Genomic DNA, 63086 nt, shown 5'->3' on the forward strand with positions numbered 1-63086 from the left:
TCTACATTATACTTTTTTATCCAACTTTTAACCAAAGGCCACTTCTTTTGTTTTCACTTTGTAATCATGTGTCTACTTTTACTACCTTGGTTCACCCATCATTTGGCAAATATCTTGTTTTCCCCTTTTTGCCTTGTGCATTTCATGTTTTTCATTCCTTTATTGGGTCCTTTCTTTTTCTTATTTATTTGTCTCAATGCTTAAGCACATAGGCATTCAGTAACACTTCATGGCCCAAAGTTACTTCATTTAATCTTCACCAGCCTCAACTTAGGATTTTAGCCTCAAGTTGTATTTCTAAGTTCAAGGAGTGTATGGTTCAAAAGAGGGATAAAAGTTGAAAGGCTCACGACTTGTAATATGTTTGCCAAAGAAAGGTTCAAAGGCTCAAAGTAGGTGATTAGGGGTAACATCCATGTATGGGTAGGCTTTTTAGGTTAAAGAGAACTTTCAATGTCGCAAAGATGGCGTAAGATCATCTCCCCAACCAAGTACAATCAAAATTAGCCTTGAGAGACTAATGGGACAAGTTCTAGATGGTACATGTACGGATGAGATTTAGACAAATAAGCTCACCACACATGGTATGCAAATTCGCCAAGGAGGCTCAATTGCCCCGCCCGCTAACGACAAAAATGGAGTATCTTCCAATTTTCACAAGTCAAAAATTTGGAGTTACACAAAGAGAAAAAGAATTATTACAATGTTGCTCACATCCATGCCCTTGATTTTTTTGAAAAATCTAGGGCGGGGGGGGGGGGGGGGGGGGGGGGGGGGGGGGGGGGGTGTTTGTTTTGTATTTGCACCAAGAACAATTTGCTAACCATAGCAACAACCCAAGCCTTGGTCTTATATTTTGGCTTCAGATGGGAAAACCAACCATATGGCTACTCAAACTTTGCCAATGGTATGAGTGCGATCCCAAAATCGAAATGTCATAAGTACTCAGACTTTTTGTGTATTTATAGCCTTGATACTATGGGTACTTAGACTTCCCCTGCATTTGTGGCTAAATACCCAATCATGATGCTTTTCCCATAAGAATATTGTCAATTAGTCTATCATAAGGAAAGGCTCGTCTAATATCATTAGTAAAAGAATTAGAAAACTAAATAATAAAAATAATCAATTCACAAAATTCCCATGCTTTGAGTGAACTAAGTTCTAGTATTTCAAACCAATGAATACACGCAAGGGTAGGGTCTCACCCCCAACTATAAGACTTGTAGTGACCTTACTACATAACATAAAAGCATAAGAAGGGTAAAAGGGCTCCTGAAACCGCAATAATAACCAAGGTGCAGGCTGGAGAAGCTGTTTCAATCGTGACATAGTTGACGCAATCACAGTATCACAATCGCGATCCTTAGGCTGTGGTCGCGGAATCTTAGGTATTTCGCTCCCCTATTTTCTGCAGGGCTGCCACACTTCTCAAACTTGGTTTTCCTTATTTTTGGCTTCCAATCCTATCCAAAGCACCCACAAAATATCAAAATTATGTGACTTATTCAAAATCATATGGAGCAAACATAAAATGATGGTTTTCCTCCCATCAATGCTTGATTTAATGTCACGACACGATGCCTCTTTAATCCTTTTTATGTATCCACTTGGAAGACTTAAAACGGGGCTGCAACTTTTGATCAATACATCTTTGTGGTACTTAGGGGAAAGGCGAAGGAGCAACAATACTACTTTTATCTTGTCACTTTGAAGACTTAAATCTTTTACCCAATTTTACATCAAATTTCTGAGTTGGTCCATTGGGTATTGATGAGAACTTCAAAAATCTACTTGATACACATTATGTCTTGCATTTGTTGACCTTCAAGTGGTGGGCTTCATCTTGCCTGTTGGGAATGACAAACTCAAAAATGTAAGGATTTTGTTCCTCATCTCCAATATTCATCATTTTCTTAGGTGGTTTGACTTTCATCATATGCTCCAAGCATAATGTTGAAAAGTGGTCCGAGGGAGGTTTTCTCAATAATTTTAAAGTTGCATTCCTCTTGACATTCTCATCCCGAAATTGACTAGAGCCTTCACAAAGGATTTACTTGGCTTCATCTTTCGACTCTAGTACTATTTCCTCATTTTTGGAATCATCTCCTACGTTTGGTTGGAAAATTATCGAGGGTCCTTCAATATCAAGATCACCATAATCCATATGGCTTGACATATTTTATTCTTTAACCTCATTTTGAAGAGTGGGTATGTTCATGGTTTTTTAGATGTCAGACTCATTACCCATTTCTTCTATCCTTTCTATTTCCTTGTTACATGCCCCCGTGGATTGATGCATGAGATGTATGTTATCACCCATTGATTCCACCCGATCTAAGATAAGTTGAAGCATGATTTAACACCACTATTTTTAGTGCTTAGTTCTTTCTTTCTTAATCATAAGACCTATCAAAATCATAAGATGAACTAGCAATCGAGTTAGCATAACAGGGGTAGGGCTATTTGGACAATCACTCCAATGTCCATCTCGACCACCACATAGAGAACAACCATACTCTCTATAATATCGAGATGGTGCACACATCTCTCTTCGGTGAGCATATCTACAATCTTTCCAAAAGTGGGGTCCATTACAATATGGACATAGATTGTCATGATAGGATCTCCAACTAATGAACTCATTTTCATTCCAAGATGTCATGGTGACAAATAAATAAAAATAAAAAAATTCTACCTACCACAAGAAACAAAAGAAAATTCACAAACAGATATTTACAAGTTTGAACCAAAGCAAGTAAGCTAAAATTCCAAACTAACTCAATACACTAAATTGTTCCCCGACAACGGCACCATTTTTGATAACGCTTAACTTATACATTAATTTAAGTGCAAAGTGGTCATTGTCAATATAATAACCCAACAAGAGTCGGGATCAAATCCACGAGGAACAATGTGAGTAACAATTGAGTAAATTCAAAATAAAAGTTGCTTGCTAGGATCAAACCTATGGTGCAAATGGTTTGGGTGGTTTTCAGGGTCAAACCTACAGTACAAAATGGTTTGGGAGGTTTTCAATCTTTTTGAATGTTAAAGCAATTTTGGTCTTCTAAGGGACTAATTCGAGATTAAGAATAATTAGAGTATAATCAATTAAAATGTATCTTGGGACTATGCTTACCTAGGAGCAAGTTATGCATGGAAACATGATAATTCCATAGGGACATCCTATAAAGAGCACTAGAAATAGGCTTGGTGCCTAGCTCAACATCAATAGCAAATATCACGATTTAGAGACATAAAAGGCAAATACATAGGGAACATATCCACAAACTCATGGACAACAAATACGAAATTCAAGGAAGGAGCTAAAACAACACTGGTGTAATGAATATGAGCTAAGATAAATATCTCATCTCAACCAAACGACGAGCCTGAGCATAAGATATGACCCTCTTGGGTCATGAATGAAATGCGCCCTTCCAAGCTATCCTTGGCACACCCAACAAAGCTAAAGTCATAGTCTTGTAAAATAATCTAAGACAGCATGATAAGGAGCCAACCAATCCATACCCAAAATAACACCGAAAACAACCATATCTAATACAATCAAATATACCCAAGTCTCACGACCATAAAAAGTTGAAACACAGGATCGGTACACCCGATCCACTACTAAAAAATCTCCTATAGGGGTAGATACACAAATAAGTATGGCAAGAGGCTCACTAGCAGAATCAAAGACCGAAGTAAAATATGTAGACACATAAGAGAAAGTTGATATGGGGTTAAATAACACCGATGCATATCTAAAACAAACAGGGATGATACTTGTGATCACAGCATCAGAAGCCTCCGCTTTTGGCCTGGCAGGTATAGCATAACACTGACCACGACCCCCAACTGGCTGAGTAGTCCCATGACTACCACCACGGGCTCCATCACTCACACCTCTGGCAGTACCTCTTACCTCTCACAATCAATATAGAAGTAGCTCTAACCACACGGTGGGGACTGTCCTTAGCCAAATGGCTAACCTCATCACATACAAAGCAACCTATACAGCCCGCCTCAATAGGAGAAGGTACCACTATGCCCGAACGGCCATCTTGAACTATTGAACCAAAAAATCCACCACTAAACTCTGTAAGGTCATCTGCATTGGCCTACCTTGATATCCATGAAAATATCTAAAATCTCTGCCTCGAGAGGTATGACTCCTGAATTCACCAAAATGTTGCACCTTATTGGCGCCTCCTTGAGATGCACTAAAAATATCCTCTGTCATCTTATCATGATCCAATATACTTTGGAAAGAAGACCCAAACACAACCATCTAAAAAGTAGCCAACTGAAGAGAAACTTTCAAACTCTTTACAAATTTTTGAATCTTTTTAGAATCAGTGGAAATGCTATCAGAGAAATATTTGGATAAAGCATGGACACGTGCCTCATACTTTGCAATGTCATAGAACCCTGCTCAAAACGATCAAAATCATCACGCATCCAATCCTTCAAATTGTAAGGCACGAATCTCTCCAAAAAGGCATCAGCAAACTGATCCCATTACAACTCAGGAGTATCAACAGTCCTACAACCGACAAATGATCTCCACCAATCTCTTACAAAATCTCTCAACTAATATGTATAAGCCACACCATCTACGCAAAATGAGTGAAACACAACTCAAAACACAAGGTATGAAAGAATTTCGCACGATAAGGAATAAAATGAGGGAGGTTTCCTATGGCCATCCCATAGCCTCTTGAAGATAAATACGAACGTTTATGTACCGATCTGCGAGACTCTATTTGACATCCTACTCTTACGCTGTTAAGACCAATAAAACTTGGTTTCTCTGATACTAATTTGTCACAACCTAAAAATACAAGGGTCGTGATGGCACTTGTCGCGGTAAACCTTGACAAGTAAGCCTATCACCTAAACTGATATACAATGGGAAAAGACAGAAATACCCCTAAGGAAAAGCTTTTAGAATAAAGCTAAACCACATAGATATAATAAAACAGAAAGGATAAAATCAATGCAAGCAACCATAGCATCCTAAAATCTAGTGTCAATAGTATAAAAACTACTAATACAATTTCGGAGTCAAATACATCAGAAAAATAACAACAAAAGAAAATATTTGTCTCTGAACACTAATAAAGACATAACTAATATAGAAAGATAGAGGTGAAATCCATACGTATGAATGTCTAACCGCTACCTTGAGAAATCTTAAAGCACCCAAAATCAACCAGTCTGAGGCTCACCCAAACCTAAAATTGCACCGAAAAGGTGAAGTACAAGTGAGTACGGTCAACTTATACTCAGTAGATATCATAGTCCAACCAAAAAAAGTAGAAAATAAAGCATACAAAATATACACTAAAGGCACTTCACATGCAATCGAAAAATGGCCCACAACAGTAGCCCACACCGCTTGCACTAATAGATCTAATATATCACATATATTATAGCAACGCTCCAAGATAGAACACAAGTATGCATTATGTCACATATAAGTAGAACAAGGGAGAACATGTAGATATAGATCATCAAATACAAGTAAAGGAAGGTAAGGAAAATACATATATGACAAGTCAATATGGCAATACAATACAACATAAACACAAGAAAGTAAGTGCAATGTATATGATGATGATAATGCACGAGGTCGTCGCACAACCTCCAGGATCATCGCATAATCCTCGTATACACCTATGGAGGCAATAATCCTAACACAGGATTCAAGAGGGGTTCGTCAAGTCGTATACAATCCACATATCGCATATTTCCTACCCGGTACATCCCTTGGGAGGGTGTTACAAAAGGTATTGTTAGTGTTTCTTCATTGTTTCCACGATGGTATCAATATTTCATGAATGAGTATGATATGAGGATGTAATGCTCACAACCAATCACAATGAGTGTTTTCACAACCAACCATAATGATATATTTTCACAACCAACCACAATGATACATTTTTATAACCACGTGAGCCAATATGCACTCATTGTTTTTGTTTCATCCATGAATTTCCAAATGCCCCATGTACCAACAAGTATGAATATATCACAATACACCAATGATTCCACATTAGGCATTTCAATAACACAATACAATTATTGACATGTATTCAAAGCTATCAATATCACATAGGACCCCACACGTTACACAAATCACATAATATCTCAATTTTATTAATAATATCACGTATAGTACCCCACATGGGAACAACAAATAGATAACTATTTTTCAAGATTACTTCTCACCCTTAGCATGCATTTTGTACCATTATTTACTATCCAACCCAGTCTGAAAGAGTTGAGCCATAACCTTCCTCAAAAGTCGAAATTAATCTGCTACACTTTGAACCCATGAGCTTACTTTCACTAACTCTACTAAAAACATCAAATATGAAATCTACATGTCAAAACAAAACTAGCGACATCCATATTGATTACTTTTGGTTGGAGGTCAAAATAGACCCCCGAAACGAATTTTCAAAAAGGAAAAAATCATAACTTTACTTCAAAAATATGTTCCACATACCTTTAGGAACATACAGCTAAAAATTCAAGTCAAATTGAGTCAAAAACGAGGTTCAAATCTAAGAAAAATTATTTTTTAAGCTTTACCGAGTAAAATCTTTGAAATCCAAATTAAAATCAAGAATCAAAGTTGTTTTGAAGGTTAAATTGATGAAAAACTAGTAATAGTAAGATAAAAACATAATTCAAGTGAAATTGGGGTTTAAAATCAAGCCCTAAGATTTTTGAAATTTTGAAAAATTAATCAAAAAATTAGTAAGAAAAGGGTGAATTCTTACCTTAGATTAGTAAGAGAATCAAGAAATAGATATTAATTTAGCTTCCCAAGATCCCACAAGCTTCACTTTTAAGCTCTCACACTATTTTAGGGTTTAACTCTCAAGAGGCAAGGTGAAAGAATGGACAAAATGGGTCAAAAAGGTGATAAAATAGTTGCTATATATTGCAGAGTGCAGATTTTTCTATGTCCAAATGGACTTCGACGGGGTGCTTGGGATTCATTTAGAGTCTAATATACGCAAATGAACTATGTAACCATACTAAATTCGACACTCTGGACTTAATGGTGATAACAAATTTTTTAAAAAATATCATTTTCATAAAGTTAACCCCTGAAATCCGAAATTATAATTTTCTAAATTGAGGGTCGAAATGAGATTTAAAAGCCGTAAAATGACACAAACATGTTACCGATGCTTCAGATTTTCTGGCAAAGTCAAATTTTTTATTTGAGATCGTTTTGACCATATGTGAGTCCCACATCCATATTTCTAATTTTTCAAATTTTCGACCGATAGGTCGAAATGAGATCGGGTGCATCGGAATCCGGACTAAAGATCTACCTAGCCTAAAATCAATATTTTAAAGTTGTTCATGCATTTCGTTCAGCCATCCTTTATACGGATCAAAATATTTCTAGATAAGTCTAAAATAACACCCTCGAAGCCATCAAAAACTACAATATCGCAAAATGATACCAAAATGCATCGGGTACCGTGCCAATCACCCTCACACCTCAAAAATATCATAATGCAACTACAGAGAGAAAGAAAATATTCAAATCATACAAAATCACAAATTTTGCATATTTTATCAAATTTTCAGGTCGTTAGAATTTTTAATTAAATTTAAAGAAGAAAGGAAAGTGATTTGGTGTATTGTATGCATGTGGGCAGTAGACATGAAAAATATGACTGTTAATTTATTTTAAGCAAATAATGAGATATGATAATAGAAAATTCATAAAATAAAAACTCCACATATCTACGAATCTAACATATAACAAGCAAATTTATACGAAAACTCAATAACTTCTAACTAGATCTTGTATACATATTTTGATGTGGACATAATTATGTTCTTTTTCTTGCCTTTTAAGCGATTAAAACTTTTCAAATCATCACTCTAATTAGTGTAAATCACAAATTGTAACTTTATGATTCTGAAAAGGGTAGTCAAGAATTCATTCTCTTTAGTGCTATCTGCTAAGCACTAGCAAAAGTTTTAAGTATATACGTAATAATTTGGAAAATTAACGACTTTTGATCTATGAATAATTATTTTATTCTACCCGAATTATATTCATATATTGTTCAACAAAGTGATATGTAATTTACCTAGTAAAAATATGTATGATTATATGTACAATTTTTATTATAATATTAACTTGACATTGATATACGAATTTATTATCCATCTTTATATTAGATACATAAAATATATCAAAATTTAAACACTGAGAAGGGAGATCAAATAAATATATATAACAAAAAATAAATAAAAAATAGAAAAAATAAAAAAAAATAAAAATAAAGAAGATTAAGAGAAAGTAACTACCTGAACTATGAAAACTTAGTGAATTGGAGAACGAGACTTTGCGCGTCTATAGAGGAGAAGAAGACGTCTCTTTCATGTTTAATTGCTTAAACCTAGTTAGTACTATTTAAATTGATTTTGAGTGGACTTGAACTCTTTTATTATTTTTAGTATTTTATTTTGTTTTTATATTATTTATTATTTGACTCACAGACCGGCTCATGGACTAGCCCAACCCACATTGATCAAACCCCACGGGCCACGGGTCACGAGCTTATTTGAATCAGGCTAAAAAGCTTTGTTTTTAAATGGGCTGTAAAAATTAAAGCCCAATTCTATCAAATTACAGGTCTAGTTGGGTCATCCTAACGGGCTTGACCCATATTTACAACTCTATCTCTGGTTGTACAGAGTAATTGAAGTAGATCAATCTTCCTTTGATTTAATTTCTCAGTGACTTCAACTTGTAACTGTTTATTTTTTCATGTCTAGGGTTAAGAAGTTTGAATCAAGCATTGGAAGTATAAATGTCCTAAACTTTAAGACGTTAAAAAAACATATCTATATATTCATAAGTTCTTTTTGTTTTCTTTCTCCATTTGGTTTGGTTTATGCTAGTTTTAAAACACACATAGATCATTTTTTTTCGTCCTCCTCACGCTTCTAAGGAGACTAGTTTAATCGCACGTGCCTTGCACATGTAGTTTTAGATTATTTAAAATTAAAGAAAAAAGACATCGTTTTCACCCCATACTATATAAGAAAAGTCGAAGTCACACCTAAACTATCTAAGTGACCTATTACACACCTTAACTATATAAAAGTGATATTATTGCCTCCCCGTGACCCCATGCCCAAGTTTAAGGAGTGGAGTGTACTCCACCCGCCCTGTTGTGGTGGCACGTGTCTAATCTTATTTTTCTATTTTATTAAAAACCTAACCCAACCCATTACTCTTTTAACCCATCCGACCCGACCCAACTCTCATATTTTACCCTAATCCTAACTCGATTAAAACATTCATTCATCCATCCAAACGAAAAGTCATCTGATGAGACAAAAAATTCAATAGAAGATTCACCACTATTTTTTCAATTCTTTATCAAATTTAAACCCGATAGAAGAGATAAACAATAATTTTACTCTGTTTTTCATTGTTGACAAGCAAAAATTATTTTTTATCTCTTTTGAGTTGAAGTTGATTGGGTTGATTTCAATGGAGGTGGAACGATTTAGGATAAAAACTAAAGGTTACGATTGTTTATGTAGGAACTACTGATTTTCAGTTCAAAGGTTAGCTTTTTACTTTCGCAAATATAGTAGATCTAGGATTTATTTTTGTTCCTAAATTAAATCTAGAATTTTTTGAGTTAGGGTTTTACCATCTTTAATTTTTTCAAATTATTTTATTTTATTTCCATTTAGATGGTCAATATGTGATAATATAACCCTTGACATTTATAATTGTTTGATTTTACTAGGGTTTTGACTAGGGTTCTGAATTAGGGGTTTTTCCTATCTTTAATTTATCTTCAAAATTGATCTGTTATAGTTTATTTATGTGCTTCAATCTGTAACAATATGAGCTGTGAGGTTCAATATGTGATAAGTAACCTGTGATACTTGTAATTGTTGCATAAATACTATAATTTTTTTTATTTTTGTGTACTGTGAGACTTGTATCTTTTTGATTTTTATGTACTGTGAGACTTGTATATTTATTCTGTTTTTGTGGTCAATGATTTCAGGTTTATAAAATGATTTTTAAATTGATCACTTTGAGATTTTACCATGGTGGAGAAGTTAATAAGGGTAAGGTGAAGGAAAAAAAAGGAAAAAAATATGAGGGTGGACAAGTTACTGAATTTTTAGATGTTAATGTAGATAGACTGTCTTTATTTGAATTTAGGGATTATGTAAGGTATTTAGGGTATATTCCCAAACAGTGTGTACTATATGTTAGACTACCTAAGTGTTCTAATTTAAAAAAAATTAGGTCAGGCAAGGACACAATTGACATTTTAAAGAAATTGGGTAATAGGCAAGTTTTGAAAGATTTTGTGTGTGTTGCCCCACTTTTAGAATTTGTAAGTGATGGGGAAGGGAATGTAGAGGCGGAAAGTGGTTTGTCTTTTAATAAAGACACTGAAAATGAAATTGATAGTGTTGACAGGGCATCTAAAAATAGTGAAGATTCCCCTCCTTTTGACCAACCTACTGCTCATACTTCTTCTTCTCTTATTGTCCAACCTACTACTCATACTTCTCCTTGTTTTGTTCAACCAACTTCTCATCTATATTCTCTTCCTACTGACCAACCTAATGCTCATGCCTCTTCTCCTATAGCTGTTGCTCCTAGTAGTTCTACTGCTTCTCCTAGTAGTTCTACTGTTGCTCCTACTAATTCATATACTGCACCTTTAAGATCTATTGTAGATTCATATTTAGAATCTATTGATGGAGGTGTAGAGATTAGGAATGATGTGGATGAATATGTGGATGAAGATTTAAGAGATCTTAGGGAAGAAAAGAGAAAAAGAAAAAGAAAAAAGAGGGGAGAGAGACCAGTAATTTTTGGACATATTTAGGAACTGGAAGAAAGGGACCAGATATTGGCTATGATGAATCTGTAGGGGGTGATAGAAATAGTTTGGAGGGTAAGTTAGCTGGTGATGAACCTTTTTACCCATTTGATGAAGCTGCCAGCTTTGAAACTGATTCAGATGATGTAACTAATGAAGAAGATGAAGTTGAACAGGTTGAACATAAAGATAAGGCTAGAAGGAGAAAAAAAGGTAAGAGATTTGCATATAGTTCAGACTGTCAGAAAGTTATGTGGGAGTTAGGAATTGTTTTTTAAAGTGTTGATGAATTCAGAGCTACTATTACTAAATATATTGTTGTTGAACATGTTGCAATTAAGAAATGTGTTAATGAACCTACAAAGGTAAGGGTTAGGTGTACAACTGGTTATCCATGGCTTCTTTATACTAGCATTGATTCTAGATCTATGAACATTATTGTGAAGACCTACAATCTAGTTCATAAGTATGATCCTATCAATAGGAACAAACTTTGTAATATCAAGTTCTTAGCCAGCCATTTCAATGAGAGGATAAAGGAACAATCGGATATTAGAATTTTTGAGTTTCAGCGGCTTATTAAGAAGAAAATGGATTTACATATTGGAAGAACAGTGTGTAGGAGAGAAAAAAAATAAGGTGATTGCAGAACTGATGGGTGACTATAATCTGGAATTTGAGAGAATTTTAGATTATAAAAATGAGTTGTTAAGATTAAATCCAGGTAGTAAATGTGTAGTGAAGCTTCATGATGAAACATTTGAAGATGGTAGAAAATTATTTCAAGGCTTCTACATATGTTTTGATGCAATGAAGAAGTCCTTCCTAGCTGGTTGTAGGAAGTGCATTGGTTTGAATGGATGTTTTTTTAAAGGAGTGACAAAAAGGTAGTTACTAGTTGTTGTGTGTAAAGATGGTAACAATCAAATGTTGCCGCTGGCATGGGCAGTAGTTGAGATTGAAAACAAGACCACTTGGAGTTGGTTTATCAGGATTGTAAAAGAAGATCTTCAGCTAGGAGATGGGACAAATTTGACAGTGATAACAGACATGCAAAAGGTAAAGATTGTTGTTTTTGCTACTATTTTTGTTTCTGCTTCTGTTTATATTGTAACTGTTTCTATTTATGTTTATGTTGTAACTATTTCTTCTTTTGTTTTTGTTATAGGGATTAGAAATTGCTATAACTGAATATTTACCAAATGCTAAACATAGAATGTGTGCAAATTGGTCAAAAGATGCTATATGTAGAGGTATTGAGAAGAAAAAATGTTTTTGGAGATGTGCAACATCTACCTTTGAGGATGAACTTAGGGACAACATTAGTTATATGAAGATGTTGGGGGGGGGGGGGGAATAAATACTAGATAAGTTGATGTATTTTAATCCAGAGAGATCGAGCATGGTTTACTTTAGCTTTGGAACAAAGTGTGATATTGTAGACAACAACATGGCAGAATATTTTAATGCATGGATTTTAGGAGCTAGGCACAAGACTATAATTACAATGTTAGAGGAAATAAGGGTAAAAATGATGAAAAGAGTGGGATAGATGAGGGATTTTTGTGAAACTTGGATCAGTGACATTTCTCCAATGACTATGAAAGTACTAAATGATAATACAGCAAGGTCTATGAAGTACAGCATAAAATGGAATTCTGATACAGGGTATGAGGTTCTTGATAGAGGATATAGTCCTATAGTAGATCTTTCTAGATAATATTGTGGTTGTAGAGCATGGATGTTGAAGGGTATACCTTGTCCTCATGTAGTGGCTGCTCTTCACCATAAAAAATTGAAACCAATAAACTACATCTCTCACTGGTACAATAGAGAAACTTACATGAACACCTATAGTTTCTTTATTCAACCAGTTTTGAATATGAAGATATGGCCACAATCACAGAATATCTCTGTTATGCCATCTCCTGTTAGGAAGATGCCAGGTAGGCCAGGAAAGAATAGAAAGAAAGAAGAAGGTGAAATAAAAAAAACTAGAAAGTTATCCAAGAGGGAGATTGAGATTTCATGTGGCACTTGCCATAGCAAGGGTCACAACAAAAAAAGATGTCCAACAGGTGCACCTATTGCTGGCACTAATACAAATCCTGACCAAAGTTTATTTGCTGGTGCAGAACCAAGTGCAGCACCTACTGTTGAAAAATGGAGAGGTTTAACTGGAAGAGGAAGGGGTAGACCACCAAAGAATTTTACAGGAAAGATATTTCATTTAATTTGACAATGTTGTGAACTAATCATGATGTGACTGCATTTTCTTGTATTATGTAGTTGTGACTGCATTTAAGACTATGTTTTTGATAATTCACTGATGTTGGCAGCTGGTACTATATTTAAGACTGTTTTTTGGTAGTTCACTAATGTTGGTAGTTGTGACTGCTTTTTGTAAATGTAATTAGTTCACTGATATTGGTGGCAGCTTTGACTTCATTTTGTAACTGTAATTAGTTAAACAGTACTAACACTTTTATAAATATATTTGGCACTCATTTTTTGTTAATGATTATTCAGTTGTAAGTTCATTGTTTCTGAAATTTGTGTTTGTACTTGTGCAGCAGCTGTGGCTGCATTTATTAATGTTAAATTTATGTTGTGATGTTGAAATTTGTGTTTGTGCTTATGCAGCAGCTGTGACTGCATTTAGTGTTGTGATGTTGTATACAAATTGCATCACAAAGAACCACTGAAAACAAAGCCAAACCTATCATGTTCAACCTTACAATTTCATTACACAACAATTAAATTATACAACCTGAGAGTTTTGTCAAAGGTAACAACTAATAATTGATACAAATTTTAGTCCCTTAAAACATAATAAAAACAAAGCAACTTAGTTTAGGGCAGCCTTCTTGGAGCTCCTTTCAAGAACATAATAAAAAAACTACCACCCAAAATACATATACAAATGAGAGTAGTCCATAGTTGTTTTTCCCTTTTCTTGGACTTAGCAAACTTGATCTTCCATTTCTTCTCATTTTCCTTCATCATCTTCAAATCGTCCTGAAAATTGTCCATTTGCAACTTTATTTTGTTCATGTCTATTTTGCTCTCCACAGATTTGATTGTCCTAGTTGTCTTGTCATCAACTATTTTGTGTTCATAAAATGCACAATTTGTCGAAGATTCAACTCTTTCCTCAAGATCCCTAATTCTTCTCAATAATTTAGGAATACAAATTTCAATCGTTCATCAATAGAATCATCCTTCCAAAGCCAAAAATCGCATGATCTAGCATTCTAAAATGAAAGCAATTAGATTCGTATACACTATTCAAGATCAATGTTTGGAGAAAAAACTCACTTACCCCATAGTAAGGACAAGTCCAATATCGTATACCCAGATTTCTTGAGGTCCATGAAGTCATCAAAAGCAAAATATGTCCATGTTTCAATCGAACCTCGACCAACTCATGATCTTCTTCTTTCTTACAAAGTCTACTCAAACTTATCTTAGCCATTAAAGTACCTTGATTAAGAAAATAAGGTTTTATAGAGGTTCAAAAACACTTGAGGGAAGAAAAATTATGAACATGGCAACAAAATTAAGACAAGATAATCATCGATATAGCAATTAATCGAAGGATTAAATAGATTTAGTTACCAATTCTTCAAACAAATGCTCTTCAATTTTGATTTTGAGAGACAAATTTGGGAATTAGGGTTTCCTAGTTTTGAGCTCCAAATTGGCTTAAATAAGAATAGATCCGTTAGAAATTAAAGATGATGTACTTTTAATATTTTTAGCCGTTTACTTTTGTTATTTAATAGGTTGGACGCGCCTAAAACAGGTGTAACATACGCACCTTAGAATGGAGATCGCGGGGAGGTATTTATATCATTTTTATATAGTTAAGGCGTGTAATAATTCACTTAGATAGTTTAGGTGTGACTTTGACTTTTCTTGTATAGTATGGGGTGAAAATGATGCCTTTTTCCAAAATTAAACTATTTTATTTACTGCGAAGATTTTTAATGTATTGTAAAAAGTTCATGGCACTTCTCAAAGATCCTTCATACTTTAATATAATAATAATGTAAACATAACATATATTTTATTGTAAGCACATATATATTTTACCACCAAAATTTTCAAGTGATTAATGGATCGTCACTTTTCGTATGTCATGCATTACCTCTTTTTCTTCCTGTTAGAGGTTAAGAGAGACACATTAATTTGAACCATATTTATAGTATGACTAAATTTTTTTATTTTTTCTATATTTAATTTTTTTTCTTAGTTTTAAAGTTAAATCTTTAGAAAAATCTTTAATTACTTACTTTAAACTTTTAAAAAATGGTACTTCTTATATTTTTTTTTCTTATTCTAACGCTTTCATATTTATTTCTAATTTTTTCAAATCTTGTTAAAATCAACTAAATTAGAATTCTTAAACTAATGAAAAAGGTATTAGTTGTCATTAATTCTAATAAGAAAAGGTTCTACTATACATATTTAATTAATTTTTAACTTTTAAATATTAAAATAAATAGTGAAAAGATGGTCTTGTCTAAAACAGAGACTTTTAGTGAAAGACAAAAAATTTAAATTACATTTTTAAGACCCTTCATATTTTTATTTACTATATTTCAAATTTACAATATTATATTAAGTGTATATCATTCTAAACATTTTCTTTCTTTATGTTTACCGTGATATCTTTTAAAGATGAGGTGCAACATCAAATATTTATAACACTCTTCATTGGGTTGGCTGTGATATTGAGATGTTTGTATGTTTTCACAAGATTATTTGGTACTTGGAGCATTAATTACTCATAAGCAACTATTTTTTTATGGTAGATTTATCAATCATTCTATATCTATACTATTCAGAATATCATCTTCTTCCTTTAGTAGTGGTGTACCTTTCAGGAGATCTGATAATATATTTATCTCACTTTTAGTCGTGTCTCGCATCAATGAATAAATTATTTACTCAAGAAAAACTATATTATTAAAAAGTAACAGTTGACATTAAAATAATGGCTCTGTCTATTTTAAAGCAAATACCTATTATAATAGTTCAATATAATCAAATAACATGTATCAAAATAAAGTCACAATTAAATAAAGAAAGAGATAACCTTTGATTCTTTTGACCACTTAATTCGGCGACAACACGCTTATTTCTTACAATTTTTGATTAGAAATATCCAACTGAAAAAGAAACACGAGAAATTATCAAAAGGCGAGAATTCATTGTTAAGGAATAAAAAATAATAATAGTGAAAGTAAAAAAAAGAAAAGTAAAAAGACAACTGAATCAATATGAAAATAAGAAGAAAAGATAAAGTAGAGGGTATGTCACCTGCAAATTTTGGTCCAAAATATAACTTAAATAGAATCGGAGAATTTTTTTATAAATAAGATAAAATTCTAATGAATTTAAAAATGTTAAATATTATGATTTCTTACCTAAATTAAATAGCTAAACCTAAAGATATTCTAACTAAAATTATCAGTGAACGAACTTTAGCCAAATAATAATAATACGTACACCAAGGAAAAAATAACTATAAAACTTGAATAAGGGGAAAAGGAACCTTAAGGACTTAAGGTTATATAAAAAAAAAAACTGTTCTTCAAAAAGTTCACAACTATTTTAAATGCGTGTAGGAATATTAAAACTTGTTGTGTAGGAATATATTACACATCACGCATCACTTACCTTTCTTCATCGTGGGTTCACAACCATTTTACAATCATCTGTTTTATTGAATTATTCATATTAGTATTTTCTTGCTGCTCATTATGAGTCTATGTTAGCACTGAATCTACACATTGATCCTTGGCAGGAAAGGATGGAACGAAGACGTCAAATACCATAAATATAGATATTCTCGAGGTTGTTCATCTGATGTATCATGCTACTAGAGGTGCTAAACATGAAAGCCAATAGACATGACACAAAGCACAAGATCATAAGCAAGAACTTTCAGAGATTGCTTGAAATTAGTGAGAGGCAAACTTTCACAGGTCCATCTAAAAATGTTAGTGATCTCGTAATGGCTGCCACACGAGCCCTCAGACGGAGAAATTTTCTGAAGGTCTTTGATGTTATTAATTCCCTTGATTTGTGGAGGTTTCTAAAGGACAAAGATAGTGTTCTTGAGATAATTACAACCAAAATCAAGGAAGGGACATTGAGGACCTACCTTTTTCCTTATTCTTCTTCTTGCAATTCCTTGAAGTTTGGATTAGCTTGCAATGAACAATAAATTTTTGCATTGTCAGATTTCTTTACTTGAATAAAAATAAAAATATACTTCCTCATGAAAAATACAATATTCAAGACGAGTCGACGGAAGATTTGGCGTTTGACGCTCTTTTAAATGATATAAAAATTATATGCTCTTGTTAAATTCTTTTCTTTAATTTTCTTTTTGATGTTTTGTGTTCGGATAAAAGTTATTTTTTCTTATTTTGTGATTTATATGTGCATAAATTTCTTGGAATCTTTATTTAGAGTACTCAGTTTTTGTAGAATTTTGCAATCCTTTTTACTGATTGCTAAAGAAAAAAGGTTCACATTCCTGATTGATTCTTTTATTTTATGTTGCAACAAATATTTGCTTCTATTCGACAGTAGATTTTGAAATTGAAACTTGAAAATTTGAGTTTTTGAAGTTGTTATTTTTAGAACTTGAAATTGCATTTGGATGAGCATTTTGCTTAAGTATTTTTTGAAATAGTATTTGTTAATGGATATATTTGTAATAGAATATTTGGACTTGTCAATATCTTCTCAGAGCTTGAAGATATCAAGAGCTCTTACTTCAGCATGAGGGTAAAGTTGTTAGAAATTGTTACAACACAAATTTTGTTTGTTGATGAGATATTGACTGCGAAGAATTGATGAAAAAATGTTCAATTTTTTTCACTGGATTGAGGTTAAATTCTTCATTCTATTTATATTAGAAGTTTTTTGTCCTAATTGTTCAAAAACTTCTTCATTCCTCTGAAAGATCACAAACAAATTCATTCAAGGAAGGACAAAGAAGGATTATCTATATTATAAAGAAAAGAGGGATGAAAAGTATTTACCATGAAATATTTCATACTTGCGTTCAATTTTCCTGTAGTTTACCTATGATACCTCTCTTAAAGATTAGTTTTACTATCTGATGGTGCTAACTTTCCTAGTCGGAAACATCACCCTCCAAGCAAAGTTTCTGCAGTAATTCAAATACAAATTATGGAGGAGAAAATGCATGAGAAAGAGAAGATTAGTTTCAAGCTTCTCACTTTTGAAAAGAAGTTTTTGAGCCCTTTTAGACGGCATTTGCAGAACCTTTTGAAAGAAACAAAGATAGATATAGTGATCTACAACATAATATGATTTAAAGCTAAAAATAGTTGCTACATTTCATTGATAAGCTCTTCATGCACTAAGAAACTAGTTAACTCTTTATCGTGTGATACATGGTGGCAATGAGTTCTAATTATGAATGGTAGTATGTAATAACTTATTAAATTGTACATCCCCATATAAACTCATGTGTGTTCTAGGCAGTGTTTGCTTTTTAAAGAAACAACACTCCACAACATGCGGGACATGTTACGAGGCAAAGAGCATTTTGTTTATACCTTTGTGTGGTGATAATTGATATTCTAGAAGAGGAAAGTTTGATAAAGTTAAGCATTCAAGAAACATATGAAGTCTCTCTGCTACTATAAGTATATTGATCCTCTGTTTTACTTCTTTGGTTGTCATGTTCACTTCTTGTGGTGGGTTTGTCTGACCATATAACATACACGCTTTAGAGTGTAATGAGGTTGTTTTTAAGTGTGTAATATGAAATACAAATCCTGTGTTGACACCCAATTTTGATCTCCCGATATTACTTTTAGGCTGCTATTTTATCAAAATTATTTAATTTTAATTATTAATATTTTTACGTATTATTCTTACATTAAATACATACCAACGTGTCACATTCATAATTTAGAAAAATGCATAAATTATTTTATTATCCTTTAGTATCATTTTTCTGATTTTCAAACTCAAATACGACTTTTTATGTAATTTTATTAATATTTATTAAGTTATTTTTCACATAATTGTGCACACTCACATTTTTGCAAATATGCTAAAATGTGATTCTTTATGGCGTCTCCAAGATTGGAGGAATATATTACACATCACGCATTATAATACAAATACTACTTCAAAAGAATGTATTCTAGTATGCTCGATTAATTGAATTAATTAAAGATTTAATAAGTAAAATTAAATTTTAGTTGAATTTTAATGCCTTATACCCCTTTTCCCATGTTTTTTGGGTAAGAAAAAGTGAACAAAACCTTTTTGATTTGTAAAAGGTTGTCCATTTTATTTTATTTTGACATATTAAAGACATAATTTTTGTACTATAAACTTAGAAATTTAACCATAATAAGAAAATTTTCTTTATTTAATTTTTAATATATTTATTATAGTTAATATTTAATATCATAAAAATAATTTAAAAAATGTAAAAAAAAAATGATTTTGTCTAAAGCAAAAAGTTCGATTCACTTTTATAATGGCGTTCACACTTTTAATATATTATAGATATAGATTATAGATATAGATTATAGATTATAGATTATAGATTATAGATATAGATATAGATATAGATTATAATTATAGATATACATATAGATATAGATATAGATAAATCATAGATATAGATTATAGTTATAGATATAGATATAGATATAGATATAGATATAGATATAGATATAGATTATAGATAATTACATACAGTTTGCTATTTGTCCAGTCAAGAGGGTTTTAACGCCTGAGGAGTAACATAAACTAGACATAATTTAACTATGAGATCAATAAAATCATAATATTTTTGAAAAACGTAGTAAATGAATAATGTAAACTAGACGTAATTTAAGTATGAAATTAATAATAATGTAGTTTAGTTGGGTTTGATCCAATACCTCATTTTAGAATAAACAATGAAAATTTGTAACGTTAATTTGTGAGATAATTCTTTTAAGACTTGATAGTTAAATTAAATAAAAATATATAAAATAGAAAGAGTTACAAATCGGTTAATTATACTGGATCGTAATTTGAAAAATATTCTTCAATTATGAGAAATAGAGTAACATTGTCCTTATTTTGAATTTGGTCTCAAACGTATTTTTATCAGGGCTGACAACGGACCAGTACCGACACTCTTGAAATGGTGTAACTAAAATCGAAATCGATAATGGGTCCACTATATCGGTGTGTTGTACCGGAATTGGTACTACCGATATTGGGTCTATCGAAATTTTATAATGTTCTGACCTGGTCCGTTGGTTACCGATCAGGACCTGGGTCGGACCTAACAAGAATTCGTGTCTAACATTTTTTAAAATTTAAATTATATTTATTATATTTAAATTATATAATTATAATAACAGTTTTTTTTCAAACTTAAAAAAATATTTTATCTTCTTAAACTTTTTTGTTATATAAAAACATTTTTTATTTCAAACATTATCAAAGTTTATGAGTTTTTGACTTATAATTTTTTTTCAAAATCTTGTAAAAGAAAATATTAAACTTGACTTGTAGAAATTTTTAACATTTAACTTATAAGAATTTATACTATTTTTCCTAACTTATAAAAATTAATAAGTTTTTTGACTTGTGACTTTTTATTTTTAAAAACCTGTCAAAAAGGGTTAAACTTGTCTTATGAAAATTTTATAACATTAACTTATAAGAATTTATAAAAAAAAAAAAAAAAAAAGTTCTAACTTAAAAAGCTAAACAATTAAAGTTTATTTTTTTCATAACTTTAAAGTTACAAATATAAACTTTATAATTTTAGCTAAGTTATTTATAACATTATTTGCATTATATAAAAGATAAATTTTCAAATAAAATTAAGGCGAATAGCCTATATATTTATTCAAATTTCATACTTTGTACATTTATTATAAATATTAAAAGAGAATCTAATTTACACAGCCACCTTCTAGTATGGATTCTGATTGAAATAGATCTCTACTCTAGAATCTTATTAATATCTATAACGCTCAAAATATTCTAGTTGTAACTTAGCTATTTCTTCGACAGACATATCTTTTGGAATTGGTCTTTTTTTCGTTTCTTCTTCCATTCCATCATCACTGTTTTCCACAAATATTTCATCTATTTTTTCTTCAATTTGGAACGGTAATTTTGGGAGCCCAAAATTTCTTCGTTCGATAATGATCCAATCTTTAAATAATACTGAAATCTCCAAACTATCCTTTGCTAATGAATATCCTTTAAGACGCTTGACTTGTTAGCACATCTCGAACCACCATTGAAAACTTTGGAAATTGTTTGATACGGGACTTTTGCTAAAAGTTGAAGTTGTCCATTTGCATTTCTAATACTTTTCGATCCTGAGAAAGATATGAATTAAAATCACTACTGCTAGAACATTGAAGACCAAGTTCTTCACACATCTTGTCATCTAAATCATTATATCTACGCCTAGAAGTAGAAGATTTGATCGGCGGAACATTTTATTTCATAACTTGATACAAGGATTCGTAAAACAGTTACTTAAACTCCTAGCTTTAGGTACTATATTAGCACAACAAGTATCAACTGATGGCTTTTCATGAAGTTCAATTTCTAAATTTTTATAAATTTTTTGAACCATCACCATTACACCAATTTCTTTATAAATGAGTTGAATAAAATAGCTGTCAAATAAATTTGTGGAATAGGACAAAGATATTTTTTAAATTTATCAATCATAGCTTCAATTGACTTTTTGAAACAAGAAATTTTTTTATATTCAACAAGTACTTTAGAAACAACAGTAGTATTTATTAAAATAGAAAAAATAGTCAAAAAATATTGAGCAGATATTGTGTTCGTAGCTTGATAAAAAAAATTTAAAAATTTATAGAGTTCTTCTATTTCAGTTCAATCATCATCACCTAGTAAGGAATCAGGATACGAATTATGAGCATTATAAACTAATTTTATAAGTTCATGATATACATAAGCAACTTCAAGCATTTGATATAAAGAATTTCATTCAGTAGGAATTTCTCTTAGAACCTTTTTATATGAAATTTTAGATTCGCGACAACAACGTTGAAAATCATTCATTATAGCCTTTTTTTATTTTTGAAAATAAAACTACAAGCAACTCGAACTTTAAAACAACCATTTTCAAACAATTCAACATCAACTTTTACTATCAAATTTAAAATATGTGCAGTACATTTAACATGAAAAAAAATTATCATTTATAGGACATAGTCTAACTTTTAAAAGATCAATAGTTTTCAATTATTAGAAGCATTATCTAATGTGCATGCCATACTTTTATCAATAAAGTTTAAAATATTTTAAGTTTTTTTCTATTGTACCAGCAATATAGCAACCAGTTTTAGTCTCGTCAATATATTTATAGCAATAACTCTTTTTCGCATGTTTCATGTGATCAATCCAACGAGCCGTGAGAGTAAAACAATCATTACCGTAAACACTATGATCCATATCAAAAGTAATAGATATTTTATCATTAAATTTACTAAATAAGCGACGAAGAAAATAACAATGTTCAACTTGATATTTAAAAGTATATTTTTGATTGTATTTCATGAAAAATTTTTAAAAGAAGAATTATATAACCATTGAATATAATGAGTAAAATTGGGGTATGAAGGAAAAGTAAAAGACAAATCCATAATAGCAACCATTTTCACTAATTCTTCTCTATCTACATCTTCACTATATGTCGCTGATGAATTTGGGTCGGTCGGGTTAAACATGTTTAAATGAGTCTGAATCATATTACCTCCTACAGATCCTTCCGACAATGGTGTACCATTTTTTTGCCTTATCCTTCTTTTCTAGATGAATAAATTCTTTATTACATTTCCTCAGATGTTTACTTAACAACCCTGTCCCCCCATTGTTTTCTCCGATCAAATGTTTCATTACTCTCTGACATTTATTGCAAATAGCGGTATATTTTACTTTATCATGCTCCATAAATTTTCAAACTAAAGACCTTTTAGGACGTTTGGTACCTTTGGCCCTAAACTTCTTCACCTTCTTTCGATAATTTCATAATCGAACTAGTAAGGGATAGAGGGTTGACCTGACTCTTGTTCTTCTATATCATCTTCTTCCAGTAAGTCTTCCTCAAAATTATCATAACACCAACTTAGGGTCTCATGATTTAATTCCATACTGGCATCAACATTGAAATTATTAGGTTGCGATAAAAAAGTTTCTTGAACATTACTAAATTTAGGCGGTCATGAACTAGTAGTAGAATTTATTTATTTTTTACTTCAACGAATAAACTTATCAAAGATTATTTTTTACCACTACTATTTTTACTGACATCCATAATTAAATTTAAATATAGCTAAAATATTAAAACAAGCAATATAAATATTAGAACAAAGAAGTAATGAAAGTAAACAAATATAGATACTAAAAATAATATGGAGATTAAAGTAAACAAATCGAGAGAATAATGTTGGAACGAATATATCAAACGTAAGCAGACATTTACCAAATGTCGAATTTAAAAGATAATAATTGAAGCTTGTAATATCTTCAAAAAATCTTCAACCCCAATTAGTTTTAACGCCCCGAGTCTACACCCCAGACGCTACACGGTGCTTATAATTCCGAAGGACCACAAGCTAACCCATGACTGGTACCTACTGCAATAAGTGAATAACAATACTGTAAAATGTAGAATTTATAAGGTTCAAAAATGAAAATCAATTACTGAATACTGAAAACAATACTATAAACTGAATATCTGTCTGAAAAATTACTCTATTCTGACAAGCCTCTACTATCTGAACAAGGAGTTGATGGGACATGTCCCCAACAAACTCTGACTAGTGAAATAAACTGAGTACTGAAATATTGGAATAAATCTTTCCTCGAACAATGAGGACTCACCACTAGTCTGCGACTGATGGATCGGGCTGCTAAGTATGATTGGGAGCCCATGCGTCTGAACCTATGATATAATACATCATAGCGCAAAATAAAGGTATGCATCAGTACTTTGAATATACAGGTATGCTAAGTTAGGTAGGCTTAGATGCATGGGTTCATATACATGAACAATACTGATTGAGTAACATGAGTATAACTGAATGAGATTACAAGCATGAATAAGTAAACTGTAACTGAGGTCATGGTAACATTGAATACTGAGTTCTGAATTAATGGTTTACTGATATCTGAGTTTACTGATACTTTATTACTATTGATAGAGTGACTGTATCTAACAGTCCTGATTCTGTGGAACTATTCTGAGTTTCGTACTGAATTGAGTGACTGTGTCTGACAGTCCTGATTTCTGTAGAACTGAACTAAGTTCTATTCTGAAGACTAAAACTGATATTATGGGAGGTAATCATCTAACCAACATTCCCCTCTCTGATCTATTGGGGTCTAACTTGTAACCCCAGCTGTAAGGGTGTTAGTACCGTGCCACGAGTAAAGATAAGCTGAGTCACCCTCATCTGGCAGGTGCTCTAAATGAGAATGGTGGTACCCTCAACTAGCAGGTAGGACACCTCATAAACCCTCAACTGGAAGGTTAATGTCTCAACCTACGCTGGCTACGTAGTTCTGGAATAGAAGGATTGCTTCTAAGGATCACACCCTCTACTGGAAGGTGAGTCCCCATCCTTGGGTTCACTCGGTGTTGAATCCTACACCCAACTGAACAGACACTGGACTGAATTCTAAACTGTTCTAGGCTAGACTGAACTGTGACTGATCATGTTAACTGACTGGGCTGAATTGAGTTTACTGGATTCTAAACAGATTACTAACTGAGTTTTGAACTGATTACTGAACCACCGATCGTGATATGACTGATACTATTTTGTAACTAACACTGGTTCTAGATATACAGCTAAATTATTGGGTATTAAATACCCTCAGGACTCGATAGCATGAAAAGTAAATCACTACTTGACTTTTGCAACATAGTGCTACCAGCTTGCTAATAATACATTCACTTAGACATTTTTGTCAAACACTTAATATACATGAGCTTGTGCATGATTGAAATCACATAATAGCATGTTATACTTAGACTATTCAAATCATATAAACATTTTGACAAACACTTGGGGAGCATGGGTATTTTACATATCACTAAACATGTAGTAATATCATAGATTCTACATTTAACTTACAAGTCAAGAGTTTGACATGTAGTTCACAAAATTCAATTCACAATTAAATAGTGTGCATGAAACTTGGGACAAATCATGAAATTAGATCACCATTAACATCATAATCATTAATACATTCAAGATCCAATATGAAATCCATGAAATCAACTAACTTGTATTTTAAAAGAGGTTCTTAAACTCCAAGGGTAGAAGAAAACCCTTGGATGAACACTTCACATACCTTGGTATTCAAATTTACGAGGAATGATGGAGTCTTCTTGAAGGCTGAATCTTGAATTGGGGATCCTAGTGTTTGCTTCTTGAGAAATTTTGAGAAAGATGAATGGATATTGCCTCTAAAGGGGCTTGATCTCGTGTTTTGGGGGCTGACATAGGGTGGGAAAAGACCCAATTACCCCTGACAACGCAGTTTTTTAATGACTGAAAACTGATTTAGCGATGCACAGACCGATGTGCCACAATGTTAGCATCAACGCGATGGCCAATGCGCCATATTGAGTCCGCATCAGTTTACTGGAATTTGACTGGGAGCTGGAGAAAGATATTCATCGACACGATGGGCGACGCAGCGTGTCGATCCACTGGTTTGAGCTTTTAAATGTGATCCAAACAAAGTTCAAAAAATCCAAAACTTGTCCGGAAACACCCATTGATATTTTTGATCATGATTCAACCTAAAAATCATTACTTTAAGGTTATGAGGGTCGTGAAATAGAGTTTCCAACCTATGAAGGCTAAAATAACACTAAGTCTGAATACTTAGCTGAAATTTTCTAAGTCTGGGACCCCTTAACAAGCTTTAAAGGACTGAGTTAAGCTTAGAATTTTGCGGGGTCTTAAAATATCTCCCCTTGGGAACATTCATCCTCGAATGAGAATGACTAATCTGGAAATACTAATAGACTGAACTTATATACTGGATATACACAACTGCAACATGATTTCATAACTACACTGCTGATATGCTAAAATTTTGTACTACACAAGCATATTTGATGCATGAGTACGTAGCTGAACATGATTCATGAATGCATGACTGGGATTGCTAATAAGCTGAGTTTCTCATGCTGAACATGCATATCTGATGCATGAAGTCACAACTGAATATGCAATGGTAACTAGTACCAAGCCTATAAAGGAAACTCTGAGCATGGAACTGGGTAAGTTCAAGAACTATTACCTTGGGCTGATTCTGAGTTGGCGGGGAAAAAGTGAGGATACTTGGTCCGTATATCTGCTTCTGCTTCCCAAGTAGTTCCCCTCAACAGAGTGATTTCGCCAAAGAACTTTGACTAGAGAGACCTCTTTGTTCCTCAGTCTGCAAATCTGATAATCAAGGATTTCGACTGGAATCTCCTCATAAGAGAGGTTGTTTTGAACATGTATGCCCCTATAAGGACTACGGCTGTTGGGTCACCTATACATTTATTAAGCAAAGGGACATGGAACACTGGTGCACTAAAGCTAAGCCTGAAGAAACTCAAGCTCGTAAGCTACCTTTCCGAAATGGTTGAGAATTTGGTAAGGACCAACATATCAAGGACTGAGCTTCCTCTTCTTGCCAAACCTCTTTACTCCTTTCATAGGAGAAATTTTCAAATACACATAATCACTAATCTCAAACTTGAGATCCTTTCTGCGCATATCTTCGTACAATTTCTATTGGCTCTGAGCTGTTTTAAGCCTTTCCCTAATCAACTGAACCTTCTCTAAAGTGTCAAACACCAAGTCAGGCCCTACTACTGTGGCCTCACCCACTTCAAACCAACCAATGGGAGATCTACATCTCATCCCATAAAGCGCCTCAAAATAAGCCATCTGAATGCTGGAATGGTAACTTTTGTTATACACAAATTCAATCAAAGGTAAGTGGTCATCCTAATTACCTTTAAAGTCCATGGCACATGCTCGAAGCATATCCTCTAAAGTCTAAATGGTCCTTTTTGTTTGACCATCTGTCTAAGGGCGAAAAGTTGTACTGAGGTGGACTTGGGTACCAAGACCCTTTTGGAATGCCTTCTAGAAATGAGAGGTGAACTGCGTACCTCTATCTGAGATAATGTACAATGAAACTCTGTGTAACCTGACTAACTCTCTGACATAGAGCTTTTCATAGTCCTCGGCTGAATAAGAGGTATGGACTGGTAGAAAATGAGCTGATTTGGTCATCCAGTCTACAATGACCCAAACTAAATTATGCTGACGATGGGTACGAGGCAAACCCATCACGAAGTCCATGTTCACTTCTTCCCATTTCCAAGTAGGAATACTGAACTCTTGTATGGACCCACTAGGCTTCTGATGGTCAATCTTAATCTACTTACATGTTGAGCACTTAGCCACAAACTCTGCAACGCCTCTCTTCATCCCACTCCACCAATAGATCTCCCGCAAATCACGGTACACCTTAGTCTCCCTAGATGAATAGAGTAACACACACCATGTGCTTCTGTAAGAATTTGTTGTCTCAGGTCATCTACACCTGGCACACATAGTCAACCCTAAAAACGCAACACATCATGTCCCCCTTGGAAGAAAACCTCTATCTTCTGATCTCTGGATGATTCTTTCAACTTAACTAGACTGGGATCCTTATTCTGCTTTTCCTTTACCTCAGAAACCAGGGATGATTCTGAACTACTCTGCATCCATACATTACCTTCTACTAAATCGACTAAGCGAATATCTAGTCGGGAAAGCTAATGAACTTCCTGAGCTAACTTCTTCTTACCATTCTCCACATGAGCAACACTACCCATAGACATCCTACCAAGGGCATCAGCCACTACATTGGCTTTTCCCGAATGATACAGGACGCTCATGTCATTTTCTTTCAATAACTTGAACCACCTTCTCTAACGAAGGTTTAGGTCTTTCTGAGAGAATACATACTGCAGGCTCTTATGGTCAGTGAACATATCAATGTGCACTCTATATAAATAGTGCCTCCAAATCTTTAAGGCAAATACTACTGTTGCTAACTCAAGATCATGAGCAGGATATTTCTTTTCATTGGGCTTAAGTTGTCTAGAGGCATAGGCTATGACCTTACCTCTTTGAATCAAAACAAACCCTAAACCAACTCTAGAAGCATCACAATACACATCAAAGTCATCTGAACCTCTGGTAGAGTCAAAACTGGGGCTGAGGTGAGTCGAGTCTTCAAATTTTGAAAACTCTTCTCGCAAGAATCTGACAACTAAAACTTGAATTTCTTCTGAGTCAATCTAGACATGGGGGATACAATAGATGAAAATCCCTCTACAAACCATCGGTAATAGCCATCCAAGCCTAAGAAACTCTGGATATTTGATGGAGAGATAGGTCTGGGCCAGTTTCTCACTACTTTAGTGTTTTGGGAATCAACTCTAATGTCATAACCAGAAACGATATGGCCGAGGAAGGCTACTGATCTTAGCCAAAATTCGCACTTACTGAATTTGGTGAATAGCTGATGGTTTCTGAGAGTCTGTAATACTATTCTGAGATGGTCTGTATGATCATGCTCACTGTGGGAGTAGATAAGGATGTTATCTATGAATACTATGACAAACATGTCCAAGTACTTGTCATGGCCTAAGCCGGGGCCCTGGCCATGACGAGCATCCCAAACTATGAAAGCCCGGATGCCCTTCTCTGTCTGGTAATCATGCACAACATTTATGTAATAAAGAAAAGATGCAAAAATAAATCATGACAAAACCATGGTTATACTCTGAGTTCAATTTGACAATAAAGAAATAAATCCAACAACATCTGAATCGGTCTACGAAATCTGTACTACATACGAAAATAATAATTGTCTGAAACTGGGATAAGGCCCCCATTGGACCTAAACCCAAAATAAATGACAAATCTGAAGGACATGGGCCTCCCAGAATAAAGAAGGCTCACCCACTGCACACTTCACTTCTATTTGAAAACTCTAAGGCTTAGCAGGACTTCTAGACTGAGCCTCAGACCCTGAAAGGTAGGGGGTCAATACAATTATACTGGTATGAAGAGCGAATCTAAAAATAATAATTTTTATTCAACATAGATGAGAGCAGTTCAAAAATAGTTCATAAATATAACATATGATATGAAAACACAAAGGCATTTTTAAAAGACTCTGAACAATCATCCGAACTCTGTGTCAAACTCTTTATCTTACTTCTGAGCTAGATGGTACACCCTACAATCTGTAATTCCATGGGTTATATGGAATCCGTGCTTGACTCGGCGGCTAAGCCTCCAATCCAAGTTTGCCGCAAGGATTGGAGTATCCATAAGGGGAGACACGCAAGATAACACAGCATGGTGCCATGATCCCCAATCAAATCAACATGTCATGGCAGTGCACAAGATCATAAAGCAGGGCTCCTAACCATAGTCCCAATTTGGGATGACATGAATCAAGGTACACAAGATCACAAAGCAGGGTACCATAATCCCGTGTCGGCAAATCACAGTTTCTAGCATAGAGTCTTTCAACTCATACTTTCTTCGGGTAGCCATCTAACTCTCTTTAAGACTATTTTAACCTTATATAAACATGCATCTTTCAAAGTTCAAAATCTAAAAAACTGAATAAAAATTTGCATTCTGTTCTATTCTGATTTACCATGGCATTTTCTGTATTGGTATCGTCATACCAAGACTTACAATTCGTATCTCTGAGCCATTAATAGCATAGTATAATATCCTCTTTCAAAACATAAGGTTTGGGAGCACCATATCAATAAATCAATTCAAATAACTCATGTAAACACATGCAAGAAACCCTCTCTTTTTTAATATTTCAATAACCTAAGGTGGTCATGTCAATTTACTCAAATCATATGAAATTCTTTCTCATTAAAACAAGGATATAGTTATATCAAGAAATCTCCCTCTAATCATCTCTAAATCATGTTCAAATATTATGATATTAAGAAAGCCACGTTCAAATCATAAAACATGTGTTTCAAATCATTCCCGATAAGATCATAAACTTCAATTCATCACAAGAGAGGAACTTCATAATTATGCTCTCAATCAATCTTAAAAACTCAATTTCATACAGATACATATGACTATAAATCAATTTAAGGGAAAAGGCCTCAAGGCCAAAACAATAATAGCATTGAAACATTCAGGATGAATAATTTAAAACATAGATTCCAAAACCTCTTTATAATTTCATGCTTGATAAACTTTAAATCATATTCAAGTGTCTCAACAAGCCCATGTAGTTTTAGGATAAACCCCACGTACCTTAGTGACGATGAAATTGCAAAAAGATTGGACCTTTAAGATTAAATTCCTTGATTTCTTATGAAAAGCACTTGAATCTTGTTCTTAAGAATGGAAGAGGGCTTTGGATCGTAACTTGGATGATTTAGGGATTAGGGATTGTAAATAATGTGTTTAAAAATCCCTTATAATGTTTTGGAGTGATTAGGGACGGTTTAGGGGTGTGAAATGACTTCAACGCCCTTGATATAAGTCAAAATGGAGTATTTTTGGCACTTGGCAAGGACTTAGGTGGCACCCAGTCAATCGTACAAGCCAGGGTGGGCGACACCTTATCAATCACCTAAGTTTGGTTGGGCGGAGCCTAACCAATCGCACACCCTTACTACCTCTCACTAAAATGAGCATAACTTTTTATTCGGGTGTTGGATTAATGTGAATTTATATCATTGGAAAGATATTTCGAAGACCTTTCATTGGATATACAGTAGGTCCCCTAATTCGTTATATACAAAAAGTTATGGTCTCTTTAAGTTGACCCAAGTTTCGACGCTCACTCAAACTCGAACGATAGGAAAGTTTCCAACTCGTCCTTGGGTTAAGGGACCTCTATGATCTCAATTCATGCTCAACTAGATTCTCACACTACATAATTAATTAACACACTGTATTTGCACCGTATTTATGGTTTTTGGAACTTTTACGCAAAGGAATGACAGTTTACGTTCTAGCCCAAAATGCGGGGTGTTACATTATCTCCCCCTTGGGATGATTCGTCCCCAAATTATGGGTAGGGACTTCTTGAAACTCTAAAAGTGTAGAATAAAGAACGTAATATTGATTCGAACATCTTTCCTCAACAAAAAAACATGTAAAATCATCACACGATCTTTATGATAACCCCTAGGGAAAAGGGTAAACGTGAAACCCAATCTTCATGATAACCCCTAGGGAAATGGGTAAGCACAAAACCCGAGACAGCAAAACTTGACATCGATATGAATCTTGGCATATGTTTTATAGCACCTAATCAAAACATTGCAAAACATAACTTTTCTAAGAGTCCTCGGCCTGATTAAGATTGGTACAAAAGATGAGATAAGCTTCTCGCGGAACATATGAATATTACCATTCTCCGTCTTACAAGATACAACGAAAAGACTTAAACTTAGCAACACTACTTATCTATACCCTAACATTAATCAACATACTTCATCATTTCCAACTTACAATTATCCCGTAACACATCTAACCTCAAGAACTTGTGTCCCATCGTATAATACTTCTATGTTGAAGCCTAACTCGGAGGAAAGAGGTACTAATTTCAACTACGGGACCCCGTACTCTACATCACATCGAGAAATAATTTCACCTCATCACTATAATCAAACAACCTCAAGTCTTAATTCAAAGAATACTAACTGCATGGCATATTGGTTTGTATTTTCATCAATCACAAAATTTCAGCCTACCACTACTACACCCCACTTCATGAACATCTCCACTAAGACCTGCAAATTCAATAATTTTCACTAAGATTCTCGCCACATACTTCCCTCCTAACTATTTCACATAAAGAATATTCATCTCCTTTCTTCCCCTGCTCTTCTAACCTTAGCTCAAGAAATCGTATCAAAAATTTCACCTACAATGACATCTACTCCCCCACCTAACACACTTCTAAGCTTTCATAACCACTATCATACTAACATATAGAGGGTAATTAAAGGTCTGAGCAAGAGCATCATGAAAGGGAGTAGCACAATTCGATTATAACATATACTTATTGTCATACTCAAGGTGGGATATGAGTTGAAGATACGGTATAATCACAGAGTGTTTCATATCTCAAGTGTTTGGATCACAAGTAGAGAGTCGTTTGGCATAAAATCAACATAGTACGAGTTCTTAGGAAAATCACAGTAAGGAATATAAGAGCTTACATCGTGAGTCTTGTAACATGAGTGTGGAGTTCATGAAATCGACGATTTAGGCAAGGACTTCTACTCGAAGCTATCGCTTCCCATTTTTAGAACTGAAATAGTCATGAGTTCGCACACCTTTATCATTTTGGATAATACCGACATAAAATGAATCGTTAACATACGAAAAATAGTTCCTTAGAACCAATCATGATTTGGGACACAGATTTGTTGCTCATGAGCAACATAACATAGAGCTTGGATACTTAGAATATTGGATCATCGAGGGACATTATTTCTTCTATTTTGAAAGTCAGGACATGTCATGAGTTACATAGAGTACTCAAACCTTAGACATAGGTAGGACTTGGATACATAAAGTAAGGCATTAGCTGAGTGACCTTGTAGACTGAGTAGGAGGAGTTTGCTTGAATTGTAATAGATTTATCATGAATCTTACTTGAAACTTGACACCATAAGAATATTTGAGAACTACTTTAACTCATGATCTCCCTCTTAGATCAAAGTCATAATCCTAGAATTGCAGACATAACCTCTCATCAAATATATATCCACAACTCTCAACACAAGAGATATACCACAATACACATTACCGATGATCTCTACCGGATAAACTATACTATGTAGGACTTGTTCTCCGGAAATACTACTCTTACTTTCGCTAGCCTCCACAACCATCACCCTACAACCCATACTCACGTAAACGAGATGCGCCAACTATTCAAGGAACATGGAGAATAGTTGAAGTATTGAGCCTCCCTATATCCACACACCTAATCACAAAGGGGGTACCAACATACACATGAACACAAACTCCCCTCCATAGATTTTTTTTAGGGCACTAAATTCATTCTTATTCTAGAACATCCCCTTCAGGTGCACGAATCCTAATATTCTCCAAACCCCAAAGTCATCTATTTATGGATAACATTATCATGGGCATAGACAATCACGCTTCTAGGCACACAACACTTCATCTTCAACTCCCTAGAATACTTACCATTACACCTCTAATCACATTACTTGCATCTTAACAAAAATTGTAAAACTATACCAAAGGCGCATATTGCCCACTCATTTTCTCAATTCAACTCTAAATAACGCTATACAATAACTCCCCAAACTTCTCCATACCACAATTTCAAGAACACAAACTAGGTATGCAAAACACTTATACACATAAATACTAAACTTTCCCTTTTTTAAGTATACTCTGAAGGCATTGCTTTCCAAGAACGCTACTCTTAATTTTTCTTTTTTGCTATCCTCTATCATCATTAACTTACAACTCACAGTCCCATGAGCATACACAACCTCATTCCTTATCACATAAAAATCCAATCTCCACTACTTAACCTTCTAACATTAGAACGTTAATCACATAACTTATATCATAAAATCTTACATAATGCCATACTACCAAGGGGTGCAACTTATTCTTATATACTTACTCCTTTATCCTCTTAACGACTCACCCACAATTTATCATTCTAACACTAGTCCTCATATACCCATATACCTCACAATCACCACTTAAAACTTTTCATCAATTATCAACCTAGGCTCTTTCACAAATCACATCAAGCCTACTAATTCATTCTCACAAAACATACATCATTTATCTTAAGCTACTATTCTTACCACCACATTCTACATAACAATCACGTACCACCAGTGCAGCATGCAACATCTCATACTAGTCTATCAAATTGGGAAATCAATTCAAAATACTCATTTTATTTAACTACTACCTATAATCACAATCCCCTCCATAACATCACTATTATAGGTCAAAATCCACTATATACCTTCTCACATGAAGTACTAGTTTACAACCACTAAAGAAAAGAAGGTCAAGGGGATAAGGTAATATAATAGACATGGTCAACCTTAATCTTATTTTATAACCCTATACAATCTTATCTACATATTCTACTTTCTCACATCATACTACTTACCCAAGCATATATTTAGACTACCTTCAAATTCCACAAACAACAATGAGTCTATACTTATAACTTATTGGCAAATCTAAACATTTTTGTTCACAACCTACAAGGGATTTCTATAACCACCATAATCTTGAAAATTTAATAATCACTGCCAAACACTTCTTTTATTGAATACCTTACAATCTACAAATATTACTACCACATTAGCCTATCACTATAAAATGGCAAATCATCCCTCAATCAACGGTTATACAACTAAAAATATTTACTTATACAAAAGTCACCCTCTCTCTGACTTCTAACCTTGTGACTTCATATCACCAACTTCTTGGTCCAATCTCACTACCAATGGGTCATGACACTGACACTTTAACTTATACTACTACTCCGGTGGAAATATAGTTCCAACATTCTACTACACATTATTACCCTTATGCATGACATCTGCAACATAAATTTTGAAAAGGACTGAATAAACTTAATACCTCAGGCTGAAAAGTACGATTTCATCAGAATTAAAGTTTACACTAGAATCAATACACCTTAAAGCACTAACGAACTCTTCTCAAGTCCTTGCATAATTTTATAATATTTTATGACTCAATTGAAAAAGGACCACATCATTTGGATTCTAAGATTTTGTACTAAATCAGCTCAAAAATGAGACATATCTAAGAACATCAGAGTAAGAAAATAATTGGGATAACCTTACTTTCGTTAGGACAACATCATAGCACAACCTAGAGTATAAAAAAAGAATATTCTGACTCCACAGCACGAACTAGAACAGGAAGAAAGAGAAACATTCCTAAATGCCTTGTAGCCTCCCACTAATAAGTTTGCCACGCTACACACCCATAAACATGACTTTGCCTGATGTAATTTTGCAGACACCCTGGGACTATGAATCGTGCTCTGATACTAAGTTTTTCACGACCCAAGTCGGAGCTCTGATCGTGACGAGCATCCCAAACCACAAAGGCCTCGACGCCCTTCTCTGTCTTGTAATCATGCACATCATTCATACAATAAAGAAAAGATGTGGAAAATAAATCATCACGGAACCATGGTCATACTCTGAGTTCAATTTGATAATAAAGAAAGAAATCCAACAACATCTAAATAACATCTGAATCGGTCTGTAAAATCTCTACTACATACAAAAATAACAATTGTCTAAAACTGGGACAAGGCCCCCAGCGGACCTAAACCCAAAATAAATGACAAAGTCTGAAGGACATGGGCCTCCCGAAATAAAGAAGGCTCATTCACTGCATACTTCACTTTTTTCTGAAAACTCTATGGCTTAGCAGGACCTCTAGACTGAGCCTCAGACCCTGAAAGGTAGGGGGTCAATACAATTATATTGGTACACAGAGCAAATCCAAAAATAATTTTTATTCAACATAGATGAGAAAAGTTCAAAAATAGTCCATAAATATAACATATGATATGAAAGCACATGGGCATTTTTAAAAGACTCTAAACAATCATCCGAACTCTGTGTCAAACTCTTTATCTTACTTTTGAAAAAGATGGTACACCCTACAATCTATAATTCCATGGGCTATATGGAATCTGCCCTTGACTCGGTGGCCAAGCCTTCAATCCAAGTTTGCCGGAAGGATTAGAGTATCCATAAGGAGAGACACGCAAGATCACACAGCATGGTGCCAGGATCCTCAATCAAATCAACATGTCAAGGCAGTGCATAAGATCATAAAGCAGGGATCCTAACCATATTCCCAATTTGGAAATACATGAATCAAGGTACACAAGATCACAAAGCAGGGTACCATAATCCCATCTCGGCAAATCACGATTTCTAGCATAGAGTCTTTTAACTCGTACTTTCTTCGAGTAACCATATAAATCTCTTTAAGCCCATTTTTAACCTTTTATAAACACGCATCTTTCAAAGTAAAAATTTATATTCTTTTCTGTTCTGATTTACGATGGCATTTTCTGTATTCGTATCATCATACCAAGACTTGCAAGTCACATCTCTGAGCCATTAATAACATAATATAATCTCCTATTTCAAAACATAAGGTTTGGGACAACCATATCAATAAATTAATTCAAAGAACTTATGTAAACACATGCAAGAAACCTCTCTTTTTCAATATTTTAATAACATAAGGTGGTCATGTCAATTTACTCAAATGATATGAAATTCTTTCTCTTTAAAACAAGGATATAGTTATATCAATAAAATTCCTCTCATCATCTCTAAATCATGTTCAAATACTATGATACTAAGAAAGTCACTTTCAAATCATAAAACATGTATTTCAAATCATTTCTGATAAGATCATAAACTTCAATTCATCACAAGAGAGGGACATCATAATTATGCTCTCAATCAATCTTAAAAACTCAATTTCATACATATACATATAAGTATAAATCAGTTTAAGGGGAAATGCCTCAAGGCCAAAACAATAATAGGATTGAAACATTCAGGATGCATAATTTAAAACATAGATTCCAAAACCCCTTTATAATTTCATGCTTGATAAAGTTTAAATCATATACAAGTGTCACAACAAGTCCATGTAGTTTTAAGATAAACCCCACGTACCTTAGTGACGATGAAATTGCGAAAAGATTGGACCTTTAAGCTTGAATTCCTTCATTTCTTGTGAAAACCACTTGAATCTTGCTCTTGAGAATAGAAAAGGGCTTTGGATCATAACTTGGATGATTTAGGGCTTAGGGATTGTAAATAATGTGTTTAAAAATCCCTTATAACAATTTGGAGTGATTAGGGACGGTTTAGGGGTATGAAATGACTTCAACACCCTTGATATAAGTCAAAATAGAGTATTTTTAGCTCTTGGCAATGAATTAGGTGGAGCCCAGTCGATCTCACAAGCCAGGGTGGGTGACACCTTGTCAATCGCCAAAGTTTGGTTGGGCGGCGCCTAACCAATCGCACACCCTTATTGCCTCTCACTAAAATAAGAATAAAGTTTTGCTCTAGTATTGGATTAATGCAAATTTGGTATCATTGGAAAGCTATTTCGAAGAACTTTCATTTGATTTATTGTAAGCCCCCTAATTCGTTATATACAAAAAGTTATTATCAATTGAAGTTGACCCAAGTTTCGACGCTCACTCAAACTCGGACGGTAGGAAAGTTTCTAACTCGTCCTTGGGTTAAGGGGCCTCTATGATCTCAATTCATTCTCAACTAGATTCTCATACTACATAATTTATTAGCACACTATATTTGCACCAGATTTATGGCTTTTGGAACTTTTATATGAAGGAATGATGGTTTACATTCTAGCCCAAAATACGGGGTGTTACAGTACTGCTTGAACACATGGTTCATCAAGAATATGAAAGTTGTTGGGGTATTAGTAAGACCTAGTGACATAACTAAGAATTCAAAGTGACCATACCGAGTTCTGAAAGCTATTTTTGGAATGTCACATTCTCTGACTCTGAGCTGATGATAGCTTGATTTGAGGTCTATCGTAGAAAAGTAACTGGCACCCTGAAGTTGGTCAAACAAGTCATTGATTCTGGGAAGGGGATACTTGTTCTTGACCTTGACTTTATTCAAATGACGGTAATCAATATACATTCTAAGAGAATCGTCTTTCTTACGCATGTATAAAATTGGTACATCTCACAGAGATACACTAGGTCTGATGAACCCCTTATCTAGGAGATCCTTCAACTATTTTTTAAATTCTCTATGTTCTATAGGTTCCATTCTGTATGGCGGAATAGATATGGGATGAGTAACTAAAAGAAGGTCTATTCCAAAGTTGATTTCTCTTTTGGGAGAAACTTTGAGAAGATCTTCTAGAAACACGTTTGGGAATTCACATGCTACTGATACTGACTCAAGAGTAGGGGTTTCAGAGCTAGAGTCTTGGACTCGGAAGAGATGGTAGACACATCCCTTAGATATCATTTTACTTGCCCTAAGGTAGGAAACAAGCTGACCACTCAGTGTTGAAGTACTACCCCTCTACTCTAGGATGGGCTCATTCGGAAACTAAAACTGGACAATTTTGTTTCTACAGTCGACTGAGGCATAGCAGGAATGAAGACTATCCATGCTGAGAATGACGTCAAAATTGGTCATCTCTAATTCGATTAAGTCTGATGAAGTAACTTTGTAAAATACCAAAATTGGAAAGTTCAGATATACTCGTCGGGCTAAGATAGATTTACCCACTGGAGTAAAGACTGAGAAAGGCTCTGCTAGAATTTTGGGACTGACTTTGATTCAACATCTATATAAGGAGTAACATAGGACAAAGAAGCTCCTAGATCTAGTAAAGCATAAACAGGTAAATGATAAAATTGTAACATACCAGTGACCACATCAGAAGAACTTTTTAGATCCTGTCAGGACTGAAGGGTATAGAGTCTATTATTTGGGTATTGCCCACTGGTAGCACTAGAAGCGGCACCCTGCTGATTCGGGAAACCGGACCAAGCTGATAGACGGTTATGCCGAACCTGAGAACCTAATTGGGTATAATCTCTGACTCTATGGCCTGGCTTGCCATATCCGAAGCATACGTCACTACCAGCTCTGCAAACACCCTGATGGTTTTTATCACACTTCTAGTAGAGAGGATTTTTTTGGGCACTGCTAACACTACCCTAGGGTTTAGGGTCTGACTCCCTATCTCTGTTGCCATCTCTGAATTTTGGTATGGGAGCACTAGCTAAGGACAAAGCTAGAACTGAGGATTTCGAACAAAACTGAGAATGATTCCCACCCTCTAACTTAGGCTGAGCAAATTTAAAACTACCTGTTCTTGCTTTCTTGTTCTCCCTCTCCTTTTCCCTATTCTTAGCCTCCTCTATCTGCTGAGCATGGACCATAAACATGGATATGTCTATCCCCTTAATCAACATTGCGGTCCTATACTCCTTGACCACACTATTAGACATGCCATACACAAACTTACTCATCCTAGACTAGCTATCTGCCACCACATGAGGAGCGTATCTAGCTAATTGAGTAAACTTGAGAGAATACTCTTTCACTGTCATGTTTCCCTGCTTCAGGTTAATAAATTCTAGAACCTTTGCTTTCCTCAACTCCAACAGAAAGAACCTATCCAAAAAAAGCAGTGGCAAACTCCTCCCACTCTATGGTCCCTGCATCTGCGGCCTTCAGGCTTTCCACTTTTTAAACCATGAGTGAGACACATCCTAAAACTGATATGAAGCTAACTCGGCACTCTCACTAGATGTCACCCCCATAATATCTGTAACTTTCTGCATCTAATCAAGAAATTTTTGAGGGTCCTCATCTGACTTAGACCCAGTAAAAGATCGAGGGTTCATTTGGGTAAAGTCCTGAATCCTGGCTACAATAGTATTGGCCACTGGGTTGGCTAGAATGAGAGTTGAGCATTCATTCTGGGCTGCTACAGAATAAGCTAGGGTGGTAAAAGCTGCTCTGAATTTAGCGTGGGAGACATGTTCGTCCAGGGGATCCGACTGGATGGGCTGAGGTGTTGGCTGGTCCCCCGTTCTCTTCCCTTAGTCCTCTTTGAAGGCATATTCTGTAAATGGAAGAGAAACTTTGCATTAGACTGGTAGTTTAACTGGAGCTCGTGATCACTCGCACGACATGAATACTGAAAGAAAGGAAACTTTTCCTAAAACATCTAACAGCCTCCTGTCCATAAGTGTGGTGCGCTACACACCCATGCACAAAACTCTACTAGATGCAACTTTCAGACTTCTTAGGACTCTGTTGAACCTTAGGCTCTGATACCAAGTTTGTAACTCCCCGAGTATGTACCCTGAACACTACACAGTATTTATAATCCCAAAGGACCACAAGCTAACCCATGACTGGTACCTGCTACAATAACTGCATAACAATACTGTAAAATACAGAATTTAGGTGGAAATATCCATAAGGTTCAAAACTGAAAATCAATTATTGAATACTGAAAATAATACTATAAACTAAACATCCGTCTAAAAAATTACTCTAGTCTTAAAAGTCTCTACTATCTGAACAAGGAGTTGATGGGACATGTCCCCAACTAACTCTGACTACTGAAATAAACTAAGTACTAAAATACTGGAATAATAAATTTATCCTCGAACAATGAGGACTCACCACTAGTCTGCGACTGATGGATCGGGCTGCTAAGTATGATTGGGAGCCTATGCGTCTAAACCCATGATATAAGACATCATAGTGCAAAAGAAAGGTATGCATCAGTACTTTGAATATACAGGTATGCTAAGTGAGGTAGGCTGAGATGCATAGGTTCATATACATGAACAATACTGATTGAGTAACATAAGTATAACTGAATGAGATTACAAGCATGCATATGTTAACTGTAACTGTGGTCATGGTACACTAAATACGAAGTTCTGAATCACTTGTTTACTGATATCTGAGTTTACTGATACTTTATTTCTATTAACTGAGTGATTGTATCTGAAAGTGCTGATTCTATGGAACTAATCTAAGTTCCATACTGAACTGAGTGACTGTATCTAATAGTCCTGATTCTGTGGAACTATTCTGAGTTCCGTACTGAACTGAGTGACTATATCTAACAATCCTGATTTTTGTAGAACTGAACTGAGTTCTATTCTGAAGACTGAAACTGAGACTGTAGGAGGTAATTATCTAACCGACATGCCGCTCTCTGATCTGATTGAGGTCCAACCGGTAACCCTGGCTAAAAGGGTGTCAGTACCGTGTTACGGGTAAAGACAAGTTGAGTCAGCCTTATCTAGCAGGTGCTCTGAATGAGAACGGTGGTACCCTCAACTGGTAGGTTAATGTCTCAACCTACGCTGGCTACGTAGTTCTGGAATATAAGGACTGCTTCTAAGGATCACACCCTCTACTGGCAGGTGATTCCCCATCCTTGGGTTCACTCGATGTTGAATCCTACTCCCAACTGAACAGATACTAGACCGAATTCTAAACTATTATAGGCTGGACTGAACTGTGACTGATCATGTTAACTGACTAGGCAGAACTGAGTTCACTGGATTCTGAACTGATTACTAACTGAGTTCTGAACTGATTACTGAACCACCGATCGTGATATGAATGATATTATTCTGTAACTGACACTGGCTCTAGATATACAGCTAAATTGTCAGGTATTAAATACCCTCAGGACTCGATAGCATGAAAAGTAAATCACTGCATAACTTTTGCAGTATAATGGTACCAGCTTGCTAATAATACATTCACTTAGACATTTTTGTCAAACACTTGATATACATGAGCTTGTGCATGATTGAAATCACATAATAACATGATATACTTAGACTATTCAAATCACATAAACATTTTGACAAACACTTGGGGAGCATTGGTATTTCATATATCACTAAACATGTAGTAATATCATGGATTCTACATTCAACTTACAATTCAAGAGTTTGACATGTAGTTTACAAAATTCAATTCACAATTAAATAGTGTGCATGAAACTTAGGACAAATCATGGAATTAGATCACCATTAACATCATAATCATTGATACATTCAAAATCCAACATGAAATCAATTAACTTGTATTTTAAAAGAGTTTTTTGAACTCCAGTGGAAGGAAACCCTTGGATGAACACTTCACATACCTTGGTATTCAAATTTGCGAGGAATGATGGAGTGTTCTTGAAGGCTGAATCTTGAATTGGGAATCCTAGGATTTGTTTCTTGAGAAATTTTGCCTCTAAAGGGGCTTAATCTCGTGTTTTGGGGGATGACATAGGGTGAAAAAAGACCCAATTACCCTTGAGGATGCGACTTTTTAATGACTGAAAACTGATTTAGCGACGCGTCGAGTCCTCATTGGTTCACTGGAATTTGTACTGGGAGCTGGAGGAAAATATTCATTGGCGCGATGGGCGACGCGACGCATCGATCACGTCGATCCACTGGTTTGAGCTTTCAAATGTGATCCAAATGAAGTCCGAAAAATCCAAAACTTGTCTGGGAACACCCACTAACATTCCTGATCAGGATTCAACCTAAAAATCATTACTTTAAGGTCATGAGGGTCGTGAAATAGAGTCGCCAACCTATGAAGGCTAAAATAACACTAAGTCTGAATACTTAGCTAAAATTTTTTTAGTCTGGGACCCCTTAACAAGCTTTAAAGGACTGAGTTAAGCTTAGGATTTTTACGGGGTCTTACATTAGCTAATGCAACAATTATAAATATTTAGAGAATAATAAAGAGATTTTTAGAGTTTAATATATTCAATAGAGTATGAGAATATTTGTAAGAAAAAAATAGGTATAAGGGGTATTTATAGTGAAAATTTGTTAAGGGAGATGGTGGCGTACTTTGGAAGGGTTTTGAGGTGGGGTGGGGTGGGGTGGGGGGCTCAAAATAGCCGCTCATTGGCAACCCCCAACGGCTATATTAACGTTACTTAATTAAAAAATAAATTAATTAAAATCCGACCCTTTACCGAGCAGGCTCTAGACTGAATCGGGTTAATTAGTACCGGGTCTACCGAAAAAAAATCCACGGTATGCACCGGTAATGGGTTTCAGTACCCAACGAACTGGTACCGTAGCGGGACATACCTGGAACCGAACCATTCGAAGGTCCGGTACCGTTGCCAGCCTTACGTATCCCCAATAGATTGATTTAGATCTATCAGTCTGTCATTAGATCTAAGGGTTCAACCCTAGACAAACGATGAAAACTGTCAAGCTGGAGTACCATAGACACCAAAGAAAATAAACATTTTGCCTTCCATTTGAATTTAGTTCCAAATTACTCTTATTATGAGGGGACCAGCTTTTCTTACTCTAAATTCACTAACAACCAAATTTCAGAATATCTCATGGGGATCCAAACATACGAACTTTGAATCCAAAAAAAAAAAAAAAAAACATCATCAAACATGTTGGAGTATTAGTAGCGAAATTTAGATTTTTGAAGCATAGTAATAACTATTAGCAAGAATAATTTAGCAAAATGAAAACATAATTGATGCTTCCTTAAGGTAGTGCAAAATGTATTGCGGATAAGTAAAAGAGAACAAATAATGTACTACTTTTTTTTCTCCAACTCTCGCACCGCTACAATAGATGATCTAAAAATACTGAGGATAAATGGTAATTCGAGGGGATATAACAGGGTAACTTAAACAAATAACTGATAGTCTGAATTTCAAGTTCAGGTTTCCAACCTGAAACAAAAATCATGTCTCTTATCAGAAAAATTTAAATTTTCTACCCAGTGATGAATAGGATCTATAAGTATCAGGTTACTCTTGCTATGGAAAATAATAACTGGGAAAAGACATTGTGCGAGTGGATTTGGGGGGGGGGGAGGGCTATGAACCTGGTTCTTGGAATCAAAGCTTCAAAACACAGGGAATGTCAGACGTGACATCTTATACATAGCAAATCACACAGTGCTCCATTTTGCGAGAACTGACGCAAACACATAGTCCAATGGAAATGCAAGGGCAATAGAACATGTAAATGAATCCTTTGCCTGAGAGAATCCAGCAGGCAATGAAAAGAGAAAGTGGTCTAATCAAACCAATTCTATGCCTGCTTCTCTAACTGAATCAATAACTGCTTTGACCTTTCCATGGTATCTTTGTTCTCTCTTAAAGAAAACAGATATCGCAGGAACTCCCTTAGCCTGTAACCGCTCTCCCAACAACTTACCTATTTTTGCTGCAGCAGCAACATCTCTAGTATTTTCTTTTGGTTCTACCATGGCAAGCCTTAAGCCTTTCTCTTGTGTGCTTGCAGAAGCAGCCACTGTTGCTGTTGGTGTGTGAACTACTTAAGCATTTACTTGTTTGTGAAGTACATCCTCAGCACGTAAGGTTTGAGAAACTTCGTCACTCTGTCAGGTCTAACTGGTGGAGGAATCACCATTTCTGCTTGAGGAAGCAAAGATATATCAAAAAAAGTATCATCAAGGAGGTTAACTGAAATATGAAAAGATAACAGATAGAGCTCAACATTCAGGAAGTACTTCTCATCTGCGAGAAATGCAGTTTTAACAGACAGCGCGCTAAAGTTGAGTACAACGCAACCGTCTATATGATGGCTTCATAGAGTTAAGAGACAAATCAACCAAAAAAAGAAAAGAGTTAAGCAAGATTTACAACTTGACATTACGGACAAGCAAGAACCACCTAGTGTTCGGAGCCAAGTAATGAGGATTTGACCGTTAGAAGACAAAATAGTTGGTCAATCCACAGATCTACTCTTAGACGGTACCCATTTCCTCCAAAATTTTGATGCTCCTCTTATATATACATACATATATATATGTGTGTATATATATATATATATATCTATATCTATAATCTATAATCTATAATCTATAATTTATAATCTGTAATCTATATCTATATCTATCCATATCTATATCTATATCTATATCTATAATCTATCTATAATCTATAATCTATAATCTATAATATATTAAAAGTGTGAAACCGTGATTTGAATATCTATAATCTATCTATAATCTATAATCTATAATATATAATCTATAATATATTAAAAGTGTAAAACCGTGATTTGAACTTTTTACTCTTTTTTAGACAAAATTATCTTTTCACTATTTTCTTCCTTATAAAAGTGATTGAAACTTTTTGTCCTTCATTAAAAGACTCTTTTTTAGACAAAATTATTTTTCACTATTTTCTTCAATTTAATATTTAATTTTTTTTATTATATTAACTAGACTCCTAAATATATAGGATTCTAAAATACGTGGGAGGAGAATAAATTAATTCTTAAATTGAAAGTCCTAAAATATATGGTAAGAGATTCTAGATTTGTTCAATTCACTGTGTGTTCGATGTTCTCAATATGATCATGGAGAAGTTTTCTCCCGGACAATAGCAAGTGAAAAAAAAAGGTATGATCAACTTTGGTGCAAACTAGACTATGTTTACCCACTATTTTAATTCATATTTTTTAGTTTTGTGCAAGAGTTTTAGGGATTAGATCTCCCTTCTGCTATTATTTTTTTCATTAATCTTCAATAGACGTATTTGATATTTGTCATGCGAATAAAAGAACTGAAATTATTTTATTGTTCATCATAAATTTTTTTAATGATAATATTTTTTACAATTTCTTACTATTGAAGTTATCGTAGGATAAGGAGAAGATAAAGTGCACACAAATCTTATTCCTATCTCATGAAGATAAAGAGGTCATTTTTGAAAGATCCTGAATCAGGTAAAATTGAGTTTGTGTAGTTACATCTCAAAATTATTTATAATGATAGTAAACTTGGTGTCTTATTCCACTTATCCCTGAGATAGATCATACTCCCCAAAATCACAAAATTGACCAATGTAATAGAGAAGCTACAAGCATTTCCACAAAATTGCACGAAAATATTCTTATGTTTGAACATGCCTCACATTAAGTTTCAGAAGCTCAATATAAATCAAAATGGAAAAGAAGGTTTTCCAAACTAGCAATATGTATCTACACAATATGAATTTAGATCAGAAACCATATTTGAGAAAAGAAGTAAAATTGTTGAGTATATTGCGAAAGAGAGAGCCTGTCTGTGGCAATAGCTGAGCCCCTGCAAACATTCAAGAATATATACAGCAGCTAGAGGATTAGGTTTGTTTTGTTTTCTAAGCTTTAGTTTTACTGTATCGATGTAGAAGAGGTGAGCAAGCTACACAACTTTGGTCAATTTTTGTTAGTAACATTTACATGCACTTACCATTAAATATGTGGAAGAAAATTCACTTGATATGACTATTATTTTTATTAGATTCATGTATTTAGTGTTATGAATGTTATAAACTCTATTTGGGTGAGTAGATAGACGATGAAGGGGGTTCAATTGAAAAATTATAATATTTTCTTCGTAATTGTTACATTTCACTTTTTGAGAGTCGATTTGATTAGTTTTTATAACTATAGCAGGGGCGGTTCAAGCACTCCGATGGCCTAAGACGAAAATTAAAATGAGGCCTTAAATTTTTAAGAAAAATAAATATATATTTTTATGAAGTCTATAATTTAAATATTTTGAGATGCAAAGATGTTAATACTTTTTTAAAGTTGATTTATTCCAATAATTCTTTTTTCGCTAATATAACTAATGCATTTAATTTTTCTTAAGACAGTACTTTAAAATTTAAATACATCAAACTTCTTATAATTCTTTACTTTTATACAAGAAGTTTATTTTTCCTACTAATAGTACTTCATAATTTCTTTTACAAAAAAGCTTATAATCTATTATTATTTAAAAAAAAAATGAAGCCCCTTAAATTTAAGGGCCTAATGCGATTGTCTATTTTTTCAAGGGCAAAATTTAGATATAGCATATTTAAGAGCCTAATTATTAGTTTTATAGCAACAGTTTGATAATTACATTTTATAACAACTTATGTTTTGTATTTTTAAAAAATGTTGCTGGAAAAATACATGTACAAAAAAATTACTGCACTTAAGTAACTGAAATTAGTTGAGCTATATATGGTATAATTACCAATCAAGTAATTATGTAGATTCTTTTCCCATTTAAAACTCTTAAAAACGTGACTTCCGTTATAACTTGAGAATTCAAATTTCAGTTTTTCCCCATTAACAGCTGCACCTTTTCTTAGCAATTTGTTCGAAACTTACCCTGTTTTGCTGAATTAAAATGGACTGATTCTTCTTCAAAATCAACAGAAATTGCAAAATGATGCAGTAATTTGATTGAATCAAATTCAATTGTTGGTTCATCTGTTCCATTTGTTTGAATTCAACTGTCAGTTGAAAATACAACCATTACTACTGTTTAAGGTACATAATCATTTTTGTTATTCAGTTCATTTTTTTTTAACATTACTGATGTGCCTATCAAGTTTTGATTGTCGAACGTAATTTTTATGTGAAAAATTGAAAAACAAGTTCGAGTTAGATTCAAGGCAGCAGTAAAGTTGGAATTCAAGTATCCGTTACAAATTTCAGCTTTAAAGGTGTTTTAATGGAAAAAAATCAATATTTGAATAATGTTTTAAAGATCGTTTGTTGCTATTTTTATTGTGTTAACAGTAGAACAAATCGTAAACAACTTTTGAATTGAAGTTGATTCAATTTTTTTCTGAAATACTATATAAATGAATGATCGAATGTATCTGTTGATTTTGATGATATGGTATGAACTCATACAAAAGTATAAAATATCTGCCGCATATGTATTTTTTATTTACTTAATGTTAACACTGCATATGTATTTTTGCTCTGTTGTCGGAATTCTATAGTATAAATGTATATTTGAAAAGATATTTTACTTTAACAAAATATAGTGTAAATATATTTTTAAAATTCAGTTGCTGGCTATGTAACTTTGTTTGCACTTAAATCTGAAAAGTCCGTGTTATAACAAGTGACATTTGAAAAATATGTGTAAAACATATCAAATTACAAATTATGTATGTTTCAGATGTATTTTTTTGACATGCTTAATGTTAACACTGCATATGTATTTTTGATATGATTTATGTGAACATTGCATATGTATTTTTGTTTTGCTTTTTTGGAATTTTAGAATATAAGTGTATATGTGAAAATATATTTCGTACCTATTTTACTTCCGTTTGATGCAGTATTTTCTGTATTTGGTTGAAAACTTTTGCTTTGTTTGTATGTAACTTTAAACAAATATTGTATAAAATGTATTTTATAAATTGAGATGTTAGCTGGGTAACTTTGTCTGCACTTAAAGCTGTAAATAATGTGCTAAAATAAATGATATTTGACAAATATGTATATTTGTTTATTTATTGATTAAATCAAGTAGAAATGGGAAGCATACCAGTCCTTGTGAAGCACTCTAGCTGATGGACGTACGAAAAGAACTTCGAAGAATATGTCACTGATGCTATACTATTGAGCACATCAGCAACATTCGTTGACCTGCATGCTGTTTTGGCATCTCACTTAAGTGTGGATTTAACCAGAAAATGTATTTTAGTGGAATATTAAATCACTGCTAATGCAGTGCAGATAAAAATATATAACAATATGGGTTTGAAGGTGTTTATATTGTAGAAAAAGCTTATACAAACATGAATTATCTTTCTTTATATGTAAGCATTTTGGATAAAGTTGTAGGGAACAACTTGGAAAGTTTATCTATATGTATTGCTGAAAGAGATATCAATTGTAACAACTTTCAAACAGTGATAAATACAACAAATGAAGGAGCTTTGGTGGTTTGTGAAGATACACAAGCATTAGAATTTTTTTGAGATGGATACTATTGAGGTTATTATCTCAGACCCACATCACAAGCATGTTGAGGACAATCAGGTTTACTTGAAAAAAAAATTTTAAGTCAGTCATGAAGGACTATGCAATTAGGGAAAAGTTTCAAACGCGCAGTAAAAGGTCTAGTAAGAAAACGTACGTACATTCTATATCACTATGATTTTGTTAAATATTACTTTGAATATGTATTTTGAATATATTTAATCATGTTTGATGTAGTTATACATTGTTTTGCAAATCAAGAAACTGCGAGTTCTTAATGTGTGCATCAGGCATGAGAGACACTGGAATGTTTAGAATTAGAAGATTCATACCTGAACATACTTGCCCAGTGAAGGATAAGATCTATCCAGAGGTTCATGCAACTAGTATGTTGATAGTTGGTATGGTTAAACAGAAATTCAAAAACCACAAATGAAAATACAGCGCGATGAAAATAAAAAATGACATGAAGGAAGATTTTGGTATGGATTTGACATACACTTTATGTTGGAGGGCCAAGGAAAGAGCGTTAGAAGAGTTGAGGGGTAAGCCATCAGCATCTTATGGGAAACTGCCATCATTCTTATATGTGCTGAATACTACTTATCCGGAGTCACATATAAGAATGAAGAAGACAGATGATAATGCGTTCTTGTATGTATTTATCGCTCTACATGCATTCATTAAAGGATTCGATCATTGTAGACCAGTCGTAGTTGTTGATGCTAGTTATCTGAGAGGAATGTATACTGGGCATTTGTAACAGCATGTACAACGGACAGAGCAGGTTAGTATCATTTAATAATAATTACATTGTATAACTGGTTGTATTTTTTTGTATTTTTGCTGTTGACTTGAAAAATAAATATATCCAATTCATATATACATATTTGTATGTAATTACTTATATTTCAAAGTTTTCGGAATGAAACATGTAAAATTGATTATGTTTGATAGTTAGGTGCAAGTATATTTTATTATATGTAATTGATACCATTTTTGATAGATAAAATATACATTTTAATTGACCTATATTTGTAATAAATACATATGCAGTTCCTAACTGTATTTAAATTGGCCTGCGCAGATTTTTTTATATGTGTAGTTTATTTTTTTTTTTTTGGCATATGGTGTGCTTGATTCTGAAAATGATGAATTATGTATACAGGTCATATATTTCCTTTGGCATATGGTGTGCTTGATTCTGAAAATGATGCATCTTTAACGTGGTTCTTCGAGAATCTAAAGGAAGCGTATGGGGTTAGACAAAATATTTGTGTTGTGTCTGATAGGAATCCAAGCATCATAAAGGCTGTTAGTGATGTGTACGAAGATGTTCCACATTAGTCATGTATATGGCATCTATGGGGTAATGTGAAAAAACTTTACAGAAAGTCACACGATGCATTATCGGAGATCTTTTACACAATGGCCAAATCATATTCAAAGTCACAATTTCATATGTTAATGAAAAAAGTTGAGGCTGCTGATATGAGGGTGAAGAAATATTTGAAATTGGCGGATTACGAAAAGTGGGCTAGGTCGTATGCAACAGTTCACCAAGGATGGACTTTAACTTAAAATATTATGGAGTCAATAAATAGAGTGCTTGTATCAGCTAGAGAACTGTCAATTTATGACTTTCTTGAGGAAGTTTGAATACTGTTTGCAAAATGGAATTGTGCAAATAGGCAGGAGGCTTCATATACATTCACAACACTCATTGGAAAGTTTAATGACATAATCAGTGAGAACGAGGCTTTGTGTACCCATATGGCGGTATGACATTATTTGGCTGCTCTGTACAAAAGTGCTCTGCATATGTATTTTTGTTGCATAAGTTTTTTTTTCAAAAATGCTAGTGTGCTTACAACATATCATGAAATATGGAATTCATCTTTTTGTATCAGTGCATTTAATTTTTTATTTTTATTTCAGGTTGTACCGGCCATAGAATATATGTATACGGTACACGACAAAAAAAAGCACTTCATTGTTTGCATCAAGGAAAAAAAGTGCTCATGTAATGCTTTTCAAATAGATGAGATACCATGTGCACATGCTTGTGCGGTGTTGGAGAAATTTTTTTTTGAAAAGGGGTCATACTGTTCTGATTTGCTTAAACCAAAAACTATTTTTAAGACATATGATGTTCCAATCTACCCGTTGCCACACAACGATGACTGAATAATTCCAGAGAATATACGCGATGAAATAGTACTGCCTCCAAAATTCAAAAGACCTCTAGGAAGACCTGCAAAGAAGGATCCTGGCAAATCAGGTCGGGATATGTTTGGAAAGAAGAATATCAACTCATGCGGTGGTTGTGGGGCTAAGGGTCACAATAGGCATTCTTGTAGGAAATATCACAAATGATACATTTCTTTTTCTATATTATTTCTTGAAACATTTTTTTTCATTTTTTATAATGATGAACTAATTCAGTTTAGTTAATGCATTTATGAATCATTTGACAATTGAAGACAGTAATATTTGAATAATGGAGCTATATATGTTTCAAAAGCTGTACATTACACATGTATTTTCTAGCATCAGTTCATATGTATTTTGACATAGTAAATATATTTTAGGTTAAAGGTGTTAACTTTGATTAACCAAACAAGTATATGATTCCTAATTGTTCAAGTGTTTAAATATATGTGACATATTTGCAAATATATGTTTGAATTGCATAATGTTATTACTGCATATGTATTTAAATTGTAAAAATACATTTGATGTATAATCCATATGTATTTTTAATAAAAATATCATCAGTGCATATGTATTTTGTAACTAAAATCAAATCTATAACTTCATATGTATTTTCTTGGCAAATATTTTTAATGTATAGTCCATATGTATTTTGTAGCTAATATCAACACTGTATATTTATTTTGTAAATAACTACGATAATTTTTCAAATTTTACTTTAATTTAAATCCTAATTTATAGGAATACATCCTCAAAATTCATATAAGGTATGTTGCAGTTGTATTTTTGTAATGTTTGATTCTAACATTTCATATGTATTTTTATGCAGAAAAACAATTGATTTATACAACATATGTATTTTTCTGCATAATATGAAAACTACATATGTACTTTTTTAACTAAATCTCAAAGTAAAAGGTAGAACTCCGTAAATCTCACACTACATGTTATATTTAACAATATAGGAAGGTGGTGAAAAACTTTAAAGAACAACAACAACATAGTAAAATACATATTATGAATGTTCCATATGTATTTTTGCAATATTTGATTTTAACACTGCATATGTATTTTTAGGTTAAATAAAATTGATTTATACGACATATATATTTTTAAACATAATATAAAAACTACGTAAGTTTTTTTTAACAATATCTCATAGTAAATGGTAGAACTCCATGAAATAGAACCAATTCAAAACATAAAAAGTAGTCTGTACAATCAAAACCTACATCCATAAACTAGTTTCTAAAATACAAAAAGTCAAAAATCCATCAACCATCATACATCAACAACTTCAGTGACACTAGTTATTCTATTTTGCCTTGCAAGCCTCAATGGTGCTTCGACATCACTAATGACATTTGCTTCTTGTTTTCGGATCCCATAGTCACACAAAAGTGCAGCATATCTTGTACGGAGTGCGTTGGGGTCAAACTCAGTCGCAATAACTTTGTGACCATAAGAAAAAGTTTCATTTTTCAGGAGGGTCCTGAACATAAAGTAAAATTCTATTTTTCAGAAGGGTCCTGAACAGAAAGTAAAGTCCCATTTTTCAGGAGGGTCCTGAACAGAAAGTAAAATCCCATTTTTCAGGAGGGTCCTGAACATAAAGTAAAATCTCATTTTTCAGGAAGGTCCTGAACAGAAAGTAAATTCCCATTTTTTAGGAGAGTCCTGAACGTGAAGTAAATTCTCATTTTCCAAGAGGGTCCTAAACTAAAAGTAAAATCTCATTTTTCAAGAGGATCCTGAATATAAAGTAATTTGGTGAAGATGATGGACATTTTTGTGGAGCTTGCACATGCCATTGCAGGTAAGAAGGGGTTTGTTCATATGGTTGTCCACTATATACTGGGTAAGGAGGGGGTAAAATGGTATATGGTGGGTTTTTCGGAGGGTAGTAATGGTGGGGAGGAATATATAGAGCTTGGAAATAGGCTTGGGCTATGGATTGGGGATAGGGGCGAGGCGGTCTTTTGGGATAGGAATGGGGTCCAACAACAATGGTTGCCACGTCCTCTTTCTTCTTTTAATATCTGAATGCACCAGATCCACCTTGAATACTTGTGTGGTGGCTTTCAACGCGGAAAAACTCACTATTCGGCCGGTTTTGATTCCGTCCTCTATTATCTGTTCCATTTGGAAGACTTCAATAATAAACTTTCCCATTGCTGGAAGTAAATGTTGAAAATAGGTCTCATCCTGTGCCTGAATGAAGACCTCTACTAGATCACTTTCCTTAATTGGAGGCTTTACCCTGGCGGCCTGTTCACGCCACCTAATTGCATATTCCCTAAGGCCTTTAGTTCTTTTCTTCTTCATGTTGACTAAGGATTTTTTTGTCCGAAATCAGGTTGACGTTATACTAAAATTATTGCATAAACTCAGAAGCTAAGTCATCCCAACTATTCCACTTGTCGATATCTTGATCGACAAACCATTCTGAAGCCAGATCAGAAAGACTCTCGCCAAAGAAAGCCATGAGAAACTATTTTCTTCCCCATGCAGCCCTCAATTGGATGCAATAACATCTCAAGTGTGCCACGGGATCACCGTGCCTAGCATACTTCTCGAACTTGGGCATTTTAAAACTGAGGGAAAGGTTGACGTCTGGGAACATGCAAAGATCTTTATAGGAAACACTCTTATAAACTCCGATTCCATGCAAATTCCTCATAGCCTATTCCAAACTTTTCAATTTCTACGCTGACTTTCTGTTCCTCTGTTGCGACGAGTTTCTCTGTATCAAATGGAAATGTAGGAGGCTGAGTGTACCCATAGGTTCATTCATTCTCAAAGTAGGCTCCAGGGCATAATACTGACTATCTGTAACCTTTAATACCGGCTCACTGGAAGACCGAGAAAGCCCCATTATCTGACACATAACATAGAACACCGGTGTGATCGGTGGTACCGGCTGAGCAGCGGGTCTTGGTTGGGGAGCTGCCAAGGGCACACTGAAGTGCCAGGATAATAATGTCGCGGAGTGAATCCTAGTGCGTGCTCAGGTGATTCAGTAGGAGCAGAGAATTGCGCCTGAGAGAGCGGTGAGCAATTAAAGATATTCCCAAGACCTTCAGGGAGTGAAGGAGGAGGCATGCCACTAGCCCATGCTCGGTGCAAATCTATTAATTGTTGCCTGAGCCTTACTACCTCATCATTGCGTTCTGAACTTTCTTCCCAAGGATCCTGATCTGGGTCAATGAGCGAATTTTCAATCTCCCTGCTAGCCATTGCGAGCTTTGCTTTTTGATCTAGTAAAGTACGGGTGACTAGCCAGAGTGTTGCAAACCTACTACTGTTATCTAAAAGAATATGCTCATCAAAGACAACACTCATTAGGATTAGGCCATGCAACAAGCATGGGAATCACATTGGTAAAATTGTCCTAAATTCAATGTTCATTTCTACAAGCCTTTGAGGGTAGCAAGGTCATTTTAACATCATCTCGATTTCTATCTACATTCATTTGCTTCTTTCCTCCAAACACACCTCTTTTCTTCGCCCTTATTTTCCTCTTTTTTTTTGTATCAGTCTCTGTTTTTCCCTTTCTAATCTCATCATCCTTTCTTTCTTTTATTCTCTCGCAGTTTACCTTTATTTTATCATTCTTTATGGCTTTTTCTTTTCTTTAAAAGAGGAAAAATAATTAAAAACAAATGAAACAAAATGATTAGATCGAACCCAAAAGTAGGTTGCCTACGTATCATGTTGTACATGAATTAGATCTTGCATAGTTCGGGATGCATATGCATAAACATCACATGATTGAAGAAGTTTTTTTTTTCACAAAAAATGAAAACAAACAAACGAAAGAAAAAGGTAACATCAAAACATTTCGACGAAAGAAACAATAAAACATACAATGAAATTAAGACAACCTCGATACTAATCAGCAAATACAAAACAACATTCTAGACCCCTAAGACGACATACGTGAAATTACTAATAAAGACCATAATATCAAAATAACTTGACTCCGACTTAACACAAACACCACCCTACAATGACAGAAACATAAAAGACTCAAACTAAATAAAGATAAGAAATGCTCTTTCAAACTGGTGCTTTGTGTGACGTCCCTGGGTGAGATAAACCCGTCTGTGAAGTCTCCACTTTTCCACTCAGACTTTGCAACATATCCTGCAACGAAGACTTGACACTCGGGAACAAACTTCTCGCCTGTATCCCTGCCTCTTGGAGATTACACCCGAAAAGGTTTTTTTGACACCCATCCATAGTTATGATCAAACGTGATAGCTGAACTCTTAAAAACTCCACCTTGGCACCCGGATCTTCCTGCTCATCGTCCTCTACCATGATTGCTTCCCGTATTCGCCCTCTAAGTTGGGCTGGTAAGGGTCTACTAATGCCACGGGGTAGAGATTGTAGCCATATTTCATAGTTTAGAGTGCACCCTAGATTTTCCTCAAGAGTATCGACACCTAGCTTTATCGCGTTATTCCAAAATTTCTCATATTTGCTTTCCCCCACGACTTGGTCTTTAAAGTACTCTATATCTTTTAGAAGGTCCATTATTGGGGGGACGTCTTGCATCCTACCCAAATGACGTATCACCCTTCTTGGACTGTAAGGCCTAGTGCAGTTAAGTCCTATCAAAACCAGAAAGAGTTGCATTTGAGATCCAATCAAGATTTTCTTAGGATGAAACCACATATAGGACCAAAGGATATTGTCCGGAGTTCTTGATTCGAGAAATACGATCCAGGAATTGACTCCCATAGGAAAAAAAAATTTATCAAAACGCATTCTCTCTTGCATGGCTTGCACTCAATCATTCAGACAACGGTCGATCATATATTCTTTAATCAAAGAAGGCATAAGCAAATGCTCCATCATCCACAACTGTAATATCAGATTACTCCCCTCAAAAAATCGTACCCCTCCTTTTACTTCAGTTAAAGCCTTATTTATTTCTGTTAAGATCATTGGAACAATGGTGACCTCATCTTTTTTCTTGAATTAAGCTATCACCATTGATTATAGACGAGTATTTTGATACATCTCTCATCTAACGGGAATACTAAGATGCCCAACAAAGCCAGACAGATAACCTCAAGACGACGTCGTTCCCAGTTTTTTTGGTAGTACAGAATTCATCCCAAAAGCAGTCGAAACCCTCTAAGGACCCAAATCTAGCAACCAAATAGTCCAAAGAAATCCAAGATTGTTTGAGATATCTCAGATGCTTGTTATCTTTCAATCCACAGAGTCGAAGAAATCTCTTACGAGTATGATTAACGGCTAAAATCATTTGCTGACCCATATAAGTCAATTGAAACAAACGAGATATTTCTGCCAGGGTAGGAGTCAATTCACAACTTCTGAACCTAAACACCAAATTGTTTAGATCCCAAAAAGTCAACGAAGCTTCTATTAGATCCGGACGGGGCGTGAGATCCATGAGTGCTACAAGATTGCCTAATAATTTCCTCACTTCGTGCTTTTCAGAGTATTTGAACGTGCCCCACCACTTGATCAACTTTTTTGGGTACCTTGACAACCATAAGGACTCTAGACTTTGTAGACAGATCCATCCTATAATAACAGATAAGACGTTATCTCACAAATTTGATAAGAGAAAAAGGTTTCCAACCATTGGAAATTTGATGCGGATATACGTCGATGGGACAGACCGCTTCATGACTCCAATTCGGCGAACAGTAACACTGAACAAAATCAGCCTACTTGGCTAACAACTCTAGATTATGGGGTGAAAGGCCTAGGCTAAGACTAAGAAAAAGGCCAAAATAAAGATTACCGAACCCACCTAGGGTTGCCTACGTATCCCGCCCTAAGGGACGAGAATCAGGCATGCGTAGTTCATTCAGATTTGATAATTAATGATTAAATAACAGATGACACCCTGACTTGAGACACGACCAAAGACACATGATGAACAACATAACAAAATCTTTTTTTTTTTTTGAGTTTTCAATTTGACACTTTACATAAAAAATGACACCAACAACTATGAAATAAAAAAAAATCTTTTTAGTATTTTCGTTATATGAAATGTACAAAACTTCTACCACCTTTTTTTGAATATTTCTTTTATAAAAATCCCCTAAAAAAAATCTTTTTGGAGTTTTTGAACTGTGAATGCTTGCTAAAGGAAACAAAAGAAAAATCTTTTGATTTTTTTTTTTGAAAAATGAGTGCAAAAAGTAAAAAAAAAAATCCCTTTTTTTTGAATTGTGAAAAACAAAACCCATAAAGAACCTAAAAACTATGAAACTCTTCTTTAATTCACCTTTTTTCTTTTTTTTTTTCCAAGCACACCTTACTTCTAACATATGCTTTCCCCGAATCAGTCCGTCAAATGACCACATTACCCAGAAAGATGCAACATTTAGCACATGGGAATGCTTTAAAGGTGAGTCTCCAACAAAGAACTATGTGGGCCCCGCTAGGTTTCAATATGATGCACATAAGAATGACCTAAAGGCTGACCTACATTGTGGTTTACTAACAAGGCCGTTTGGGGGAGCATATGGTCGATAGTGGCTACTTTGCTTTCCACCTACTCCATACATCCAATGGATCCTCCCCCTAAAATAAGGGTAAATTAACTAGAGTTCGTGCGCATGACATGCACTCCGGGACTTGTTGCAAAAAGAATTGACTCGGGTTATGTAAATAATGTCAGATATAAAGCGGTAACACGTAAAGAAAAACTATAAACAAAGAGCACAAAAACGCACAACAGTGATAACAATAACACAAACAATAATCAGAAACAATGTTTATACACCCATAATGCCAAACAAAGCCAATACGACTCCAAAAATAAGCCCGAATTCTGAAAAGGTCCCTAGCAGAGTCGCCAGAGCTGTCACACCCCTTTTTTCACTCCAAAAAGATATTGTTTTTAAGTTCAAAAGGGTTTTTATTATCAAAGTAACAAAAGTAAAATTTTGTTTTGAAAAAAGATTATTTACATTTTTTATTCAGAGTCGCCACTTGACATAATTCGGTGTGCCAAGTCACCTTTGAAAGATCCTTTTCAAAATGATTTGACTCTTTAAACTGGTTTGCGAACAAAGATTCTGGCTAAGGAATTCTGTTGACTGAGGGAAAGGTGTTAGGCATCCCTCGATCCCGTGGTTCAACCACGGTTGCTTGATGGGGCGTATCGGCTAATTTGACACTCTAGATGTACAAACCACACAAAAAACACGTAAAACAATCAAACGAACAAACAAAACAAAACGAATCAAAAATATAGTGTCCAGTCCGAGTTATACAGTCCCGAAATAAAAAAATACGAAAATATAAATCCTATTCTAAACTAATCCTAGACTAAGCTCTAATGCCTCACCCGATGCCTCAGTCCTTCATCACGAACGTCCTCCAAGTACAAAATACTTCAAGGCATTCCCCGGATAAAATAATACAAGTACTTCAGGGCATTCCCCGGTAAAATGAATACATGTTTTCAATGCGAGAAAACCAAACCATTCAACAAAATTTCAAACATTCAACAAAACCACAAATTCTAAACTTTGCCTACCCAACCTACGTTTGCCTACCCCACTCGACCTATCATGATACTATTATGTTCAACGACCCCAATGAATCAAAATAACTAATACTTTCTTTCTATCAATTTTCAATTTCCACCCCCAATAGCCAACTTTAATCCTCAATCATTGATTAACCAATTCTTAGACTATCAATTCGACTTTTATAATTCAAAACTAACAACAGCCATTATTCATGATTCAAACATCATAAAACCAACCAAAACAAGATCCACACATTATCAATTCACCCAGCAAGATATCAAAATTAGAATTACTCGAGAAAGGGATGAGAAATGGACCTTAATATCGCTTTCGAACTCAAATATTATTCGAATGAGATGGAGTCCGCATCGAAACCTCAAATCAAAAACCTCAGCACGAACCCAAATCAACAACTTCGATCTCGAACTTGACTCTACTCGGACTCGATTGTGGGTTTATTGATTTGGACTTCGACTTTGCTATTTTCGATGAGATTCAAACTCGTCGGAGCACCGGCAAATCCTAGCAGTCAGCAAAGATGATATTTTCGGCGATATGTCATCGGAGAACTAGAGACGAAGAGGATTCATGGATTTTTGGGTCTACAGGTGGTCGGATTTGATAAGGGAACGCCGATTCCGGCGAGAAATTTTACCAAAAAACCCAAAGACCAGCCAACCTTTACCGTCGTGTTCCCTCTCTCTCTTGTTTTCTCTACCTCTCTCCCTCACATCTTTTCTCTCTTCTCACTATCTCTTAATTGCCCAATCTCTCCCTCTCGACCAGATGAGTGTGTGTATCCCATGCTCTGTATGTGTGTTTCAGATGAGCTGTGTATGTGTCAATATGTGTAAGTGTATGTGTATTTATGGCGTTTTGGAGCTTTCCCAGAAAAGAAGGAAGACGACAATGGTCCTCTCCTCTCTTCCCGTTTTCTTATTCTCCCCCCTTTCTATTTCTGTCTCTACCTAAAAAATGGAAAAATAGGGCCTTTTGTGTTTGGTCAGTGTATGCGTATGGAGGATCTGTGTGGAAGAAGAGGAAAGTTGAGTCCCTCCCCCTTTTCTTTCACTGGTTTTTCACTTTTCTCTGGACTCTCATTGCAGTGTGTATATTGTGAAGGTTGGTGAAGAATTCCTCCTCCCAAAAATGAAAAAGGAAAATGTGATAAAAATGGGGTGGGGTATGGGGTGCGCGTGAGTAGAGGTGAGGAGGTGTACGTGAGTAGGGGTGAGGGGGTATGGGGGTGGTGATGTGTTGTCAATTTTAATTGGAGGGGTTGTTAGGATATGATTAAAACAAGGTAAAATTTGTTAAGGGTTGTTATTTTTTGTCATTTTATAGAGGGATAATTACATGTTTGAGGGTACACGATAGCATAAGGTAAATAGGCGAAAATATCTTTCGGAGGGACAAAATTACGTGTCTACAATTAAGACTACCAATAATTCAATTATACAACTTATAATCCAAATTTAGAAGGAATTTTTAGGTATTCTTCCTAATTAAAAGTTGTGGTCCTTCATGTATGTGCTATTCTCTTCGTCCTAAATTATGTGATGATGTTCGAATTTCGAGAGTCAAGACAAATTATTTTTTAATCACAATTTATTCATTTGTCATTTTAAATTATTAATTATTCTAACCTATATTATTTTAAACGTAGTATTCAAGTGTGTAAATTTCATATTCGAAGACTAAATGATTATATATATGTTTAAATCTAGTGTCAAAATTAAGAGTAATATTAAAGTGGGTTAAGGTGATAGGTTAGGTGTGGGTGAATTCTTCTTAATGGATCAAAACTTTAAAAAAAAAAATTTAAAATGACGTGGGCCTCTAATAAGAGGCCACGTGGCAAAACAACTTTTTTTAAAACTACCATTAAAAAGTAATGGCATGGATGGACCGGTTTTATAACGGCGATAGCATGAATGAGCCCAACTTTTAACAGATGACATAAATAAGTCATTTCTGATAGTTCAGTGGCATATTTGAGCCTTTTCTCCAAAATAAAAACATTGAGACAAGTGTGCATACTGCACTTGATTCATATTCAACGAGTGATTATATCGCCTACCATACATTAATATCTCGGCTTCTCAACCTCTTCCTATAACAACATTGCACGACACCTTAAGCCCAACATCCTTCGGATCCCTAATTTTACCATAAGAATCAGCCACTGTAACCAAATATCCACCACATTGGCCACACTAAACTTGTAATTTTCTCCTAGATTCCGTTGATTTTCTCTTATGTCATCTAAAGGAAGTTTTTCAAGTGCAAAGCAAGTTACAAGCTGAAGAAGAACAAGTAAAGATTACTATTCTTATTTTACTAAAGAGGTCCCTTCTGAAAGTTCATCAATGGAAAAGGAAATGTATTCACAAACACTTAATTTAGGGTATTAGTATAATAGCAACCTAGCGCGGTCCTACAAGCGGGGATAGAGTAGGAGGTATACAAGAACACGAAAGTGATAGCAGCCGGACGTAATATATATATATATATATATATATATATATATATATATATATATATATATATAAAAATAGAGATAGAGAAAGATATAAAAATATATATATATATATATTACTTACATTTACCACCCTAGATTGTGCAGTGACAAAAGACTTTTCATTATGACCATGTATATGGACGTGTAAATGTATATCACTCGGTGTTGGATCTCGCCCTTTTCCAATAGCCTATTCAAAAGTTATTTTCACTCAAAATCAGATCTCTATCTCAAAATACATTTAATAAAAGAGTTATTACATAGGATGTTCGGCTCTTAGTCCTAAAGCCAACAATTCGTTACAAAAGCCTCAGTAAGCACCACCAAAACCGTAATGACATACAATCCTAAGTAAGCATCAATCAACCATCTCTTTCAAACAACAGCTGAACCATCCACACTATTAACTGCAACTTTTAAGAAGGAAGTCATTGCAATACTCTATGGAGCAGTGATATACTATACATGGAAGGCGAAAAATAGACAGCACTTTAGGCAGATAACAATTGAATAAAGAGTTTATTATTACAGAAGTACAAAAGGAATTGCAGGAAAGAAAACGACTTTTCAGCACATAATCAAAAACTGTAAACTGAAAATCTAATTTATATAAAACACACTTATGAGTATTTGGCTAAAAATATTTCGTCTGTTTATGTAATTATTTGGCTAGTCCTGAAAATCTTTCCTGCCGTATATGGTACCTAACTCCAATGAATGTAAGGACTATTTGTTCTAGTTTATAGTATAATATTCTTCAGTATTATTTTTTTTTTTAGAAAAGAAAACACATGTTATATGACATATATATAGGTACACCTATATTGAAAGTGTGAATACCGTGGAAAAGTGAATTATTTAATAAAAATTTTAACTTTAGACAAAATCGTCTTTTTCTTATTTTTCTTATTATTCACTACTAAAAAAAAGAGGAAAACTGACCACAATGATCAGTTTTCCTCAATTTCCGACCACCAAACCGACCAAAGTGCGTGATCGGTAAAACTGTGGTAGCTTTTTAAAAATCGACCACGTGTGGTCGTTTTTTTTTAAAAAAAATTTTAATTCATTATTATTTTCTTAAAATAGAAAAAAATGATTTTAAGAATAAAAAAAATCAAAATAAACCGACCACAAGTGGTCAGTTTTATTTTAAAATTTATTAATTAATTTTATTAAAACCGACCACAAGTGGTCAGTTTTTTAAAAATAAAATTAAAAAAAAAACCGACCACTTGTGGTTGGTTTTTATAAATATTTTTAATTAATTTTTTTTTAAAAAAAGCTACCACATGTGGTCGGTTTTTTTGATAATTTTGTAAAAAAAATATTTAAAATTTAAAAAAAAGCTACCACATGTGGTCGGTTTTTTTATAATTTTGTAAAAAAAAAAACATTGAAAATTTTTAAAATACAAAAATTAAAAATCAAATTATTTAAAATATACCACCAATCATTTACAAACATTGATTATTATCTGCAATACATCCCACCAATCATATATATGTAATCAACAAACCATCATAAGAATACAAACATTATTTACAAAATTTATCGAGGTTCCAAATCCAAACTATAAAACATACAAAATACTAAAAACTACAACTCATAATCCGCATCTTCATTCTCAGTCTCATTCATTCAATTATCGATATTTCGTTGATATATCCAGTTATAATCAGATTCCATCTACACAATCAATCACATTCAAGTGATTAGTTCAAGTCACAAAAGTTCACATTTCAAATACCTACACCTAAACATTTTCAAATAACTAATTCACTTCACACGTTACCAAACTAAACTTAATTCAAAATGAAAAAACGTGCCTACACTTAGACATTTTGAAGTCACTAATTCACTTCTCAAGTGACCACACTTTACTAAAATCAAAACGGTTCACATTTCAAGTACCTAATTTCAAAACAAAAGTCACTATTCCATAATTCAAGTAACGACACTTAAACATTTCAAGTCACAAAGTTACTTCACAATTTACCGTACAAAACTAAATTCAAAATGAAAAGTTCACATTTCAAATACCTACACTGAAACATTTTCAAGTCAGTAATTCACTTCGCAAATTACCAAACTAAACTAAATTTAAAATGAAAAGTTCACATTTCATGTACCTACACTTAAACATTTTCAAGTCACTAACTCACTTCTCAAGTGACCCCACTTAACTATATTCAAAACATGATATCAACCTTTCAAGTAACTACACTTAAACATTTTCGACACTAATGCACTTCTCAAGTGACCGCACTTAACTAAATTCAAAACACAAGTTCACATTTCAAGTACCTAAACTTAAACATTTTCAAGTCACTAACTCACTTCTCAAGTGACCACACT

The 63086-nt window shown here is 34.2% G+C and overlaps 1 long non-coding RNA gene and 1 pseudogene across 1 annotated transcript; both read right to left on the minus strand.

Annotated features, from left to right (window-relative positions):
- Positions 1-43324: 43324 nt before the first annotated feature.
- On the minus strand, positions 43325-44325 carry LOC107871047 (annotated as a pseudogene).
- Positions 44326-51836: 7511 nt separating this feature from the next.
- On the minus strand, positions 51837-59630 carry LOC124898961. Its single transcript, XR_007056108.1, has 2 exons — positions 58525-59630; positions 51837-52167 (listed from the first exon to the last, which is right to left on the minus strand). It is a non-coding gene; the product is annotated as an uncharacterized LOC124898961 (long non-coding RNA).
- Positions 59631-63086: the final 3456 nt, after the last annotated feature.

The sequence above is a fragment of the Capsicum annuum genome, chromosome 5 (assembly GCF_002878395.1).
Source record: "Capsicum annuum cultivar UCD-10X-F1 chromosome 5, UCD10Xv1.1, whole genome shotgun sequence".
NCBI classification, from domain to species: Eukaryota; Viridiplantae; Streptophyta; class Magnoliopsida; order Solanales; family Solanaceae; genus Capsicum; species Capsicum annuum.